This window comes from Melospiza melodia, chromosome 22 (genome assembly GCF_035770615.1).
Source record: "Melospiza melodia melodia isolate bMelMel2 chromosome 22, bMelMel2.pri, whole genome shotgun sequence".
In the NCBI taxonomy this organism is placed as follows: domain Eukaryota; kingdom Metazoa; phylum Chordata; class Aves; order Passeriformes; family Passerellidae; genus Melospiza; species Melospiza melodia.
In genome coordinates, this window is record NC_086215.1 from 10,674,684 (window position 1) to 10,745,058 (window position 70,375).

General features: G+C 50.3%; 1 protein-coding gene across 2 annotated transcripts; it reads left to right on the forward strand.

Annotated features, from left to right (window-relative positions):
- Nucleotides 1–7,457: 7,457 nt before the first annotated feature.
- On the forward strand, nt 7,458–42,143 carry OLFM1 (olfactomedin 1). Of its 2 annotated transcripts, none has more exons than XM_063174786.1 (6): nt 7,458–8,012; nt 21,283–21,432; nt 26,969–27,124; nt 29,467–29,686; nt 36,107–36,213; nt 40,319–42,143. In XM_063174786.1, the coding sequence occupies exons 1-6, from the start codon at nt 7,947–7,949 to the stop codon at nt 40,991–40,993; spliced, it is 1,374 nt and encodes a 457-aa protein (XP_063030856.1). In that variant the 5' UTR covers nt 7,458–7,946; the 3' UTR covers nt 40,994–42,143. The 2 variants fall into 2 exon arrangements, with proteins under 2 accessions (XP_063030856.1, XP_063030855.1); XM_063174785.1 differs by lacking the exon at nt 7,458–8,012 and adding an exon at nt 18,501–18,872.
- Nucleotides 42,144–70,375: the final 28,232 nt, after the last annotated feature.

Consider the following 70,375-nt stretch of genomic DNA (forward strand, 5'->3'; position numbering starts at 1 on the left):
AATGAAGGAGCTGAGGTTTGGCTGAGCACGTCAAGCTGAGCCTTACCCAGCACTGTAGTGGGACAAATCCACAGCAGCAGAACTGGAGGAAACCCCCAAAGCCAAGTGATCCCTGTTATTCCTGGTATTTCATTTTTCTCTGCATTCACCAGCTCAGCCAGCTTTTGTTCATTTATCTCATCGCTGTTTCTCACTCTGCTTCAGATGCTGGAAAATCGAGGCTCAGGGGGAATTTGTGCCTTGGGAATCCCAGCCTTGCCCACCCCTCCTCTCCCTGCCTGAAATCCCTATTTATGGCGCTCTGTTTACCACTAGAAACCTTAAAAGTGCTAAATGCTTCCAAGGTTTCAGCTCAGATTTGATCCCCAGGGGACCTGTGATGTACAGTTAAATAAGGCTGCTTTATGGATGCTGCACCCTAAATCTAAAGGTCAAGGGTTTGGTGGCCATAAATATTCAAACCTCACAGGCTGGGTCTTTTCAACCTCCTTTTAAATATTTATGACAGTGCTTCCGTGGCTGCAGGAGAATGTTATAATAGTATTAAGAGGGAGAAAAAAAGCCCTTTCTCCGTCTAAAAGCTCAGCATGAGCCATTTTCATATATTATGCATCGCTAAGTGCTGTTTATGGCCGGCTTTGGCACCGCATCCCGGCAGAGTTCACGGAGCTGGGGCTGGGCAGGGCTCGGGGTGTTGGCACCAGCCTGGGGTGGGCACAGCTGAAAATGGGAAAATTTTCCTGGAAACGCCACAGAGCCACAGAAATCTCCGCTAAACTCTTGCCCCAGAGATCCGTGGGGTGAAGGTGCCACCCTAGCCAAGGACCAAGCTGCAGGTTGTGCCAGCTGGGGGGGTGCCCGCTGCCTCTTCTCCTCAGATTTTTGGCTGTGGAGCATCAGGGGAGCGCAGTCAGCATCAGCTGCAGGGATTCTGCAGGAATTCTGCTCCCAGCGTTGTTCCAGCCCAGCTGTGCCCTGCTGGCTCCTGGCACAGCTCGGCTGATGCCCTGGAACTCAGCTGGGAGGGGGCAGAGCCGGGGCTCAGTCACAGATCTGCCAGGAAAATTAACCCACAAACACCAGAGCTTTCTGTCCAAACAGGAGACAGAGGAGCCCTTTTGCTTTATTCCAATAAAGGGAGAGGCCACGGGGCATCCCCTGGGGTCTCTCCAATTTTTGGAGGATGCAGCCTCCTTTTTATCCCAACTTCCAGCTGCATTTCCCTTCTCTCTTTCCCATTTCTGAGGTTCTTGAGAGGTTCAGACTTCCCAGAACACCTGATACCAAAGATTTCCCTCTAATGTACAGCCCTCCCTTTTAATTTTTAATTCTAATGGAATTTAGGGTTTTTTTTCCTTCTCCATTGTTTCTTTCATCTTTCAATGTCTAATTTCATTTATCAGCAAACCTCAAGTTTACTTGTAAAAGCAGATATCTTTTCATCAATCAGTGGAATCCTTCCCATTGTTTCTTTTACCTCCCAGTGCTGGTTTTAGCTTTATTTTACCAGCAGACCCAGAGCTTGTTTGGAAAGATGAATTTGCTATTCCTCTCAGATCCCAGGGTTGGGATTCCCTGGGAGCAGCAGCAGCATCACTGGTGTCAGTGGAATAAACTGGGAATCAGAGCCACAGAGAGGTCAGCAAAGCTGAAATCCCCTCTAGACTTTAATCAGCTCCTAATTACAACCGAGATTTTGTCCTTGCAGAATTCAGCCCGATTTTTGGTGCTTCCTACCCTTATCTGGTTCATTTCCAGAGTGGTTTAGGGGAAAGTGCTGGGTCAGCTCAGTTTCCCCAGACTCATGAGCTTGTATTGTAAATTAATCTCCCACATGGAGTGATCTGGGGAGGGGGAAAAAAATCTCAATTTTTCCCCATTCCATTGAAACAGGCCATGGAGCTCTGAAATAAAAAAACCACAGGAGAATGATGGCCAAGCAAATGGACACCCAGCATCCATGGGCATGCATCCGGAGGGGGATGGCACAGGCTTCATTTCCTTGGGAAATCAGGTTTCAAATTAAGGCTAATCAGAGTTAAAAAACCCTGCAGCTCCCCCAGCCCAAACGGAGCTTGATGTACTCAGTGTTTTACATCCTCAACAGCAAGGCAGCATCTGCTCCATAAAATGAAATGTGTGTGTCACCATATGCAGGCAGCATAATGTGGGCTCAAATTAAATAAAAACATTTCGGGGTATATGGTCCAATGTGCAATCTGGGCCCTGGGAAAGGCTGAGATTGACTCCGGAGTTCTCAGCAGGTGGCTGAAAACTGAACCCAAACCAGGAAAAACTTGGGGTTTTATCAACAGGAGCTGCTCTCTGCACTTTCCTCCCTTTAAGCCTGTAGCACTCCAGGAACTTCAGGGATTATTGGTCATATTTTATTTCATTTTATTACTTTATTTTATATTTTATTTTATTTTACTTTATTTATTTTATTTTATTTTATTATTTTACTTTATTGTATTTTATTTTATTTTTTATTATTTTATTTTATTTTACTTTATTTTTGTTTTATTTTATTTTATATTTTATTTTATTTTGTTTTATTTTACTTTATTTTACTTTATTTTTTTATTTTATTTTACTTTATTGTATATTTTAATTTTTATTGTATTTTATTTTATATTTTACTTTACTTTATTTTTTTTTTTTTTTTTATTTTATTTTTTATCCGTGCCTTTTTGCACCTTTCCACTATTTGGAAAATCTCTGAGATTGGCAGAACCTTGAGTGGCAGCAAATCCAGCTTTCCACCCAAGAGCTGCCCTCCAGAAGCGCCATGGAAACTCAGCCCTCATCCTCTTACCTGAGCACCAAAAAACAAGAGCTAAACTCTGCTAAACCACTCGAGCCTCACCTTTCCCACCTCCTTTTCCCACTGAAATCCATCCCAGGCAAGGAAGGAGATGCTGGTTTAGAGGAGATCAGGCAGAGCTGCTCAGCCAAACCTCCCTGGTTTCTGATCCTCCTTGACCCCATTTGTTGGTACAAAAATGCGTGGATTCCCTCCAGGTGCCCAAAACCCCGGGAATTTGCTCCAGCAGCAGTTTGTTATGGTGCTGATGATCCTCCTATGGGTTCAGGGCTGCTGGGAAGCTGCAAAAACTCTTTAAACGCCACTAATGTGGAATTCATTTCCTTTCCGAGGTGCAAAAAACAACTTTAAAGCACCAGGCAGGGAGGGGATGTTTGCAGAGGAGCTGCTCAGACACTTCAGGTGTGCCTGGTGCCGGCTTTTATCTCCTTTGCTCAGCTCCTTGAATTATTTGGATCATGAAAGGCGCAGGAAAAGCGGCGTTCTGCTCTTCAGAAGCAGCAAAAACAAAATTTCCAGCTGTGAGGCTCGGACTGAAGCATTTGACGAGGGGGGGAAAAGCACAAGAGCAGCAGAAAGGAGAGGAAAACCAGCAGTGCAGAGGAACTGGTGTGGAACCAGCTGGGAACTCGGGATGTGCCCGGGAGGGGCTGGGAGGTCACTGGGACACAAGGGAGGAGCTGCTCGAGGTGCAGGACAGGGACAGGGGTGTGACAGGACAGGGACAGGGGTGTGACAATCCCTGCAGGTGCTTCTGGCTTCCAACAGAGAGGAAGGGGCTGCCTGCCATCCCCTGCCATCCCCTGCTGTCCCAAACCACCCCCTGATGTCCCCTGTCATTCCCTCATGTCCCCTGCCATCCCCTGATGTCCCCTGATGTCCCCTGCCATCCCCTGATGTCTCTTGCCCTTCCCTGCCATCCCCTGATGTCCCCTGTCATTCCCTCATGTCTCCTGCCCTTCCCTGCTATCCCCTGATGTCCACTGCTGTCCCTGCCCTTCCCAAATGTCCCCTGCCGTTCTCTGTCATTCCCTGATGTTCTCTGCCCTTCCCTGATGTCCTCTGTCCTCATGTCCCCTGTCCCCTGATGTCCTCATGTCCCCTGTCATTCTCTGTCATCCCCTGATGTTCTCTGCCATCCCCTGGTGTCCCCTGCCCTTCCCTGAAGTCCCCTGCCCTTCATTGCCATCCCCTGCTCTCCCCTACTGTCCCTGCCCTTCCCTGATGTCCCCTGCCCTTCCCTGATGTCCCCTGCCCTTCTCTTCCATACCTTGTTGTCCCCTGCCATTCTCTGATGCCCTCTGCCATTTCCTGATGTCCCAAACCATCCCCTGATGTCCCCTGCCATCCCCTGCTGTCCCCTGCCATCCCCTGCTGTCCATTTCTGTGTCCTGGCAGGCTCTGCAGAGCCAAGTCCTTCCCCTCCACCTCATCCCATCCATCAAGCAGAGGAAGCAGATGTGGTTTTGCCTCCTCTCCTCCATCTCACAGCCAGAATTTCACAGGAGGAACCCTCTGTTCTCCCTTCTGGAGGGGCAGGGATGCAGCTCTGGGCAGGCTCTGCTGCAGAGGGCACCGTGCCTTCAGCTGAGTTATTCCACAGCCTGAGGGGAAAAAAAAAAACAACCCAGGCCCTATTTCAACTCCAAACTGTGGACTCCTGCTTCGCTGGGGTTTTTTATTAGGAGATAAAAGAGCCTTCATGTACAGAAAGCTTCCCCAGCAGCCTCCTCCCAGCCCTCCCTTTTCCCAGAGCCTCTTTAGTCACACTCCATGGGCAGAGGTTCTCCAGACCTTGAACTCCTTCCAAATTTCGAGGAGGTGTTTTTCAAAGTCTGAGGAAGGCACTGCTGGAATCAAAAGCTCTGAGCTGTGTTCCCACTGGGTGATATTTTTTTCCCCTTTTTGCTTTGCTTGGTTTCTGTGATTTCTGTCCTGGGAGTGGAGCTCCCTGGGGCAGGGCTCCTCCCTGCAGGGCCTCCCCCTCTGGAGCTCCAGTGGGATAATGAGGCTGTTGATATTCATTCAGAAACAGTTCAAAAGAGGAATAAATTAAACCAATTGCAGGGCTGATGGTTCTGCCCAAGTGCAAGCCATGAAGGTCAATAAAACTGGATGTGTATAAACCCAAAGGAGGGGGGAAAAATGAGATTCCCCTTTGGTGCTTTGGGAAAAGTCCGTTTCAGAGCCTTGTCTGTGTAAAACGAGCTGGGATTTCATCTTTGAGGTCTGAACCACGCTGAAATCATCCTCCATTAACTTTCCAGGTGAAGTTGAGCTGGTTTGTTGAATGTTTTTGTGTGAAATGAGTTCTCGTTGCTGTGTTCTGCCTCTCTCCCATCTATTTCAAGCCTGGGCTGCACCAGGCCCGGTCTGCCTCTGCCTCGTGGCCAGGGTTGGTGAGGAGCAGCTCAGGTAGGTTCTGAAGGCACTTGAAACAGTGAAATACCCACAGAGCCACGTGGAACTCTCTCCTCCACCTCCTCCCTCTGAATTTGGGGATTTTTGTTGCCCTGCTGTGATCCCTGCCAGGGGGAAGGTGGTGCCTGTGGCAATCCAACACCTCCCGAGGTGCCAGGGGAGGAGGTGTTCAAACCCTGGAGCTCCACCGATGCTTTTGGCCTCCTTGTGCTGCTCTCCATGAAGTCAAGAGGAGTTTGATGCTTTTTATAAAAAGTCCTCAGCTTTTATGGGCTCTGAAGCACCGAGTTTAAAGTCAGGTGCTGAGGGAAGTGTCTCAGGAGGGATCTCTGTGGCACACTCAGGCATCCCAGCTGCTCCCTGGGCTGCATTTCCAAGCTCACTTTGAAAGGGATGGGATGATTCCCTGGCTGGAGCTGCCAAAACCCTGCTAGGAGGGCTACCACAACTTTCCCTTAAATATTTGATGATGCAAACACACAGAATTCAGAAAATTCACAAAATCAGCCACAAATTTCCTGGTTCCCGCTGAATTCTGTGATCCCAGAATTTGGAAAGCATCAACTCATCCCTGCACAGACCCCATGTCCTGCTCCATTCCCAAGGGCTCCAGATAAAGGAACCCTGGAGCAATCAGGGAGAAAATCCTCTGCTGGGGGCTCTGCTAATTGTGGGGATTTCTGTTGGGAAGGAATTTCTGTTGTGTGATTAAATAATCACCAGAAGATGATCTCTGGAGCAGGAGGGGTGATGCTTTTCACTCACAGCAACGCAGACTGAAATATTCCATAATATTTATGGGGTCCTGGAAGAAATTGGGGATTGGGAAGCACTCAGGGGGGTTTGAGAGAGAGAAATGAGGGGCAGAACCCTCCAGGAAGGGGTGGGCACCACCTGCAGCCTCTGGGGTACCACAGGTGAGGTTGGTGTGTGACAAAAGGATTCTCACATCCCCCTGCTGCCCCCAGATCCTGGACAGCTGAGCCGGGCAGGGGATGGAGCTGGGAGCCTCCCCAGGGGCTGGTTTGGGGTTTGGGGTTTGGGTTTGGGGGGATCAGATCCCTGGGCAACCCCCCTTGCCCCAAGGGATGCCTGGAGATCGGGGGCGCACAGGGAGGGGGCTCAGGGTGGGATTGAGGATGGGGTTAAGGATGGGAATTAAGGATGGGATCAAGAATGGGGTCAAGGATGGGGTTCAGGATGGGAATTAAGAATGGGGTTCAGGATGGGAATAAGGACAGGGTTTAGAATGGGAATTAAGAATGGGGTTCAGGATGAGATTAAGCATAGAGTTAAGGATGGAAATAAGGATGAGAATTAAGGATAGGGTTAAGGATGGGAATTAAGGATGCAGTTCAGGATGGGAATTAAGGAGGGGGTTCAGGATGGGATCAAGAATGGGGTTCAGGGTGGGATTAAGGTTGGGCTTCAGAATGGGAATTAAGGATGGAGTTCAGGGTGGGGCTTAAGGATTGGGTTCAGGATGGGAATTAAGGAAGGGAATTAAGTATGGGGTTAAGGATGAGGTTCAGGATGGGAAAGAAGGATGCAGTTCAGGATGGGAATTAACAATAGGGTTAAGGATGGGGATAAGGATTCTGTTCAGTGTGGGGTTAAGAATGGGGATAAGGATGCTGCTCAGGATGGGATTAAGGATGGGGTTCAGGGTGGAGTTCAGGATGGGGTTAAGGATGGAAATTAAGGATGAGGTTCAGGGTGAGAATTAAGAAGAGGGTTAAAGACGGCGATAAGGATGGAAATAAAGATGGGAATTAAAGATGGGGTTCAGAGTGGGAATTAAGGATGGGGTTCAGGATGAGATTAAGGATAGGGTTAAGGATGGGGATAAGGATGCTGTTCAGTATGGGAATTAAGGATGAGAATTAAGGATGCAGTTCAGGATGGGAATAAGGATGGGGTTAAGGATGGGAATTAAGGATGGCAGTAAGGATGGGGTTAAGGATGCAGTTCAGGATGGCAATAAGGATGGGGTTAAGGACGGTTTTAACCCCCTGCTCCCTGCGGGGTCCCCGCAGCCTCAGCCGTGCTCCCGCGCCTGCTTTTCCCCCTCTCCCTTTGCCGTGTTTAGTTAAATTTCCCCCGCCTCACTTGATGTCACATCCTGTTCCACAGCCATCCCCTGCTAGTAGCCAGCCCTACCAATTCCTTTCTTTTTCTTTTTTTTTTTTCTTTTTTTTTTTTTTTTTTAAATCCCTGTCCTCTCCCCATCACCCCCCTTTTCCAGGCAAACTTTTGGCAATAGCAGAGATAATCGCTGCGTGCTCCGCTGAATTTCTCCTCGCAAATGTCTTTGGAGCAGGGGAGCCATTAAAAAAAAAAAAAAAAAATTAAATAAATTACCAGACAGCCAGCACCGAGAGCAGAGGAGAGAAACTGGGATCCCAATAAATATGCAAAGTGAAGGCTCTGCTGAGCAGATTTCTGGCATCGCTTCCCGAGGGTGCTGAGAGCCACCCACAAAATCAGGCTGGTTTTTTAAATTATTATTTTTGCCGTTTGTCTTTTTTTTTTTTTTTTTTTAATAGCGTTCTGTTGTCTTTTTTTTTAATTTTTTTTTAAATTTTAATTAAAATATTAATAAGAATAAAGGAGTGAGGAGGCAGCGAGGCTCGGGGACGGCGCAGGGGAGGCTCGCCCGGAGGTGATCTGTATGCGAGCTGCCTAGAACGGGCTGCGAGAGATGCAACCGGCAAGCAAGCTGCTGACCCTCTGCTTCCTCATCCTGATGGGCACAGAACTCACCCAAGTAGGTCCAGCTCTTCCTTTCCCCCACTCCTCCTCCTCCTCTTCTCCCTTTCTCCCCAACGCCATTTTCTGCTAAACCTCGAGAGCAGCACAGGAACCTGCCGGGGGATGGATGCTGCACCTGCCCGGGGATGCTGCACCTGCCCAGCCACCCCTTCCCCGGGCATCACCTGTGCCCTGCCCCGCACCTGGGCACGGTTCTCGCTGCCCTGGGTGGGATTCGGGCCGTGGGACCCCTGTGGGAAGGGCAGCGCCTATGGAGGGTGTTGGTGTCACCTCACCTGGGGGATGCAGGACCCCTGTGTGGGGTGGAGCTGCTGGCCCAGGTGGCCTCAAGGGCCAGGTGGGAGTGCTGTCCCTCCCTGTCAGCCCCCCACCCCTCTGGGTTCTGGTGTGGGGGTAGCTGTGCTGCTTTTAGGTGACATTTAAATGTCCCTTGGTGTTGGCATCTGTGACAGCCGGGTGGGAGATGGGGGCAGTTTATTTATCCCCACTCTCTCCACTCCACCTGCTGGTTTTTTTGGGGTGTTTTTTTTTTGCCTGGATTTTCATGCTTTTCTGTGCTGTCCCAGCCTCTGGGCTGAGTGAGGCGTGGGGTTGTGGGGTGGAGGAAAGGAGGCACCCAAAATCCTTCTCTTGCAAGTGGAATTAAAACTCCATTTGACTTCTTGAGGCTGCCTGGGGAGAGGCAGGCAGGGCGATTGTCTTTTGTTGTTTTTTTTTTTTCACCAGTCACTGAGGAGATGAAGAAAAAAAAGTAATTGCAAGAGGATGCTCTAGATTGTGGGGTTAATTGTGGTGCTGCCTGGAAGCACAAAAAAAAAAAAAAAAAAAAGAAAGGAAAGAAAAAGCAGCTATAAATAGGAGGGGAATGGAGGCTTCTTAGTGTAGGAGCAATTAGCAGCTGGGCTCTCATCCTGGATGCTTTATGGAGATGATTTTCCCCTTTCTCCCAGTGACAAAGCTCTCCCTGCCACTGCCCTCCTGCTGAAGTTTGAGCCCCTGGAGCCTTTTTGCCTTTACACCCTGCCAGGACCCCCGGGAGGCTGTGAAGCCAAAAGGAGAGCCCAGATCTGCCCCAAATCCCGAGAAAAGCCCGGAATGCAGGCAGGGAAAGGGGGGGGAAAGCCGAGCAAGCCCAGGGGCTGTGGGGATGAGGAGGGGTGGGGAGGAAGGAGCAGAGCAGCCCATTGTGTGTGAGGATGCTGAGGGCGCGCATGCGCCGCGCTGGACAAAGAGCCAGGACCACCAGCACAGCAGATGCTGCCCAGCAGGGCACGGCTGGGGGTGCCCATGGGCACAGGGGGGTGGCAGGGATGCCACCTCAGTGTCCCTTCAGCTCCCACGGGGTCACAGCTCAGCCTGGGCAATGGGTGCTGCTGGCTCCTGGCTGGCCTGGGCAGCATCGAGCTGCTCTGGGGGATTTTCCAAGGGAAAAACAGGGAAAAACAGGGGAAAACCAAGGGGAAATCAAGGAAAACCAAGGGGGAATCGAGGAAAAACAAGGGAAAAAACAAGGGGGAGAACAGGGAAAAACTAGGGAAAAGCAAGGGAAAACAAAGGAAAAACAAAGGAAAAGCATAGGAAAGCCAAGGGAAAAACAAGGGAAAAATAAGGGAAAAACAAGGGAAAAATAGGGAAAAGCTAGAGAAAATCAAGGCAAAACAAAGGAAAAACAGAAGAAAAACCAAGGGAAAAACTTGCGAAAAATGAGGGAAAAATCAAGGAAAAACCAAGGGAAAATCAAGGAAAAACCAAGGAAAAACAAAGGAAAACCAAGGTTTCTGCCCTGCCTGGCTCTTTTCCCCTCTCCTTGCCTCCTCTGTGACTGCAGCACCTCAACTTTGGCAGCAACTTTCAGTCGTGGTGGGCACAGGGAGCCCAGCAGTTCGTGGGCAGAGAGCCCTGCCCTGCTGTGAGCCCTGAGCCCCTGCTAGAGCCTGGCTGGGGCTGCCCTCAGTGCCCACCTGGGCAGGTGCCCCGTGCCCGCTGCCTGGCCTGGCGCTGCTGAGCCCTGGTTCCCCTGGCACAGGGGCAGATGCCATCCCCAAACCCTCCTGCCAGCCCGGGCACTGCCCAGCTCCGTGCCAGGCTGGGTGTGCTGTGCCCTGCACAGAGCCTGGCCCATGGAGGGGCCGATTTCAGCTTTGCTGCTGGTGCAGGAGCTTCTGCTGTGCCCTCCTGTGCCCCGCTGCAGGGACAGGACAGGCCACAGGGCAGGAGGGGCTGGGCACAGAGATGGGCACAGAGATGGGCACAGAATGGGCACAGAGCTGGGGATGAGATGGGGATGAGATGGGCACTGAAATGGGCACTGAGCTGGGGATGAGCTGGGGATGAGATGGGCACTGAGCTGGGCACAGAGTGGGGACTGATTTGGGCAATGAGCTGGGCACTGAGCTGGGCACAGAGTGGGCATTGAGCTGGGCAATGAGCTGGGCACTGAGCTGGGGATAGAGCGAGCACTATGCTGGGCACTGTGCTGGGCATGAGCTGGACACTGAGCTGGGCACAGAGTGGGCACTGAGCTGGGCACAGAGTGGGCACAGAGCTGGGCACAGAGTGGGCACTGAGCTGGGCACAGAGTGGGCACAAAGTGGGCACCGAGCTGGGCACAGAGTGGGCACTGAGCTGGGCACAAAGTGGGCATCGAGCTGGGCACAGAGTGGGCACTGAGCTGGGCACTGACATGGGCACTGACCTGGGCACAGAGTGGGCACCGAGCTGGCTCCTAAAGGCGCAGGAGGGGCCAGCCTGGCCTGTCTCTGTCATCCCTGGCTCTCTCTGCAAGGGCTGTGAGCTGCAGCACCCTGGGGTGCCCCCCCGGCTGGCAGGGGGTGCAGGGGGCACAGGGGTGATGCCAGGCTGGGGCTGCACCCCTGCCCTGCTCAGGTCTCTCACACCCGGCTGGGCTGGGGTGCCCTGAGTGGGACAAGGGGGGAGCTGCCCCCGAGCCCCCCCAGGTGTTTGTGCTGTGCCCCCATCCCTGGCACGGCTGAGGGTGCCCTGCCCGAGGCTCTGGCATTTCCTCTCTCTGTGCCCGGCCTGGCCTCTCCCCACGGGTCAGCCCCACCCTGCAATGCCCCATTTCGGTTTGGGGGTGCTGGCATGGGGGGCAGAGGAGCTCTGGGCACTCTGGGTGGGCACTGAGCCCTGGGCAGGGCCCTGCTGGGCAAAGCCTGTCCTTGTCCTCCCCTTGGGGACACCAGGGCACCTCTGGTGCCCAATTTCTGCTCTGAAGGACCTGCCAGGAGGGCAGAGCTTGGGGCTGGGCTGCCAGCTGCTGTCTGTCTGTCCGTCCCACCTGTCCTTTTGTCCTTTTGCTGGGATATTGCACTGAAAACCTCCTGGAATTCCTCAAAGTTCCCTCAGGAGCTGCACGGTGCTCCCACATCCACAGCCCCAGTAATTCTGGGAGCAACACCTTCCTGATAGGAAACATTGATAGGGCTTCTGCAAAAGGAAAAAAAAACCCCTAAAAATATTAATTATATTCCCATTTCTTCGTATTCTTCATGTACCTATTTATTCATTGCATACATTATATAATTAATTATATTATATACCCATTTATTCTTTATATTCCTTTATTCATTATATTCCCATTTCTTCATATTCTTCATTTACCTATTTATTCATTATATACATTATATAATTAATTATATTATATTATTTTTATTAATATTAATATAATTATTAATTATATTATATTAATATTTATTAATTATATTCATTCATTCATTATATTCCCATTTCTTCATATTCTTCATTTACCTATTGATTTTTCCTAAAAGAACCTCGAGTCCCTGTCAGAGCTGTTTGCAGGGGGAGGGAGAGGGGAAAAAACCCTAAAAATATGAATTATCTTCATTTACCCATTGATTTTCCCTAAAGGAACCTCAACTCCCTATCAGGGCTGTTTGCAGGGGAGGGAAGAGGAAAAATAAAATTAAAAATATGAATAATCTTCATTTGCCCGTTGATTTTCCCTAAAAGTCCCTGCCAGGGCTGTTTGCAGTGCCCAGCCCAGCTCCCTCCTGCCCATGCAGAACTTCCCAGTGCCCACTTTGGTGCCAGGCAGACACGTGGACAGGGATAGGATTAATCTGCAAACCTGGAACAGGAGGCAGCTGTCTCATACGTCTCATAAACCAAATTTGTTCCTTGTCTTGCTTAACTTCAGCTGGAGCCAATAAAAAAAAAAAAAAAAAAAAAAAAAAAAAAACAGAGGTAATTTCCAGCCCTGGAAATTGTATTTATTGCTGGAGTTATCAGTCCTGGTAATCAGTATTAGCACCACTCGTTAATACAAAGCTAATTACTATCAGAGGCAATTAAGCAGAGCGCTGGGGAAGCTCTGAGGGGAAAGTGTCACCTGTGCTCTGCTCTGTCCACAAAGGGGACAAGGCTGGGACACCCCAGGAGTGCCCATCTGGGATTTGGGGGGTTTTGGGGTGCCCCAGGCAGGCAGGAGAAGGGGGAATTGGAGAAGCAGCGTCACAGGGATGTGCCTTGGTGCCAGCACACCCCAAATGTGGGGGGACAGCAGCTGGAAATGCTGGTTTTCAATGCTGGTTTTCAGTGATGATTTTCAATGCTGGTTTTCAATGCTGGTTTTCAGTGATGATTTTCAGTGCTGGTTTTCCTGCTTCTGTGGGCTGCAGCTGTTGGTTGTTCTGCTCTCCTGGAGCTGAGCCCTGCTGCCACCCTCCAGACTGGCTTTAGCTGCACTCCTGACCCATTTATTCTGCTCAAGGACCCTTTTTCCCTGTCAGGACTTCTTTCCCATGCTCAGGGACCTGTTTTCTCTGCTCAGGACCCTTTTATCCTTCTCAGGGACCCCTTTTCCCTGTCAGGGACCCTTTTCCTGTGCTCAGAACCCTTTTGCCCTGCTCAGGATCCTTTTTCCCTGCTCAAGGACCCCTTTTCCCTTCTCAGGACCCTTTCCTTGTGCTCAGGATCCCTTTTCCCCTGCTCAGGCCCCCTTTTTCCCCATTCCCAACCCACCCTCCCCATCCTGCAGGGACAATCTCGGGATTGAGCCCAGGGCCAGGAGCAGAGCTGTGCTTGCTGGAAAGCAGCACAGAGATCAATTCCTCCCTGGGAACTCACTCAGGGGCTGGAGGTGTGTGCCTGACCCAGGGAAATGTGCCCAAAAAATCCTCCCACAATCAGGAACCTGGGCTGGTTTGAGGTCTTGGCTCCTGCTGCAGACCCTGGGCTCAATGACAGGAGCAGCTTCAGCTGAGCACAGATCTGGGCACGTGAAGGGGATGTTCCCTTGCAGAGTTCTTGCTCCCAGAAGAAAGGAGAGGTTCCAGAGGGATTTCACACAGATTTACCAGGAGCTGGCAGAGATCCTCTTCATCCACTCTTTGAGGTCCCTTTCCTTTCCTTTCCTTTCCTTTCCTTTCCTTTCCTTTCCTTTCCTTTCCTTTCCTTTCCTTTCCTTTCCTTTCCTTTCCTTTCCTTTCCTTTCCTTTCCTTTCCTTTCCTTTCCTTTCCTTTCCTTTCCTTTCCTTTCCTTTCCTTTCCTTTCCTTTCCTTTCCTTTCTCCCTTCCTTTCTCCCTTCCTTTTATTTTCTGTCCATCCTTCCCTGCCTTCCCACAATGAGGTGAAAACTTCTGATCAGGATCCATCTCCTGCAGTCATGTTTGTTTAAGTGGTGGCAGCAAAAGAAGTGACAAAAACCAGGCAAAAACCTCAGGATGTTTGGAATTGTGACCCCAAAACCGAGGGGGAACTCGGTGCCATTTCCCGTGAGGGACAGCCTGGCATCAGCGTCAGTGTCTGGCATCAATCAGGGCACCAGGAGGGGTGGGAAGAGGCACTGGAGGCAGCAAAGCCTCCAAGGGGACCCTTCAGAGCCCCTCCAACAGCTGCAGAGGGAGGAAAATCCCAATCCAAGCTTTTCAGGAGGGAGGAAAATCCCAATCCAAGCTTTTCAGGAGGGAGGAAAATTCCAATCCAAGCTTTTCAGGAGGGAGGAAAATCTCAACCCAAGTTTTTCAGGAGGATCCCTGACATTCCAGAGCCGGGTCCTTGCAGAGAGGACAGACCCTAGAGTGGGTGTGGTTTATTTAGAGCAGGAATTCTCTGGTTTATTTCATGTTAAAATCCCAGATTTTAACTAACAGGGATTGGGTGTGGTTTATTTAATGTTAAAATCCCAGATTTTAACAGGGATCGGGTGTGGTTTATTTAGAGCAGGAATCCTCAGTCCTGCACACCATCCCCATTTGGGAGCGAGAGGAATTTGGGCACTTTTTCTTCTCCATGTGCTTTATTTTGAGCGTGAATTCTCTGGTTTATTTCATGTTAAAATCCCTGATTTTAACTAACAGGGATTGGGTGTGGTTTATTTAATGTTACAATCCCTGATTTTAACAAGGGATTGGGTGTGGTTTATTCAGAGCAGAAATTTTCTGTCCTGCACATCACCTCCAGCAAAATTTGGGAGCGAGAGGAATTTGGGCACTTTTTCCTCTCTGTGTGGTTTATTTAGGGCAGGAATTCTCTGGTTTATTTAATGTTAAAATCCCAGATTTTAACAGGGATCGGGTGTGGTTTATTTAGAGTAGGAATTCTCTGTCCTGCACACCGTCCCCATTTGGGAGCGAGAGGAATTCGGGCACTTTTTCTTCTCAGAAGCAGCCAGGAGAGGGAGACAGTGACCGCCGTGTCCCCGCCGTGTCCCCGCGCTGCCACCGCCGATTGTCGCCGATTGTCGCACCCCTGACCCTCTCAGGCTCCTCTGAGCACCGAGCTCTGTGCTCTCCCCTTCCCGCAGAGGAATTTTCCGGGCAGCACCTTCTTTAGGAGACCCCGTTCTCTGATTTATCTCGTGTTCCTGCTCCTTCTCTGCCCGGAATGCGGAAAAGAAAAAGTGACCAGGAGAAAGCTGAGCTCCACCACTTCAGGGGTTCCTGCTCAGAGACCCCTTTTATCCTGCTCAGGACCCGTTTTCCCTTCTCAAGACCCTTTCATCCTTCTCAGGACCCCTTTTATCTTACTCATGGACCCATTTTTCCCTTCCTAGGATCCCCTTTTATCCTGCTCAGGATCCTTTTCCGTGCTCAGGACCCCTTTTCCTGCTCAGGGACCCCTTTCCCCCTTCCTGCTCCCAGCAGGTTATTGATGCATTAAGAATTTTCAAAGGTCTTTAATTTAAAATTTTAAATGGTCTGAAAGAACATTTTGATGTCCCTTCCTTAACTCCATTAATCTAGGCAGCAACAAAAAAAAAAAGATTCCCCCAAAAGTGCTGCTTTTATTCTTTCATAAACACCGCAAGCAAGAGAGTGAAAGAAAGAAAGAAAATCCCCCAGGATTTCTCTTTTTCCCCCATTATTACAGGCACAGCTCCTCTCTGGGCTTTGCTGGCCCTGTTTGAGGAGCTTTAATCATGGCAGAGCAGGAGGGGATGGCAATGAAATCACCTGCCTGCCCTGCTGGGAAATGAGGGCTCAGCCCAGCCAGGATCCAGGGCATGGCACAGGAGGGGTTTTTATCCAGAGCAAAGCACAGGAGAGATTCTTAAATTTAAATACTGAAATATCCACAGGATTAATTCCTATGTGTGTGTGTGTCTGGATTAGACAAATATGAGGGATAAACTTCCCTGACAAAATCTGTTCCCAAATGGAGCTTGGGGTGGTTGGGATGTCAGCACTGGGGCGGGAAATCAGAGAGGGAATCGAGGCCTGAGCATAGCAAAGCACCTGAGAGCAGGGATTTGGGATTCCTCCTAAAAGGTGGAACTAATCCAAGTTTGGGGGTTTTGGGTTTTTTTTAGGGTTTTTTTTGTGGGGTTTTTTTGGGGTTTTGGGTTTTTTTGGTTTTTGTTTTTTTTTTTTTTTTTTTTTTTGGGGGGGGGGGTGGGTTTTTTGTTTGGGTTTTTTTGTTTCTTGGGGGTTTTTTTGCCTGAGGAAGCTGTTCCTGCCCCCCCCCAGCCTGAAGCAGCTGCTGGGTGTTGACCCCACAGGTACCCACAGGTGGTAACACAGGTACCCACAGGTACCCACAGGTACCCACAGGTGCCACCCTGCACACCCAGCAGCAGCTTTGCCACAAACGGATGAGGGTGCCTGGGCTGGGGGAAGCTGGTTCCATGGAGTGCAGGCAGCTGGTGCTGCCCAGAGCAGGGCACTGTGGGGTTCAGGGGCAGCAGGGCTTCCCTCCTGATTCCAGCAGCCTCACCTGGCTGGAGCTGGGCAGGTGACACACAGGTGGAGGGAAGGAAGGGCAGGGGTGGGAGTTCAGCTGCTGCAGCCTGGCACACACCAGCTGTGCCAGGGGTGTGTGACAGGGACAGGATCTGACCTGGCAGCAGCGCTCCTGCTCAGCCTGATCTCGATTTCCCCACCTGGTGGAACTGCTGAATGTGCTTCATTGCACAGAGCTGCCAGGTCTGCCTGCAGGATTAATGGGCTGGCCTGCTCCTGCTCCTGCTCCTGCTCCTGCTCCTGCTCCTGCTCCCTCTGCCCAGCCTGGCTGTGCTGGGATGAGCCCACACCAAGGGCCACAGCCCCAGCAAGGGGCAAGGTCCTGGTGAGGTGGGACACAGTCCTGGTGAGCTGGGACAAGGTTCTGCTGAGGTGGGACAAGATTATGGTGAGCTGGGACAATGTCCTGCTGAGGTGGGACACAGTCCTGGTGAGCTGGGACAAGGTTCTGCTGAGGTGGGACAAGGTCCTGGTGAGATGGGACAATGTCCTGCTGAGGTGGGACACAGTCCTGACAAGGTGGGACAGGCCAGCTCAGCAGGGATTGCATTTTAGGGCTTCCTGCTTCCCTGCTGGGACATGCTCTGCACATCACCCAGGTGCTGGATGTGAGGTGGGTCAAGGTTTTGGCGCCACAAAACCCCCACCCCAAGCATCCACACCGGTGGAGCAGCAGCTGAGGAGGGGTCGGGTTTGGGGCTGGGCTGGTCAGACCCTGGTGGGAACGTGGTGGCTCCCAGGGCCAGCCCATGGAGCAGCTGAGGCTCCCTGCACCCCTGCCAAGGTTGGGGCTGTGCCACAAAGCAGGGGTGTCGCTTCTGTCCCCTGCAGAGGGACAGGGGATTCGTTTCTGCTTTGCAGGGGGAGTTCCGAGGTTCTCTTAGGGAAGAATGCAGTTCTGAGGTTCTCTTGGCTTCTGAAGTCACCAGTGGCTTCGGGACACCTGAGTGGTGACCAAGCCCAGGTGACATCCCAGGCTGGCCGGACCAGCTGTGGGCCCTTTGCATCCCTCGGCAGCGAATTCCTGCGCGGGGAATGAGGTGGGAGCAGGGCTGGCAGTGAGCTTTGGTTTGTCCTTCGTGCTGTCGTTGCGGGACGTGGCGAGGTGACAGTCGGGGGTGTGGGGGATGCTCTGACAGCCTGCTGGGACCTGGGGACCGCAGGGGACCCGCAGGGGACCCCCAGCCCGCGGGTCTTGCGGGTCCTACCGCGGGGAAATGCCCCGGCTCCCCTTGGTCCTGGCACGGCTCCGTGTCCCCGCCGTGCCCCCGCCGTGTCCCCGCTGTCCCCGCGACCACCGAGCGACCCCGGCCCGCAGCGCCGCCCGCAGCCGCCAGAGGGCGCCAGGCGCCGCAGCGGGAGAGCCGCACCCCCAAAATCCCTTCAACCTCCCCCCAAAAATCCTTCCATCTGTTCCCGAAAACCCCTTCAATCTTCCCAAAATCCCTTCCCCCTGCCCCCCAAAATCCCTTCCATCTGTTCCCCAAAAATCCCTTCCATCTCCCCCCAAAATCCCTTCCACCTCCTCCCCAATTTTCCCTCTCTCCTCATTCCTCTCCCCGCTCCCACAATTTATCTCCTCAAATCTTCTTCCCTCCCCCCAAACCTTTTTCTTCCTTCCCCACGCCTGTTTGCCTCTGCTCAATCTCTCCCCCTCTCCCCAGTTCCATCCTTTCTCCCCAAACCTTTTCTCCCTGATTCTTTTACCTGTCCCCAGATCTTTTCTCCCCATACCTCTTCCCCCTCCCATCCTTCCACTCCCTTCTCCCCAAACCTTTTCTCCTTGATTATTTTACGTCTCCACAAATCTTTTTTCTCTCCTTCCCTCCGCTTCCCTGTCCCATATCTTTCCTCCCCGTTTTTCTTCTCTCCTTCCCTTCTCTCCCCCTTCCCCACATCTTTTATCTTCAAATCTTTTCTCACCAGACCCTTCATCCCCAGACCTTTCATCCCCACATCATTTCTCCCCAGATCTTTTCTCCCCAAATCTTTCATCCCCAGATCTTTTATCTCCAAATCTTTCCTCCCCAGATCTTTCATCCCCATACCTCTTCCCCATCCCATCCCTCCCCTTTCCCCATCCCTCCCCTCCCACTCCCTTCTCCCCAACCCCTTTCCTCCCCTCCCTCCCCGCTCTCCGCCGTCCCCTCCCTCTCCCCGCTCTCCCACCGCAGTGTCCCCGCCTGGGTGGGCTCTGCCCGCCCCTCCCGCTCCGGTCCCGCCCCGGTTCCGCCTCCGGCTCCGCTCGCTCGGACCGGGGCGCGCCGGGCGGGCGCAGGGAGCCAGCCCCGCTCCGCTCCGCTCCGCTCCGGCTGCACAGCGGGCACAGCGCCGGGCAGGGCACAGGAGGAGGAGGAAGAGGAGGAGGAGGAGGACGATGGGGCGGCGGCGAGCGGCGGCGGCGGCGGGGCGGCAGCCCGAAGGCAGCGGCATGGAGCCCGGCGCCGGTGCAGAATGAAGGGTGCCTGCCGCCCCCCCCGCAGACATGTCTGTGCCTTTACTCAAGATTGGAGTCGTCCTCAGCACCATGGCCATGATCACCAACTGGATGTCGCAGACGCTGCCCTCCCTCGTGGGGCTCAACACCACCAAACTCACGGCGGCCACGGGCGGCACCTTGGACCGCAGCACGGGAGTAAGTGCGGGAGGGCTGCGGGGCGCGGGGAGGGCTGCCCGGGGCACCCCCGCATCCCGGAGCATCCCGGAGCCTCCCAGCATCCCGGAGCATCCCCCCATCCTGGGGCATGCCAGCATCCCGGAGCATCCCCGAGTCCCGGAGCATCCCCCCATCCTGGGGCATGCCAGCATCCCAGAGCATCCCTGAGTCCCGGAGCGTCCCCGCATCCCGGAGCGTCCCCGCATCCCGGAGCATCCCCGCATCCCGGAGCATCCCCGCATCCCAGAGCATCCCCGCATCCCGGAGCATCCCCGCATCCCAGAGCATCCCCGCATCCCGGAGCGTCCCTGCGGCCGCTCCCCGCCGCCGCCCAGTCCCTCCCCGCCCGGCTGTCACATCTCTCCTCGCCCAGGTGTCCCCTGCAGGATCGCTGCCCCTCGAGTGTCCCCGCGGTGCTGCGGGAGCGCGGATGGGGCGCTCGGGGCTGGGGGTGACGGCGCAGGGAGCGTCTCTGCCTCTCCCCTCCTCTCCCCTAGTTCAGCCACCCCTCGTTCCTGCCTGGGGGTGACTCGGCTGCCTCCCCGCACCCGAAGGGATGCAAAGTTTCCCTCGTGGCCGCTGGAAAAACCGCCGGGAGAGCGGGTGCGAGTCCCGGGAGGCGCCACCGCTGCTGTGCCTGCCCGATGCGCCCTCGGAGGGACGGGGATGCGGCCGGGCTGGACATCCCTGTCCCTGCTCTGCTGGAGAGCTGGGGCCGCGCCTGAGCTTCCCGCTTCGGGAATGGCTGGAAAATCATTCCAATCTGTCTGTCTGTCTTCCCTGAGCAGGGAGAATCGGGCACCTTTCTCCCGCAGGCTGCACGCTGGTGCTTTCTGACGCTGCTGCAGCTCCGCTCTTCCCGGAGTATTCCGTGTAGTGCTTGTGCTGTTCAGTGAATGAAGCTGGGATTTTTTTATTTTTTTTATCACGTTGTCAGGGTTTATGAGATCCATTTATTATTCTTTTTTTTTTTTTTTCCCCGGTTGGTTTAGCCAGGGAATCCAATTGTGCGTCCGCCTGGGCATGTCTGTCAACGTGGGCATTTGCGAGGTGATTTGTTCTGTGGGGAAGCGGTGGAAAGAACATTTCCCCTCTGGTTGGGGACACGGTGACACCTTCAAAGTGCTCCGAGGCTGGGTGGGATTAAATAATGAATTATGCCGTGAGATAGAAGGAAAATGAAGAGCAGAGAGGGGAACGCGCTGTGTTTGGGGTGGGCTCCGTTCCCCGGCGTGCCCTCGGCGCTGCATCGCATCCATCCCTGCTGGGATCCTGCTCGGGACTCGGCTCCGGAGCAGAGGGGAGCGATGGTCTGGGGAGGCTCCTCATGCCCAGGGAACGTGGCAGAGAGGGGGAAACGGAATTCGGGGTGTCCGTACCTTGGGATGTCTCTACCTAGGGTGCCCATGCCTCGGGGTGTCCGTAATTCGGGGTGTTCGTGCCTCAGGGATTCTGTAATTCGGGGCGTCCATGACTCAGGGTGTCTGTAGCTCGGGGTGTCCATGACTTGGTGTCCATAATTCAGGGTGTCTGTAATTCGGGGTGTTCGTGCCTCAGGGATTTTGTAATTCAGGGTGTCCGTAATTTGGGGTGTCCATGCCTCAGAGATTCTGCAATTCGGGGCGTCCATGACTCAGGATGTCTGTAATTCGGGGTATCTGTACCTCGGGGTGTCCATACCTTGAGGTGTCCCTACCTTGGGGTGTCCATGCCTCGCAGTGTCCGTACCTCAGGGTGTCCTTACCTCGGGGACACCTTGAGGTGTCCATAATTCGGGGTGTCCATGCCTTGGGGTGTCCATGACTCAGGGTATCCATGCCTTGGGGTGTCCTTGCCTAGCAGTGTCTGTAATTTGGGCTGTCCCTGACTCGGGGTGTCTGTAATTCGGGGTGTCCGTGTGTCCCTACCTCGGGGTGTCCGTGCCCTCATCCGAGCGCATCTCCGGCTGTCAGACCCGGCCCCAGAGCCCGGCAGGCTCTGCAGAGCCAGGGATGCTGCTCAGCCTCGGCAGGACACTGTGCCCTCCTGGTGGCTCGGGCACGTCCCTGTCCCGGTGTTGGAGGGGGCTCTGTCACCATCCTTGTCCCCGTGTTAAGGACTGTGTCACCGCAGCAGGGCAGGGCTCCCACCCCGATGTGCTCAGCACTCAGAATTTTCACTGTTCCCCGTGTCCCTGCTTTCCCACTTACATTGCCTTCGTGTTTTCAGCTCTTCCTCTCCTTTTCAGACCTTTCTCTGATTCGTCCCCAATCCATATTTTTGCATTCCAAGTGAATTTTGCCCGGCTGGGCCCTCGGAGGAGCCTCCACTCCCTGCCACGTCCTCATCCCCCTTCGCCTCCCAGAGCCCTCCCCTGGTTAATTAACCCATCTCTCCCTGTGTTAATTAGGTGTTGCCTACCAACCCAGAGGAAAGCTGGCAGGTGTACAGCTCTGCCCAGGACAGCGAGGGACGTTGTATATGCACAGTGGTGGCACCTCAGCAGACGATGTGCTCGCGTGATGCCAGGACAAAGCAGCTGAGACAACTCCTAGAAAAGGTAACGCTTGGCCCCTGCTGCCAAAAGTGCTTTGGTTTGGTGGGGGAGAAACCTGAGCTGAGCCTTGGTTTCCAGGGAAAGCCCCTTGGGATGGTTTTTCCGTGTGGAGCTGTCCCTGTGTGTGTAGTGGGGAATAATCAGCTGCAGGCAGGAGGAGAAATCTCTTTAAGTGTTTTCTGAGAGGAGAGCCTGGCCTAAGGTCGAGGGAAAACTGCTGAGATCAAAACACCAATATTGAACCGTATCTCTAAAAAATAATTTAAAAAAATAAAAAAAAATCCCCTTTTTTCATTCTGTTGGCACAAGCAGTTTGAGAGCAGACTCAGCAACAGGAGAGGAGAGAGAATTAAAAGCCCAAAGCCAAGCTTTGCTAGGCAAGGTGGTATTGAAAAGGTCAAGTGAAACCTTGCAAGCTGTCGCCAGCAGGTAGCACAGAGATGACACTCAGTGCTTTTCTGCCCAACGTTGACATCCTCTTGATTAGTTTTTAATAGTCTGCTGTCCTAAAAGATCAAAAAATCTCATTAGGGAAACATCCCCAATAACAAGGAATTTTCCAGATAATAGATTTCAGTGAAGAAATGCTGTTTCATGTGAAATTGTGCTCTTCTCTTGCAAATATGAGCTGGCTCCTGTGCTGGATATATAATTAAACCCCATCCCCTAATGCTATATTGGCCTGTGCCGTGCATGACAAAAGAATTTTCATCCTGCTGCTTTGGGGAAAGCTGCTGTATTAATTCCCTCTAACAATATTAAACCTCCACTTAACTGATTTCCCCCATGTGCTGAGGACAATAAAGCCAGCCAGGAAAACATTCAGCCCTAAAACAATCCTTTGGGTTGTCAGAGGCTGCTAAAAATAATCCCAAGTCAGGCTTTTGTTTCTCACAGCAATAACACCCTGGGTGCTTTTGCTCCTGAGAGGCAGCAGGATTTATGAACAGCTCAGAGAACTCCTCATCCACTCTAAACAATCAGGATTTGACCCGATGCCCTCAGCTGATGGGAATGGGAGACCTGGGATAACATCAGGAGGGTGGAGGTGCTCAGTGGGGCTTTTTTTAATGCAGCTCTCTGGCTGCCAATGGAGGAAAAGTGAGGGAGGAGCAGGATTTCTGGGCATGTGTTGTGGGATATGTTACCTGCCTGCTAATCTGGCTGCATCTCACTCCCACGCTAACCTATATGAGAAACCCCAAAATAAGGAACAGGCTCTTAGTGCCAGACATCTGATCCTGATGGAGGCTGAGCTGATCATCCCTGGAGGTGCAAACAACTGCAGGGCAGAGCTCCCAGCTGCCCAGGGAGGATTTCAATCCTGAAAACTCCTTCCCTCAGCTGGCATCCTGACCCTGCCTTTGTGATGGGGGGAAATTGCAGCTCCTGGCTTCTCCACAATGTGTCAAGGAGGAAATTGTGGATGGGTTTTTTCCCAGGAGCAGACACGGAATTCGCCCATGGAAATGGTGTTGCGAGGCATCAGCTGCATGTGTGTGCACACAAAGCAATTAGAGCATCCTCAGGGAAATCTCCATACAGAATCTTTTGGAGTTTGCAGGTTCAGAGCTGCCATCCACCCATGCTCAGCTCATGGGTCATGGAAATGGTGTGTTTGTTGCAAGGCATCAGCTGCATGTGCGAGCACGCAAAGCAATTAGAGCATCCTCAGGGAAATCTCCATGCAGAATCTTTTGGAGTTTGCAGGTTCAGAGCTGCCATCCACCCATGCTCAGCTCACAGGGATGAGGATCAGTGTAGGAGCTGCATTTGGGAGGGAGTGCTGGGCACCCTGGCAGGTGACAGAGGGGAGGGGAGGGCAGCCAGGGCTGCACAGAGTGTTCAGCCCAGGCTTTGACACTCGACGTGTCTGAGCTCATCCTTGGCAGGTGCTGAGTGCAGCCCTTGGACTGCACCCAAACCCAGGCATCACCTCAGTCCCGCTCATCATCACATTGTGTTTGATCTCCAAACAGAATCTGATTGATTGATTGATTGATTTGTTTATTTGTCTGGCCCTGTCATCGGGCACAACTTCCTCCTCTGCTGGTGAAACCATTTCTGGTTTCCTGCCAATCCTTCCTCTCAGCCGGTGCTGATTTCCAGATTTTACAGCTCTTTTTGTTCCTCTGGTGGTCACTCCCGGGTGTGTACAGAGGGATAGTGGAATCTCTTCTCAGCCATCCCTGCCTCCTGCAAACCTTATCAGATGAACTTTTCATTTCCTGAACCATCAGCTGAGTCCATTTCTCTGCTGGTTTTTCCCCTAAACCTTGAAAATCTCCCCCGAGATTCCTCTTGCTGTTGCTCCATCAGTTTGAGCAGCTCCCCAAGGCTGAAGGTTCATCCCTGAAGATGAAACCCCAGAGGTGGGCTCAGAACGGCCCCTTTGGAGCTGCCAGGAAAGGCAGATCCACAGGGAAGCTTGAGCAGGGTTTAAACCTTGGATTTGCCCTTATAAACCTCACTGAGGTCATCAGACCAACGCTGACTCCCTGTGACTCTGGTTTAATTGTGAATCAGCTCCTCAAACACGATGACAAGAGCAGCACGGGAAGCTTCATTTGTATTAATTTCCTATTTCAACTGCTAAAAATAACTCTTTTCCCCCAGACAGCCACAGGTATCTGTCTCACATTATCTTGGTGAAAATGAGGTTTCAGGCTGAGAGAGGAGGCAAAAAGCATTTTCAGGCGAGGCTGGAGCACTGCAGCTGATGGATGGAGCTGAGGGAATTTAAGAGGCACTATCCTTGGGCCTGAGTTCATTAGAGCACTTCTGTGCATGCTTCAGTCTGAGCTCCTACAGGCTCATTGAAACCTAATCATGTGCCAAAGTGCTTTGCTGGATCAAGGGCATAATATGCTAATGAGGGAAAAGAGGCAGATCCTCAGTGCTGGGGCTGCCAGGGATCTCAGGCTCATCCCTACAAATCTGGCCATGAAAAACAGCACAGGCAGCAAATACCCGCTCTGGGCTTGTGAAATCCACCCCAGGACAGCCCAGCAGATCATTTGAGACATCTCTGTGCCTGAGGAGGGCATTTTCCTGTGCTTCAAGGAGCAGCAGAAACGTTTCAGAGGTATTTGAGGGCAGCAGCCTGGGCGAGGTGCTCTGAGAGCAGAGCGTGTCTCTCCCTTCCCACACCTGAGGAAGAGCCCAAGGAGCCTCCCAAAATTTTGCTCAGCACACTCAGGTATTGCTCCGTCATTACAGAAATGCTCTTTTCTGATTATTTGCAGCTGGGGTTAGGCACTAGCGGAATAAATGGGATTAATTTTGCATGAGCCCTACCAGTCATCCCTCTCCCTGCTCCTTGGAACGATTCTGCTGCTCAGCTCCAAGGACAGGCTGGATAACTGGAATAAAAGGAGCTTGGCAGCCCAGCCATGCTTGTCTAAGGCTCCTCTTCTCCTGCCTCAGGGCACAGAGAGGTCTCCACACTCCTCCACATGCAGCCCAGGTGAATTAACACCCCCTGAGAGCTGACATTCCCTGCAGTAGGCACAGCCTAATGGGAGCTGACCGGGCTCTGGCTGAGCTCAGCTTTGCTCTTTTCTCCTCCAAACCTTGTTCTGCACTTCCCTGCTCCTCACACCTGCCTGAGCAGCTCCTGGGGAGGTCAGGGTGCTGCTGGTTCATCTCTGAGCCTCACAGACCACAAATAGCTTCACCTTTGCTGAGGAACGCTCTGGCCCCCGGAGCAGTTGGACAGAACACTCCAAAGCCTGCTGGCCTTTGCCATGCAGGTCACCCATGCATTTTTAATAGATCCCTGCAATAGTTTCAGTGTCATCCTGCATGAGCAAGGGGCAATGTGATGGTTTTTCCAAGCTGGAGGGGCACCCTTGGCATTTGCCCTGTGCTGTCCTGCCGTGCCCTCGCTCTGCCACTCCAGGTAAGTCCCAGCCCACCACAGTGGGGTTTGCCAGAGGGAATGTGGGATTTGCCAGAGGAAATGTGGGATTTGCCAGAGGAAATGTGGGATTTTCACCACTCCTTCCCTCCTCATGCCAGCTTGGCTGCAGTGAGGACGCAGACGGGAGCGGATGTGGCACCCATCCATCCGGGGAGCAGATCCACCCACCAAGAGCTGAGCAGGATGGAATCAGGATGGGATCAGGATGGGAACAGGATGGAATCAGGATGGGATCAGGATGGGAACAGGATGGGAATAGGATGGGATCAGGATGGGATCAGGATGGGAATAGGATGGGAGTGGACAGGAATTAGGCTGGGTGCAGGCTGGAGCAAGATGGGAGCAGGATGGAATCAGACTGGGAGCAAGATGGGAGTGGACTGGGAGCAGAATGGAAATAGGCTGGAAGAGGGCTGGGAGCAGGATGGAGTCAGACTGGGAGCAGGCTGGAATCAGACTGGGAGCAAGATGGGAGTGGACTGGAATCAGGCTGGGAGCAGGATGGAATCAGACTGGGAGCAAGATGGGAGTGGACTGGAATCAGGCTGGGAGCAGGATGGAATCAGACTGGGAGCAAGATGGGAGTGGACTGGAATCAGGCTGGGAGCAGGATGGTATCAGACTGGAGCAGGCTGGGATCAGCCTGGGAACAGGCTGGAAGCAGGATGAGATCAGGCTGGGATCAGGCTGGCTCAGGAGCAGCAGCAGGCTGGGTGCCTGATTCACTTTGCCCACAGACGTCACCGCAGTGGTGGCACTGCTGGGGTGACGTGGCGGTGGCAGGAGCAGCACCCGTGGGCTGTCCCTGTCACGTCCCCTCTGTGGGACAGACACGTCCAGCCCCGCTGCAGAGCCCTTCAATATGGCTCGGTGCTAAATAGGAGCTGACGTCAGACCCGTTCCACCTCTCCCAGCCTGGAAAACGGGAGGGAATATCTTAATAAACCCGATGGCAGCCAACCTTCAAAATCAGGTCAGCCTCGCTGGCGTTCCCCTCCCCTCCTCACACCTCCAGCTCGTTTTCTCACCGCCAGCCCAGCCAAGCTCCTGCATCATTCCCTGGCGGGGCCAGATGGGCTCCGGGCGGGAATGCGGCACCGCTCGGCTCCGGAGCTGCATGGGCACCAAAGGGGTGCCAACCGTGCCCGGTGCTCCCCGGCCCCGGGGTGCCCTCCCTGCCGCTGGGCTGGTTGTGGCAGGTGCTGCTGGGTGGGTCATGAAGTTCTGCTGAGGTTTGAGCTCACCAGGAGATGGAATTGTGCACCTGGGCTGGAGCGTCTCCTCCCAGCCAGGTGTGCTGCTGTCACCTCTGAGCTCACCCCAGGTGCCTGTCAGAGAGGCCAGCCTGAGTTTAACCTCAGCTACACCCCTCATTTCCATGTCAGATTGCTGAGTCCTTCTCTGCAGAAAAAAAAAATCATTTATTAAACCAGGTTTGCTGTGTTTTAGAGCACGGGGTGGTAATCTGGGAGCTGCTGTTGATGAGGCAGTAAATAGTGCATGGGCTGATTGCCCTTTAGCTGTGCTGAGCGTGTGGGAAAGGTCAGCCCTGGGGTGCAAATGGGGGCTGCCTCGCTGCTGGCAGCACCTTTTAATGAGCCCCTTCTCGTTTGGCAGGTGCAAAACATGTCCCAGTCGATAGAGGTGTTGGACAGGAGGACTCAGAGAGACCTACAGTACGTGGAGAAGATGGAAAACCAGATGAGGGGACTGGAATCCAAATTTAAGCAAGTGGAAGAGAGCCACAAGCAGCACCTGGCAAGGCAGTTTAAGGTAGGTCTGATTTCCAAACTGCTTGGGGAGCTGTGGCCAGGGGATTGTGGCCCTGGCTCCCATCCCAGCTGTGGGGTCCTTCCTGCCCAAAGCACAGCCAGATCCAGGCTGTGGCCTCACATCCTCAGCCCTGCATCTTGTTTTAGAGTAAAATCACAAATCCCTGTGTTCCCACACCCGCCTGGGTGCCCGAAACAGGGCGGTGCAGATGATTCAATCAGGGGGGTCTGCAGGGAGACACCCCAGCTCTGGGTGAGGTGGGTTCCCTCTGTGGCCAGGCAGCTTCTCCATGCCATGCCCAGCACCCATTTCTTGGGAAAAAAAACCCCCAAGAACTGGGGCTCCCTTTGCATTCCTGTCAAACCACAGTGGGCAGTCACCAAACCCCATTTCCCCGGGGGGTGGCTGGAGAAAGGAGTTCATCAATCAGATATCACCCCCCTGAAAAAAAATACCCCAAAAATACAGTTATTACAGCTGTCCTCAGGCTGGCAACCTGCACATCTCCAGGATTTTGTCCAATTTTGGGTGTTGGCAGCAGAGGCAGCAGCTTCTGATGGGTTTTGTGTGGTGTCCTGGCGCTGGGCAGAGGGGGAGAGGAGCTACAGCCTCTGGAATGCAGCTGGCACTGGGAGCAGTGGCCAAACCCTCAGGAAGCTGCTTGAGGATGAATGAAATTGCCAAAAAGATGTTCTGAGCAGTACTGGAGTTTTAAATTTTAGCCATGCTGTGGGTTAATAGATATAAAAAATCAAATGGAAAAGATTTCTGGTGGAATCTGGGAACTTTTCTGATCAGCCACCCAGCTGATTCCCACCCTCATTTGCAGGCAGCTGGCTGGTATTTTAAAGCAGATTTTTTTTAATGCTAAATACTGAAATACCATGATTATCTCATAAAAAGCTGGGAAGATGGTTCTTAAAACTTTTCACCAACTCCACCTCCTCCGCTCCCCATCTCCAGTTACTGCAGGACCCTAAATTTAGCTCTGCAGTCTGGATGGAAAGACTTGAGCATGAGTTTCTTTTATTTAATTATTTCTTTATTTCAGTTATTATTGTTTTCCCCCTTCCACCATTCTGATGAGTTCAACCCTCCCCATTGCCTGCCAGGGAACTTTAAAAGAAATAAAATTAAAACATTCCCCACGTGCAAAGCGCGGGAGGGAAAAAAATCCTCGTGGCTTAAATAGGAGGGGATGGATGGGAAGGAGGCTGAGGTGGAATTCCTGATCCTGTTCAGCCCCAAAAAAGCTTCAGGACACAGGCAGATGTCACAGCCCTGGGTGCTGGGAGCTTGGCCACTGTAATTTGAGCAGCACCAGGGATTTTGGGTGTTCTAACACGCTTCATTAACGGGTAGGTGCATGCATATTAATGTCTACTCATTAGCTGCTGGAGCAAAGCATCTGCAACAAAATGCTGCATTGTGAGCCTTTAAATGAGCAAAAAGCAAAAAAACAAAAAAAAAATTAAAAAGAAAAAAAAATTCATTTCTGCAAAACCCATCTGATAATGAATTTTATTTTTCTGTTCCGCGCTTGAAACCAGTGAGGAATTTTTTGTCTAATTTGCTGCCAAAGCAGCATTTGAAAGAACAGCCACAGCATTTTGTTCCTGCTAATGCCAGCATTAAACTGTGAGTGCTTTGGAGCTCTTGTGTTGGTTTTTTTTCTCTTTAGTGCCGTAAGAGTATTTGTCTATGAATGGCTATCTATATAAGGCAGGTTAGTGAGCTAGATCCTCAACAGTATTTCATTTTCTTGCTTACAGGGCTAACTAAAAAGCAAGTTTTTTCAATGCTGCAGTGACTGAAGAAGCAGTTCACTCCCATGTAACCATGAAAAGAGGGCCACAGAGCATTTTGCACCATGCATTGATTTTTTTGATTATTTTCCAAATTAGCACCATATCTCACTAAGGAACCTTGAACCACACAACAGAGATCTTCCTTTGCATGCAATTGTAGATGCATTTCATGAATAGTTTGAAACCCTTGTCAATGCATATATATCTTATTTTCTTTTATTTTTTGGAAAGAAAAAAAAGAAAAAAAAAACAACAACTCTTTGTGTATGTGATCTGAAGCATGTAACCCTAAGATGTTGCATTCTAAAAATGACAAATAAAGGCCTTTCCCAAATATTTTGGTGTTCTGCAGCCTGTTTAATATGTTCTTGCCAAGACATCATTGGGACCAAAAATAATAATTGAGCTAATTTTAATGCTAATAATTGTGGGAAATGTGAACATTTCGCTCCCATAGGAAGCACCCAGGTCAAGGCAGAGTGTTGCAGATTTTTGCACGCATAGCACTGAACCGAGCTTATTTTAACCTTGCAGGCAATAAAAGCGAAAATGGAGGAACTTAGGCCTTTGATACCAGTGTTGGAAGAGTACAAAGCCGATGCCAAATTGGTATTGCAGTTTAAAGAGGAGGTCCAGAATCTGACGTCAGTTCTAAACGAACTCCAGGAGGAGATTGGCGCCTATGACTACGAAGAGCTTCAGAACAGAGTGTCAAATCTTGAAGAAAGGCTTCGTGCATGCATGCAAAAATTAGGTAGGCTCAGAACCACCACGGTGGCTCCAAGGCCACCGGCGCCAACGCACGCATCCCGGCCGGAGGCAGAGATGCCCCGCTGGACATCTGGTGCCGTGCCCGGCCGCGAGGGATGAGCTCCACACGGCCAGGGGCCATCCTGCCAAGAGTGATGCCACCAGGAACATTCCTCCTGGGAGTAGTCCTGCCCAGGATTACTGGCAGGAGCAATGCTGCTCGTGGTGTGAGCGCTTCAGGATGCTCCTCTCCTCTCCTCTCCTCTCCTCTCCCAACAGAGCGGAGCGGGCGTGTGGGCGGCGCTTGCATAAGTGGCAGCTCACGCTTATGCAAAGCCAACACTTGCACCCCTTTTGCTTCTGCATCCCTGGACCTGGTCCGTCAGCAAAGGGCTCTGCTCGTGGTGGGGGGTGTGGGGCTGTGCCTCGGTTTCCCTCGGTTTCCCTTCTTTATTTTTTGCATCTTGCCAATGCCCCCGGAGCAGAGCATGAGGAGCTGGGGCGCGGTGTGGTCCTGCCCCTGCGCGGGATGGGAATCCTCCCTCTCCCATCCCCTGAGGGAGCAGGGAGCCATTTCCACCAGGCTGCTGCTAAACCACCAGGGACTCATCTCTGACCTCCTCCAGAGGGTTGGAATGAAACTCTGGGGCTGTTGTGGGGAGGCTCAGCTGCCACCAAACCCAACGTGTGACCCCAAACACAGGGGGAAGGAGGAGAGCACTGCCTCCCACAGCTGCAAGGACTCTCTGCACCATTTGTTGGGCCAGCTCTGACTTGATTTAATTTCTCCTTCCATTATTGACTTTCTTGCCACGCCATTTAGATAATCCAAACACATTAACTGCTCTGCAGTCTATTTTGGTAGCACATACGAAATTACACTCTCAGGTAACTTCACGGAAGATCAGATCTCTTCTGAGCACTTGATATCCTTGGCAAGGTAACGCTTTGTTTCTCTCTTGGCTCTGCTGCTGGGGTTGATTTTGCTTGTTTCTGGATGCCTCCACACTGTGAGCAGCCACCTCCCCTCCATTCCTTCTGCATTTCCATCCTCTGGTTCCTTGGACATCCCTTGCAGGCTCCAGAGAGTAAAATTCCCATTTAAATGTGGATGCTCAGAGTATTTGAACAAGTCAGGCACCGAGGTACCCTTGGGACAGGTGAAACCCCCCTGGCCTAGAGAGATCAGAGTTTGATTTCTCATTAATTAATGAGTGCTGGTGGCCCAGGTTTGGTTTGAGAGCAGGACAGGCTGGGGCTTTCTGCCCCTTTCTGTTGTCCCTCCCTTCACCCCATAATGATCACAGGGAGGGCAGCAGGGTTGGGCAGGGAGGGAAATTCTCACCTTCTCACCCTCTTGAACTTGTAATGGGGACAGGAATGAGCAGGGCTGGAGTCCCCAATTCCTGGAGCTCTGTCAGGTGGGCACAGTGCAGTGGGAAGATAAGGAAGGACGAACAGATAAGAACGGAAAATAAGAAAGGAGAACAGGAGGGTGGGATGGACCAAGGGCTCACAGAGACCTCCTGGCAGCCCCACATCCCCTGCAAATGGATCCTGAGGGCAGAGGAGGAGGTGCCCAAGGAGGGGTCCCCTGCTGCACCCAGAGCCTTCAGCCCATCCCTCGAAGATGAGGAGGAGCTGTGGGTCTCAGGGAGAGGCAGCAGCAGCAGCAGGGATTTGAGACTTCAAACTTGGGGACAGTTCTTTCAACAAAGCCATTCCAACCAGGGAAGTTGGGACAATCCTCCCACTGACCCTAGGCAGGCTTTAAGGGGTAGCTCCCAAACCATTCAGGGCTCCAAAAAATTAGAATTTGCTCTTGGACCATTAACCCTTTGTGCTCATCCCATCACTTCACGCTCAGGTCCAGCTGGGACCAGGTAAGAAGGAGGCAGGTAGGGATGCTGAGCTCTTGCAGGTAACCTTGTCTAGGAACTTTTGGGTGTTTTTTAAAATATTTTTGAGTTTTTAGCTGGGCTTTTTGGCCTCTTCCTGCCCTTGCCCTCTCTCTGGGGTCGGAGCAGCTCTTTTGCAGCAGCCCTGGGTGCTCACAGAGATGGATTCTGTGCCTCCCCAAGGCTCATCCCAGAGGATTTGCTGCTCACTCGGGAAGCTGATTTATTTGGTCACTTAAAAGAACCAGCACGGATTGAATTTCCAATGCTGTTTATCTCTCTGGTGTGTAAACCACTGGAAACGGTTGCTAATTGAGTTAAATTCAGATAACAGCCTTACAAATGTTTTGCTGCCACACAATGAGGCCCTGATTGCTGGGGACTTCGCTTTGCTGCAGGTTTTCTGCTCAGCTGGGCTCGCTGATGTCTCAAGGAGAAGGTTTTAGCTGGGACAAAGGTTTTTCTGCTGCTCACCTGGAGTTTGTGTGCCCCAAACAGGGTCAGGGAGCTGCTGCAGCAAGCACAGGCCAAGGGGAAGGGAGGGATGTGCCACATTCTCACCCAGCTCACCTCTCCCAGCGAGCTCTGAGCTTTGGCAGTGCCTTTTCCTTAGCCAAGGGCCTGTTTTGCATTTTGGGTTTCCTAAGCATTATTGACGGATCAATAGTGAAAACACTTCCTGACCCTGGCATGTGTGTGGAGGGGGAAAAAAAGAAATCAATCATGGCAGCTTCAATCTGTGTTTCTGTTTACACTCCTGAAGATCCCTATTTATACAGGGATTTTAGCCTTTGCATTAATGGTCCTGAGAGGAGATACAGGGCTTGGCACTCCTTGGATCCAGGGGGAATTTAACTCAGGCAGGGCAAATTTTCCTTGGGAAAAATCCTGTGCAGGGATGGGGATGGAGCCAACCCTGATGGTTTTGGGATGGGGATGGAGCCTGATGCTTTTGGGATCAGGATAGGGCCCCATTCCTGATGGTCTCGGGATGGAGGCCCAGCCCTGAATTTAATTCAGGCAGGACAAGAGTTCCTTAGGAAAAATCCTGGTTTGGGATGAGGATGGAGCCCCATCCTTGATGGTTTGGGGATGGGGATGGAGCCCCATCCTTGATGGTTTTGGGATGGGGATGGAGCCTGATGATTTTGGGATGGGATGGAGTCTCATCCCTAATGGTTTGGGGATGGGATGGAGCTCCATCCCTGATGGTTTTGGGATGGGATGGAGCCTCATCCCTGATGGTTTTGGGATGGGATGGAGCCTCATCCCTGATGGTTTTGGGATGGGATGGAGCTCCATCCCTGATGGTTTTGGGATGGGATGGAGCTCCATCCCTGATGGTTTTGGGATGGGGAGCTCCCAACCAGGCAACAGAGGAAAGATCCAGGCCCAACTGAGCTGCCAGAGCCCCATCCCTTCCTGAAGGGCTGGGATTGGGATTGGGGTTGGGATGGGGATTGGGATTAGGATTGGGACGGGGATGGGGATCAGTCTTGGTTTCCTGGGAAGCTGGAGCAGGGCAGTTCCTGGCTGTGTTACAGCACCACGAGCCCAGCAGGAGCTGGTGCCTGTGCGTTGGTGGAGGAGCTGCTGGGAGCTGCCAGGCAGGACCTGTGGGCAGCACCCAGAGCTGGAGAGGAGGTGGTGGCACCCTGGCAGGAGGGGAGAGCTGCTCCCACCTGCTCCTGCTGGAAAATTCCTCGTGCAGCCGGAGTGGGGATGCATCTCATGGCAGGACAGAGGGACACTTGGGGAAAGGCTGATTTGTGGCCAGGAGAAAGGAGCTGGACAGCTCTGAGTGAAGAGGAGTGAGAGCAGCTCCTCTGTGAGGCCCTAAATCTGCTCCTCACACGTGTCTCCTGTCCTGGGCTCCTGGGTGAGCACAGGATGAGCTTTTCTGTGGCACAGCTGTTCCTGAGTGACCTGGAATTCCCATGGAATCCCATCTGACAGGAGCGGGGGGGCTGCAAAAACTCAGCTGCTGATATTGCAGGTGTGCTGTGCATCTCCTCAGGTGGGTGAGGATCCCAGGGGCTGGAGCTGTCCATGCCTGGGTGGCAAAGCTGACTTGGGATCCTCAAAATCCATGTTGAATTCCCCCCAGCAGCCTGGGATGGGTTTGCAGCAGGAGAGAGAAGAACCCTCCTGCATTGCTGAGGAGCTGGGCTGTGTGTGCCTCTAGCTAAATGTGTAGGAGATGTTGCAAACAACACTGGTTTACCCTTATCAGCTGCTGCTGCTTTTTTTTTAACTGTTTTTTGTTTGTTTGGATTTTTTTAATCAATGAGCTTTTACAGCACGCTCCTCTCCAGGGAAATGGGAGGAAGAGATAAAGTGACAGCAATGTAGGGCTGTGATAATGGAAGGCAGATCTGGGATTAGGGGAAGGCTGGACCCCTGCAAGACATTAAAATTTGTTATTTTAACCCATTGCATTGCTTTGCTCTCCCTCTGAGCCGAGAGGTTTGGAGTGCAGCAGGCAGGAGGGCAAATCCCTGTGTCCTGTGCCTTGTGTCTCAGCAATCTCTGCTTTTTGGGGGCATCTCTCTTGTTCTGCCTGGGTCTGGAAGCTGTGGGGACAGCGATGGTGCCCTTGGTGCACAGCAGGAATTTCTCCCTCTGTTTCCTGCCCCGGGCCAAGGGGATCCCTTTGGCTGAGGCGGGTGGATGTGTCTGATCAGGAATTACAATGCAGGTGAGAACAGGCCGAGGAGAGAGGCAGCTGAGAGGGATTGCAGAGTTCTGCAAGTGTAAAATCTATGATTCCATGAAGGTCAGGCTGGACAGCAACCTGATCTGGTTTAAGACATCCCTGCTCATTGCAGGGGGCTGGACTAAACAACCTTTGATGCTCCTTAATAACAAACCATCCCATGATTTTAATTTGGAGCAGGATGACCTTGTCCTGAGCTGGCAGAGCTCTCCCTGTGCTCCAGCAGCACCTGCAGGGGCTCCCACCTGCAGCCCAGCCCTGGCTCCTGCTGAGCACCACTGCAGTGCAGCTCCAGCACAGCACCCAGGGCAGCCTCTGCACCCCAGCACTGCCAGGGGCTCCCACATCCTGAAGGAGAGCTCGGGAAACACCTCCTGAGCTCCAGGTGCTGGCTGTGCCCCATTGCCTCTGCTCTGGATGGGGTTTTAAATGGGCTCTGGGGTTTTAAATGGGCTCTGGCTGGGCTTTAAATTAGCTCTGGGGTTTTAAATGAGCTCTCCCTGCCCAACAGGACATCCCCCACCATCCTGAGGCATCTTCATCTCCTCCCCTGTCACTCCTCACTGCACTCAGGTTAAATTTTGGTGGGGCAGCTCTGCTGAAACCTGGGGATATTGTTGGGAAAAGGAGCTGGGATGTGGCTGCTCCTTCCATTCTGGGGCTGCAGCATTCCAGATCCATGGAGAGCCCCAGAGAGGGGCTGGGACAGAGCCAGGGCTGGGGAGTGAGCTGGAGCAGAGGTGCTGCTGCTTCCCCTCGTATTTAGGGCTTGAAAACCCAGCGAGGAGCTGAAGTGGCTCCCTGAATTCAGCAGATTTGGAGCTCCAGACCTGGCTCACAGTGCCCTGCCCATCCTGTGGTGGTGAGGCTGAGCTGGGCAGGACCCTCAGGATGCTCCCACCTTCATCCTGCTGTGCTGGGGCTCCTGTCGCAGAGCTGGCTGAGGATCCAGCAGTGTGTGTGACCCTCCTGAGTGTGTGTGTGTGATCCTCCTGAGTGTGTGTGACCCTCCTGAGTGTGTGTGACCCTCCTGAGTGTGTGTGTGTGACCCTCCTGAGTGTGTGTGACCCTCCTGAGTGTGTGTGACCCTCCTGAGTGTGTGTGTGTGACCCTCCTGAGTGTGTGTGTGACCCTCCTGAGTGTGTGTGACCCTCCTGAGTGTGTGTGACCCTCCTGTGTGTGTGTGACCCTCCTGAGTGTGTGTGACCCTCCTGAGTGTGTGTGTGACCCCCCTGAGTGTGTGTGACCCTCCTGAGTGTGTGTGTGTGACCCTCCTGAGTGTGTGTGACCCTCCTGAGTGTGTGTGATCCTCCTGAGTGTGTGTGTGTGTGTGTGACCCTCCTGAGTGTGTGTGACCCTCCTGAGTGTGTGTGATGCTCCTGAGTGTGCAACACAAGGGACAACAGGGAAAGCAGCTGGTAAATGGTCCTTGCAGGGAGGAGATTCACACTGTGGGCCATTTTCCACCTTCCTCCTTTCTCTCCTCTGCATAACCCGTACCAATTGCAGGTTTCCAGCAGGGCTGGAATGGCCACGGCTGCCTTTTCATCTGGATCAGAGCAGCTCCTCCCTGCACCTGCCTGCTGCTCTCATTCTCCATTCCGGGCCACTCGCAGCTCCTTTTCTCGGGCACAGCCATAAGGACAATTGTCATGAAGAGGTGTGACACAAACAAAAGCATCCGACACTTGTTCCTGAGCCATTCCCTGTAATTAAACCGAGCTTAGCAGGGCGCAGAGGGGCGGGTGGGGCGGTGCCGGTGCCCCTCGGGGGCTGTCGTGGTGCTCACCAGCCTTCCCCTCTTTTCCAGCCTGTGGGAAGCTGACGGGAATAAGTGACCCGATCACAATTAAAACCTCGGGCTCCCGCTTTGGATCGTGGATGACGGATCCTCTGGCTCCTGAGGGGGAGAACAAGGTAAGAGTGTGTGACAGCAGCATCACCCGTGTGCCTGAGTGTGACCGTGCTCACAGGGGTTTTATGTTGAGGGAAGAGACGAGGATCTGGCTCCATGTTTCAGAAGGCTGATTTATTATTTTATGGTATATATTACATTAAAACTACACTAAAAGAATAGAAGAAAAGGTTTCATCAGAAGGCTGGCTAAGCTAAGAATAGCAAAGAATGATATCAAAGGTTTGTGGCTTGGCTCTCTGTCCAAGCCAGCTGTGATTATCCACTATTCACAAACATCCAACATGGGCCAGTCACAGGATGACCTTGTCCTGAGCTGGCAGAGCTCTCCCTGTGTTCCAATCCCAGATGCACCTGTTGCATTCCACAGCAGCAGATAATCAATGTTTACATTTTGCCCCTGAGGCCTCTCAGCTTCTCAGGAGGAAAAATCCTAAGGAAAGGATTTTCCATAAAAAGATGCCTGTGACACCTGAGGACAGTGAATATTCACCACTGGGAAACCCAGGGAATGGCCTCATCCATCCTATAAGGGCTCTGCTGGCAGCAGGAGGGGCTGAGCATCCTCCAGGAAGGGAGGATGAGGAGAAGATGAGCAGCCCCTTCCCTGCTCCCTTTCCTGGGCAGGTGAATCTCAGTGATGAGGGAATTGTCACCACGAGGTCTGTGAGGCAAAAAATAGCAAATATTTGGTTTCTAATCTGTGCTTGGCAGCCAGGAGGGAGCTGGGGCTGAGCAGAGGGACCCATGGTCCTGGTCCCTGCTGCTCTTGTGCTGCCAGCACCTCTGATAATGTCATCTGCCTGCATTTGCCCTCCATCCTCCACCTTCATTGTTGTGAGGAATTAACTGGCTGCAGCCAGAGAGAGAGAGATTTGTTTTGCTTTGTTTTGGTCTTTTATTTTTTTTTTCCATTCAGACCATTCAATTTTGATCCCAAGGAGGTAGGAGGCCAATAACTGGCTGAAAATCAATCCCAGCTCCCCATGACTGATGGAATGGAAAATATCTCGAGTGTTTGCCGAGGATTTGCAGGCAGCAAAACAAAACAAGAAGCAGAAAGCTTGGCTGCCTGTAATTCCCTCCTGCATGCAGCATCCTTCAGCGGATAAAGGCAGCAGCAAGGGCTGGATCAGGGCACCTATTTTGGGATCTGTGCCCTGGCACCAGCTCTGTAGCTGAGAGAGGACAAGGGATGCTCTGGAGAAGTCACCCCTGGGTGGTTTGTTTGAAGGTGACTTGAGTTGTCAGGCTCTTTCCCTCCAGCAGCCAACTGGTTGGCACTAGTTTCCCAATTCAACACCTCCATATTTTACAGTTATTAAGCAAAATTTCACCTCCAGCCCAAATAAAACCCTGCTTAGAGGTGAGATGGGAAGGTTTTACCCCCATCACATCCCGTTCTGCTCAAAAGAGGGGACAGAATTGTCCCCCTCAGGCTGTGCTTGCCACTTCCCTTGGCACTAAAACAATTTTCAGCTGAAGCTCGTGGTTCAGATGCTAAAGGTCTTCCCATATTTTCAGAGAGTTTTGTCTCAAATCACTGTATTTTGGTATTTTTTTAGCCATGCCTTTTTCTGCAGCGTATTTTTGTCGTACAAGCAGGCTGCAAACCGGAGCTGGAGCTTCCCAAGCCTCTCTGTGTATTTAATATATAAAACCTGCTGGGAATTTTATTAGGAACACACCATTAGGTGAGCTGCACTGGCAGCTCAGCAGAGTGGGACGGTGAGGATGGGCAGTTCATCATCCCCAGCTCCTGTCCCCAGGCGCCAGGAGGGGTTTGGTGCTCCTGTGATCATTTGTTCATGTCATGAAACCACGGAACACAACCGGGGGAGATTTGTGAGTGCTGCGGGAGCAGCAGGTGGATGCTGAGAGCTGGGATTGCTGCGTGGGGGCAGGAGGAGGTTGCTCAGAGCCAGCTGCTGTGATGGGACATCGTTCATCCATCAATCCCTGCTTCTCCAGAGCTGGGAATGCTCTTGGGTCCTGCAGCCCCTGCATGGTGACACAGGGCTCTGCTGAGCTTTAAAAACTGAGCACAACAACACATTTGCATGTTGAATTTTTAATAGTGGATAATGAAATGGAAGCAGCAAAGAGAGAGTCATGTTTTGGTTGGTTTTTTCCCCTATAATTTCCCAGCTGATGTTTCATTTCCAGCTCTGGCTGTTCTCTGATGCTTTTTCAGCCACCCCCAAGCCCACCAAGGTTTGGGGCTGAGGGACAGAGCCATTTGCACAAATCCATTCCCCTCTGCAGCTTTCCAGGGAGGCAATGACAGAAGGCTGAAATTCCCTCCCAAAGTTTTTGGAGACCCCAGTTGACTTCCCAAAGGCAGCAGCCAAATGTTGGGCTGCCCTTCTCAAAGACTGATGATCACACTCCAGACACAGAGCTGTCAGATTTTGCACGGGGTTTGCAGAAGAAATCTGCACTACATCACCCAAATCTGCAGCCTTAAAGGCTTCCCTCTTGCTAAATTTACCTTTTCTCCTTCCCAAATTTACCTTTTCTCCTTCCTAAATTTACTTTTTCTCCTTCCTAAATTTACCTTTTCTCCTTCCTAAATGGCTCTTACAGAAAGCAGCTCTCTCATTTTCAGGCAGCAACTGCATCCAGAATGTCAGTGGCTGGCTGGATATTTCTTGTGGATATTAACTGCACAGCTTGGTCATTTGCCTCGGAATTGGTTTCATATAACAAAAGCTTTTTTTTTTTTAAGGAGTCTAGACAGTGTCCCCAGTGAACTGGCACTTAAATGATGATCTAAAATCTCTCCCCAATCTACCCAGAGCAAGATTTAGATGTCTTTGTCTCTTATATTTCAGCAGCCTCGCTTTAAGCTTTTTGATGCAGCAGTGTATGATTTTTAAACCAATATGGACTTTTTGCCTGAATTTGCCTGACAATGAGTGATTACATCCCTCGCTCCCGCATTCCAAATTAATGGAGTTGTGCACAGCAGCTGCTGTAATTTACTGAGTGTTACCGCGGGAAGCAAAAGCAGCAGCAGCACGGAAAACGCTGGGTTTAGCCAGGGAAAAGCTGCTAATTGCCCTGGGGAAGGGAGGGTAGTGCCAGCCACCAGCATTCCCAGGGGAACGCTTAAGCCAAGGAGATATCAGGTTATCCCCCAGGGAAAGCTTTGCTGTTGGGTTGATTTCGTGGCCGATTTGGGGCTCCAGAAATTGGGGTTATTTCTGGATGTAGGTGACAGTTGTTGGCTGGATTCAAGGCCAGATTTGGAGCAGCGTGCTATGGTGGAAGGCATCCTGGGCAGGGCTGTTTTAATCTCCATTCCAAACCATTTTATGACGATTCCACGACTCCTGGCTGTGGATTTCTTTCTGTTGCGGTGCCATGTCATGGTTTGCCTCAGATACCCCGGGTTCCTCCCTGATAATTCCCTCCCAGGTGTGTCAGTCACCTCTCCTTTCCCCTCCCAGCACTGTCTGTCAATCCTGGCATTCCAGAAGGGATTGGCAGATCCAAAGGATGCCCTCTACCCCTGGAGGGACATTGGGCCATCCAGGTGTCCTCTATCCCTTGAGATTTCCCCCCCCCATGGTTGGTGGTCCTCATGTTCCTCCCCTGCCCCTCTTCCCGGGGTTAAAAGGAACAGCAACCACGGGGTTGGGGAGTTCTGTTGGAGCTGTTCGGCCAGAATAAAGCTCTGGATCCAAACCCTCCATCAGAACCGACTCCTTTCCTTCACCATCGCCTTAAAGCTTCTCCACAGAAGGAAACCTGAGGAGCAGCCCCTGTTATGGGGGGAAGCTCCATCCCAGCACCACCAGAGCTCCTGCAGGCCTGGACTTGTCCCCACAGGCCCAGCTGCAGCACCCAGCCAGCCAAGGGGTGAAACACCACACACCCAGCCAGCCCAAAGTGTCTGTGGGGTGAAACACCACACACCCAGCCAGCCCAAAGTGTCTGTGGGGTGAAACATCACACATCCAGCCAGCCCATAGTGTCTGTGGGGTGAAACACCACAGTGCTACTGTTTGGTCAAGCAGCAAGGGCCAGACAAGCTCAGGCACATTCCATCCAGCTATATGTCATTCCAGTACTCTCCCTAACCCCTTGCATTTGCCTCGTGCAGGTTTGGTACATGGACAGCTACCACAACAACCGCTTCGTCCGCGAGTACAAATCCATGGCGGATTTCATGAACACCGACAACTTCACCTCGCACCGCCTGCCCCACCCCTGGTCGGGCACAGGCCAGGTGGTCTACAACGGCTCCATCTACTTCAACAAATACCAAAGCCACATCATCATCAGGTTCGACTTGAAGACGGAGACCATCCTCAAGACGCGCAGCCTGGACTACGCCGGCTACAACAACATGTACCACTACGCCTGGGGCGGCCACTCCGACATCGACCTCATGGTGGACGAGAACGGGCTCTGGGCCGTCTACGCCACCAACCAGAACGCCGGCAACATCGTCATCAGCAAGTTGGACCCCAACACCCTGCAGAGCCTGCAGACCTGGAACACCAGCTACCCGAAACGCAGCGCCGGCGAGGCCTTCATCATCTGCGGCACGCTCTACGTCACCAACGGCTACTCGGGAGGCACCAAGGTGCACTACGCCTACCAGACCAACGCCTCCACCTACGAGTACATCGACATCCCCTTCCAGAACAAGTACTCCCATATCTCCATGTTGGACTACAACCCCAAGGATCGGGCTCTCTACGCCTGGAACAACGGGCATCAAATCCTCTACAACGTCACCCTCTTCCACGTCATCCGCTCCGACGAGTTGTAGCCCGGCCTTGGTTGGAAACTGGGTTTATGGTGGGGAGGGGGGGAAATAAATAAATAAATAAAGGTGAAAATTAAAAAAAAAAAATAATGATAAAAAGGAAAAAAAAGGGAGAAACTAATTTAAAAAATTGCTATAAAGGGAACATACTTTAAATAAGTAAACATATAAAAAACAGCTGCCAAAATTAAGACCAACACATCATGGAGGATTATTCAGCGTAAGCCTGACAGATCAGCATTACCTCTACATTTCTAGAAGTCTGGCCCTGTGTTATAGACTCACGAGTAACCGTGTACCTGCAGCTGGAACTGCACTCAGAGAACCACTTCAGTTTGGGGTTTTGTTTTGTTTCTGTTCTGATAGCAAACCTAGAGAACATCCTCAAGCAGTAAGGCAATGACTGTTGGAAGTTCACCCTCGGGAGCCTCGCTCTCCTCCGTGTGTGGCTTGCATGGACATTCCCCTGGCGTCACGGGCAGCTGTGATGGATGTGTGGAAAGGAAAAGCAGGAGAAGCTGACCCGTGAGGAGCTCTGGCTGTCTCAACAAGACCTATCACAGGTTAGTTTTCTTTGCCTTCCATTGCAGCTACTGTCTCTCTCAACTGTGTTCTTGTCACTTAGATTAACTGTGCTGAGACCCGAAGTAGCTCATGGATCTGTGTCTTAGTAACTTATTAAACACGATGGTTTAAGTATGTATTATGAACAAGTTGTTGTACCCATATTGTTTGAACTTATGTATTCAGCAACTATATTGTATAATGTATGTCTGTTATTTACCAGAGGTGGCAAAACTTTGTATGTCCAGTTTATGCAATGAATGTTGTAAATGCAATGATGTAGTTTGGATTTAATAAATGATGGTTTTTTCGTTTCTTAAAAGGCAAAAAAAAAAAAAGGTCAGTGTTCACCCTTATACACAGGTAACCAATTTCATGTTGATAATTACAGGAATATTCTCTTACTGTTATCTATCTACATAGCATTATGGTGGTTGGAAATCGCTTCCGTGGAGATTTCTGTGGCAGCAGATTCCCATGGGAAGCTTTGTTTATGGAAGTGTGAAGGTAATTAATTTTTTTTTTTAAGAGGAAAAAATTTGTACTATCCACAGTTATCTAAGGAACAATAAAACTATTAGGAGACTTCCCTGCTTTGTTTGGTGTCTTCTCTGTGTAAGTGCAGGGGAGGGAGAGCTGGAATTTTTGGGGGTAAATGCTGAGCAGCCATCCTGAGTTTCCTTCCAGGGAATATTTCCCCATGTGTAGCTGGGGCTGGGAGGGTGGAGGGTTGGCTCTCTGCTCTGCAGGGATTCCCTTCCCATTTTCATCTGGAGCAGGCATTGCTTCAAGGAGATAAAATCCTGAGGCTGCTCCTGCTGTGAGCAGGGTCCGGCCACCCCTCAGGGACTGACACTGTCTGGTGTTGGTGCCACAACAGGAGGACATCTCATCATCTGCCACCTTTACTGGAGCTGCAGACACTGCTTGGGACCCCTGAGAGCAACTGGATCCCATTCCTTCTTGGATTCTTGGAGTGCTCCCCACCCTCAGTTTGCTGCAGGCTTCTGCAGGTAAAAATCTCCTTTATTTAACTTGTTCTAAAGAGTGACTGTCACTGTCACACTCAGCCCTCCTGGTTCTGCCAAAGCAGGGCCCTCACGGGGTACAGGATGCTCATCTCCCTCTGGTGTGAGATCTGGGGTCCCATCTTTCTCTGGTCTGATATTTGAGGTCCCATTTCTCTTTGGGGTGAGATATGGGGTCTTATCTCTCTCTCTGTGATATTTGAGGTCCCATCTCTCTCTGTCAGTGAGATTTGGGATTTCATCTTTCTCTCTTTTGGTTTTGGGGTCTCATTTCTCTCTGCTGTGATATTTGAGGTCCCATTTCTCTCTCTGTGAGATTTGTGGTCCCATCTCTCTCTGCTGTGAGATGTGGGGTCTCATCTCTCCCCTGCACCTCCAGAAGAACAATATTTAGCAATTCCCACTCCAGACAGCTCCAGGTGAAGGGCCAGCACCTTCCCCAGCCATCCAGGGTGATCCTGAGCAGGATCTCGAGGGCAGCTGTGGCATGGTCCCTGTGCAAGCTGCAAAGAGCTCACTGAGGTGGTTTTAGCTTTTCCCTGCCTCTTCCCCCACAGATTGGCCACATTTAGCACCACCAGGAATGACAATTTTCCAGCCAAGTGGCCCAGTGAGGCTCAGCCTTTGGGCTCAGCAGATGGATGGTTCAGGGCCCTGGGAAGGAGCAGGGATTATTACCAAGGTCAGGAAATTGAATATCAGCAATCGGCTTTTGCCGCAAGCTGCACATCCAGATTCCAACCTCTCAGCCTTTGCAGCAGTTTCCTGCTGGGCTCTCCAACAGGAGGAGGGAAAATGGAAAAAACAAAGCAGTGTAGTGTGGTTTCTCAGAGCTGTATTAAACCACAAGCACTGAGCAATCCTCCCCGTGAAGATGTTCCAGGCAGTTCCATGAGGCTGAGCCTGCCCTGTGTCAGCTCTGCTGCTCTCACTGAAGCCTTGGCTGGATGCAGAATGGGGACAGCTCTCTGAGGATTCATTCCTCTGCTGCACTCTGTAATTCCAGCTCTCTGGGCTGCCAGCTTTGTGGAGAACTTCGCTGTTTAGCAGTGCTTTTCCCTCCAAGAAGCTCAAAAAGGGGGGCTGGAGACCCACGGTGTAATTGGCAGCAGTATTGATCCTCGATGTGCAGGAGAAATCTGTAAAGCCAAAAAGCAGGAAGGCACCTGCAGTCATTTCTCTTTAATTAATGTATTCCTTCAGTGCAAACTCACTGAAGGGCAGCACACTGCTCTTGTAAGGGCTGGAGCTGGGTTCAGGGGCGCTGCAATCGATGGGACAGAGGCTGATGGTGGCACCAGGGCTGGGCTTTGCGCTGGAACTGCTCCTGCCCAGCTCCCCGAGGGCTTTAGGGTGGAAAAGTGGGAGGGAATCCTGGCTGTACCACGTGCTGGATCGCTTTGTGGTGTGGCTGATTGTCCCAGCAGCCAGGCTTTGTGTCCTCCATCCTAGGAACGTTCTAATGAGGGGGTGGTTCCTCTCCAAGACCCCAAATCTCACAGCAGAGAGAGATGGGAGCCCAAACCTCCCACAAACAGAGATGGGACCCCAAACCTCCCACAAACAGAGATGGGACCCCAAATCTCCCACAGAGAGAGATGGGACCCCAAATCTCACAGCAGAGAGAGATGGGACCCCAAACCTCACACCAGAGGGAAATGGGACCTCACAACTCACAGCCAGACCTCTGCAGGTGTTGGCAGAGTTTGTCCCAGCCAATGTGTCCAGTTTTGGGGACAGGTTTCAAGCAGAGCACAGCACATGGCAGGGCACTACTGAAACCCGCCCAGCCCACCCTGGCACACCAACACCACCCTGTGCCAGGTTCCCTGCAGTCAGCGTGGTCATTAGACAGGAGTTGAGGACAAAAGAACACGCCTGCTTCAAAACATCGATCTGCAAAAATAAATCGAATTACAGAAAGGCAAAATAATGCTGTTTGCTTTAGGACACAGCTACATTTAGATTCTAATTTTCCGAGTGCAATTCATTTAAGACAAAGGCTCCAGAGCACAAAATGTCCTTGAAGGCAGCAGAGCAGGAGCAGCTCCTGTAACATGTACCCAAAGTTAATGAGATGAGGGAAGTGCTTTGAGGGGTGTACCTTTGTCCTATTTGCCTGTAGTGCAATATTCTATAAATGGATGCCATATGGCCCTACACTTAATGGTATGGATCAGATTGGAAGTGGATGAGCCACTCAACGACAAGAACGTCCCAGAGGATTGCTTTCTATAGCCTATGACTTCATTATTTGATGCACGAGGCTTGTTGGTCCAAATTTAGTGCTGGGAGTCAGTGAGCTGCTTCAGAGGAACATCTGACCATGGTTCTGGGTGTGTTTGTGTTAATATTTGCCAAGGTGTTCCTTGGGAAGCCCTGCTCCAGGCATTGGGGAGGGCTTGGTGCTCAACCCAAGCTGCTCCCAGCCCCACAGATGGGACAGGTTTGATGGAAAGGGAATTTTTATGAATGGCAAGATGAGGGAGAATGGTTTGCTCTGAAATAAAAGAGATTTACATGAGATATTGCAAAGAATTTTTTCCTGTGAGGGTGGAGAGAAGTTGTGGCTGCCCCTGGATTCCTGGAAGTGTCCAAGGCCAGGCTGGACAGGGCTTGGATCCACAGTGGAAGTTGTCCCTGCCCAAGGCAGGGATGGGATGAGATGATCTGTAAGATCCCTCCCAACACAAAGCACTTAATGATTTAATTTTCATTTAAAAATTAAATTAAAACAAAACTTCACCCTGAGTCAGAGGGACCAGTGCCCTCCAGCTGGGTCACACCTGCCTTGGGATGAAGGGAGCAAATCCTGGTGGCATTTGCTCTCATTCCTGCCCTTTGCCAAGCCATGATCCTGCCCTGGCCTTGCCTCTGATCCTGAAGCCTTCCCTGGAGCCCTCAGCCCATCCCAGGGGATCGTCCCCAGATCTGGGCTCTGAAATGCAGCTCAGGGCTCTGAAATGCAGCTTTGGACCATAAATGAAGCTCAGGGCTGTGAAATACAGCTCAGGGCTGTGAAATGCAGCTCTGGGCTGTGAAATGCAGCTCGGGATTGTGAAATGAAGCTCTGGGCAGTGAAATGCAGCTTTGGACCATAAAATGTAGCTCAGGGCTGCGAAATGCCCCCACCCTGTCCCAGGAATTAAATGAAGCTCACTCAGCATCTGGCCTAGAAGCCAGGCAGAAACCCTGGCTGTTGTTTAGCATCATCACAACTGTGAGAGCTAAAAATCTCCCTTTCTTCCTTTGCTGTTGCTTCCCTGACCTTCATTAGTTCTGCAAGCACCGAGTGCTGAGCCCATATGGAGACAGTTATCATAAAAAACTGAATCCTGGCCCCTTAATTAGCTCCTCATTATCTGAGAGCTCCATATTGAAGCATTAAGAACTTGCCGAGCAATTTGTTGAGTTTCCAATTAAAAACTTTTTTAGAATTGTTGAGCCTTTTAATACTTTGTGTTTACAAATTGCCTTGGACCCACACCAATACACACATTTCCTTCACTGGGGAAATATAACTGAGGAGCTGCTCCTTATTTATGTAAAACCCCAGGTTTTAATAAAGTCATAAACCATGTCAATGAGGCTGCTCTTTTCATACCTGACACAATAGAGATGACTCTGAATGAGTGCAGAGGAGTTAGAATCATTAAGAGGGCAATTAGAGGCTGATTTCCTAATAACTCCACTTTTACAGCACTGTAAAAACAAATGTACACATCCCTCTTTATATGAATTTACCTTGGATGTGCCCCTGCCTGTTGACAGGTCCTGAAACCTTCTGTTCCAGCATTTTCCAGCCTCAGGATCATCAGGAATAAATAAAAGCCAGCTGGGCATGGATTATATTCAGTGGATCACACCAACTGGGAGCTGGAGGAGTGCAGCTACAAACACAGGAGGAAAATTGGGTCTGCTTTGAAATCCATGGGCAGATTTACCATGGTGGCCAAAAATCTGGGGAGGTGACCACTGGATAAGGCCAGGGATGAGCTGTTCCTGAAATCTGCAAAGAAGGGGAGCAGTGGCTCTGCTGGCCTGGAGAGGGATGTGCTGAAACCCTCTCAAATGTGGCCCTCAAGGCTTTTGGAAAGGATGGCCACGTTCCCATCACATCCATGAGGATAAAGCAGGGTGCAGCAGAACAGGCAGCAGCCCTCAGGGGTTTAACTCACCCCAAATCACTTCTTCCTCCTGAAAACCAGACCCAGGAGGAGGAAATTCATGGTGTCAGGAATATTTTGTGTAACCACCACAGGAGGAGAAGGTTTTGGGGTGTGGCAGAGACGTGACAGCCTCAGGAGCCACAACCTGAGCTGGGCTTTTGTTGGCAGCACTTGTGATAATGCAGCACTTATCTTCTCTGGGACGTTGTAAAGCCAGAGCTGATCTGGATTGAACATGTCATTTGTATTCCCACGCTGCTTTTGAAGCAAATCTGTCAAATCAAACCCAAAAAAAGGAACGAAAAGAGGAGTGATTGCATAAGGAACAGTCTGGGCAGGCAGCTGTGGTCACTGATGGCTCTGTGGCTTTGGAGAGGAGGCAGAAGTGACCTCAGGATCAGGTGTGGGACAGGGAGCAGCACCCTGGAGCAGCTGGAACCCCACAGGGGCTCAGGGCCATCCCCACAGGTTTGTTCCTTGCTGGTCCTCAGCTCAGACAAGGCTCGAGCTTTTCCTCTCCCTCCTTCTGCCTTTCTGACCTGACTTTTAAAAAACCTCTTCACCTCGAGGAGAATTTCCCCATTTATCACATTTTGGCACTTCCTGAGCTATTAGAAAAGCTGTCTGCAGGCAGAGCAGCACCGTGGGCCCTTCCTCAAACCCTCCCAGCACCAGAGGCCTTGGGGAGAGGGAACACAAATCTGCCATCTGTGGCAATCCAGCATTTCCCAGTCACATTGCATCAGGCCCTGTCACCCTGAATGAACATTGGAGCTCTTCCTCCACCACCAAACTGGCCCTGGCATTCTGGAATAAAAAACAAAACACAACCCTGGGGCTGCCAAGGGTCACCCCAAGGGCCTGCAATAAAATAAAACACAACCCTGGGGCCCCAAAGGGTCACCCCAGGACCTGGCAGTGACCCAGGGATGTCCCCTCTGGATGGAGGAGCTCAATTAAAGTTTGATTGCAGTTCTGCAGCTCGGTGGCTGTGCTGGGATTTTAAACCAGCAGCTGGGCAGGAATGTGCCAGTGATCCTGGCTGGGAGGAGCAGGCAAGCAGCTGGGGCCTGCTGAGCAAGGTCCAGGGAAAATCCACGGGATGAGCAAGGAATAGCATGGGATCAGCTGGCAGCAAACATTTGAGGTGGTTTGGCAGGTGTTTGGTGTGTTTGGGGTGAGTTTAGGGTGCTTTTGCAGGCATTTGGTGTGTTTATGGTGTGTTTGGGGTGGGTTTGCTGGTGTTTGTGGTGTGTTTGGTGTGGTTTTGCAGGTGTTTGGTGTGTTTGTGGTTTGTTTGGGGTGGTTTTGCAAGTGTTTGGTGTGTTTGGGGGGGTTTTGTAGGTGTTTGCAGGTGTATGGTGTGTTTGGAGTGGTTTTGCAGGTGTTTGGGGTGTGTTTGGGGTGATTTTGCAGGTGTTTGGTATGTTTGGGATGTTTTTTCAGGTGTTTGTGCTGTGTTTGTGGTGATTTTGCAGGTGTTTGCAGGTGTTCCTGCCCTCCCAGCACAGCCCTCACTGCTCCAGCAGCAGAGGAAGATGAAGCTCTATAAACCAGCAGGGCTCCATGCCCAGATTCCAGCCACAGCATTGCTTTGGACAACTCGATAAACCAGAGGGGTTTTACACAGGAAAAAAAAAACCAACCCAAAAAATCCTGCCCGGCGTTTAATTACCATCCCTCATTAGCGCATCACCACCACGTTCCCATCCCTGCTCCTCCCACGGGCTCAGCCCTGATGGGTCCCGAGGGGAGCAGGGCCGGGAGCCCCCGGCCCAGGCACGCACAAAGCCGGGATAAAGAGCTGGGAAATGTTCCAGCCCTCGGTGTCAAACCAGCCCTGCGCAGATGGAGCAAACCTGCGGCAGGGCAATCAGCGAAGGGTCAGCAGGAAATCTGTCCTGAGGGTGCTGCTGCCTAATGGACTGTGTGAGCAGCTGAAATGCTCGCTGGAAGCAGAGGCTGCTGCTGGAAAGGGGCCACCAGAGCTGCACAGCCATGCTCTAATGTGGTTTGTTTCAGTGAGAAATAAATGTTTAAATTATATTATTATTTAATATTTTAATACTATATTAATTATATAATTTTATATTTATATATTTTTAAACATATTAAATATATTTAATATATTTCTATATATTTCTGTATATTTCTATATTTCTATTTTATATTTATTATATATTATATTTATTTTTATATGAAAGTTATTATACTAAATTATATATTTAATGATATATTTAATATAATCATATCTTGATTGTTGATTTAATATATTTATTATTTTAAGTTATTTATTAAATATAATATATATTTAATATAAATATTTAAATTATATATTTAATATAATACCTATTTAAATTTATAAATATATATTTTCATATATTTAAATTTATAAATTTTAAATCAACACATGATTTAAATAATATGATAAAATTATTAATTAATTAAATAAAAATGATAAATAAAGTGTGAATGCTGTGCATTAAGGCAGGATTTTTATGGGTGCTCTGTCAAGCCAAGCACCCACTTGGAGCCTCACAGGAGTCCATGAGCACTACAGAAAGTCCTGATTTGGGATGGGTTTGGGTTCATGGATACCTGGATTGGTTTGGCTTGGAAAGGACCATAAATCTCATCTTTCCACCCCAGAAACTTCTCCCCAGCCCAGGTTTCTTCAAGCCCTGTCCAACCTGGCCCTCAGCCCATGGAACTGTGGTGGATCATTAATTGCCTCCTCCCTTAACGAAGGGAAAGAAGGACACTCCATGAGAACACCCCAAAAATGTCCTTGCACGAGGAACAAGAAGTGCCTGGAAGTGGAAGGGAGGAAAAAGTGCAAACCCGAGGAATTCAGAGCACTTCCTGCCATAGCAACAAGCCCGTTCAACAGGAGGAGCATGTTCACAGCAGAGCCCTAAAAAAGGAGCTGTTAAAATAAACATTGGCATATCTCACACCTCCCTCTTCCCTGAAGGAGGCTCCCTGGAAACACATGTGGACAAACTAGGGAAGGGAAGGAAAACAGGGATGAAGGGGGAGAGGAGAGGTATTCTAATTAAGTGCTGGAATTAATCTCTGTTGTCTTGCAGTATCTAATAAGTTTAATGATTTGGTGTCTCTGTTGTTCACTGATTAGTCCAGAGTCTCTTACAGAGCATCTGGTCTTGTTATCCCTTTGCTTTTTACGTCCTAAAATACTCCAGGAGTTTCTGTGGAGCTTTTGCCCTACATTTCACATTTTAGGCAGGTGACAGAGGCCCCATAACCCCTCTGTGAGCGTCCTTCAAGCTTCAAGTTCCAGGGGGTTTTCCCTGCTTTATGTGTGTTGCTGTGCTATGTGGAGGGATAAAAAATCCCATTTTTCTTTTATGAACTGGAATAAAACTCCTGGAGGTTTTACAAGCCTGTGCTGGCCCTGCTGAGGGTGGACACTGAGCAGCAAAGGTCTCTGCTCTGGGGAATCTATTTCAATTCTAGGAAATCTATCTCTCCTTCTTCTGGGAAATCCAGCTCTTCTCCCTCTGGGCACACAGCCCCTCAGAGGCACAGCTGGGAGGTCACAGATGCTTTTTGGAAATCCCAAAAATTCCTTCCTGCATGCAGGTATCACACATGGGCTCCAGGGACAGCCCAGACAAGCAGAATCACTTTTGCAGGCGCTGATCTCCCAGGAAAAGGCTGGATAATGGGATTTTGGAGTTAATATCACACTTGCATTTCTATCCCTTCATTTTTCCCCTCTTTTTGTTTTTATCTTTGGATCGGGGCAGGCCCAAACACCAACGTGTCACCATCAGGGCAGAGCAGCTGGAAATGTGATCAGAGAGCAGGGCAGGGATGAGACAGCTCATCTTCCCTCCACACTCAGCACTGAGGAAACCACTGGGAAATAAAAATCTCCAATAAATCAAATTGTCCCTGCTGTGGAAGCAAAAGCAGCAGCAGGTGGAGGGGGAAGTTTGCTCTGACTCCTGTTTCTGGGGATGCTGTGGGTTTTTCCATGCTTGGGAATGTGGGAGACAGCCAGGCCTGGAAAGCCTCATTGCTGCTGAATTCACTCCTGTGCTGAAGTGTGGGCTGTCATCCACACCTTTAGGATCCCAACACTTTTAGGATGATTCCCCTTCACCCTGGGATTGGTTTAACTCTCTCATGGGGCCGTTGGGTTCTGTTTTTTCCAGCAGAATTCAGTGAGCAGCAAGAAGAGCCAGGTTTTCCCTGCTCACTCCCCAATTCCTCATGGAAAACAGAGATGCTGAGAGACTCCCTCCAAATTCCAGCTGCTTCTGGAGCAGCACCAAGCTGGGCTTGAATGGGGTGGCTTGTCACCTGCACCCTGGGGAAGGTCACCAGAGCTGGCAGAGCCCTCCCTGTGATGTCTTTTCTCCTTGAGCCAGGTCTTATGAGCTCTCAGTATCACACCTGAGATAGCCCAGCTACCTAAAATGGCATTAGATCAGCAGGATGGCTTCTGAGGTAGTGCTGGAAACAGAAAAGTTTTAATAAAAGGCAAAATAATAAAGCTTTTTACAGAGAAAACCTGAGCTAGGGGCAGAAGGCTCTTGCTCCTGCTAAAAACACCCCACAAAAGGGATTATTTCCTTTGTTCTCCTCTTTTTCTACTGAATTGCTGAGGCAGGACTTTTTGGCTTCTGTCCAGCTGGCTAGCCTTAGGTCTGAGGTGAAGTCCCCAAGTCCTATGAGGGTTTTTTTACCAAATTGAGGAGAGAAACTTCTGTCTTTTAAGGTGACAAAGGATAATTTGGTCACTCTGTCAACAAGGGGCACATTCCTACACTCCCTGCCCTCCAACCCTGCAGGACAGAGCTGCAGCTTGGACACTCCACCTCCTCTTGCATAATCACCAGGCTGAGGAAAAAAATAAAAAAGCACCTGATAAAACTTCCCACTCCCACATCCAACCCACCCCAGAGGGCTCCTGGCCCTGGTGGAACAGGAGATTGTGAGAGTGCCAGGAATAGGTGGCAATCAAATAATGAATGCTGCAGCCCACTCCCATCTGCCAGAGAAAAATCCTGCCCGAGGGGAGCCGGGAGGGATCGGCTGCTCCTGCATCCTGCCCTGGGCACCAGCACCTGTGGGAGCCAAAATGAGGGATGGGGACTCCAGGGGCTCTCCAAAAGGCAGTTTGTTACATCCATGAGTTACAGCAGGCCAGGGTTGTGGTGACAGAGCTGTGCCCACAGCTGTCAGCTCCAGCTGCAGGCAGGCCTGGAGACCCTGAGTTTGGGTTACAGTGCATTATAGACTTTTCTTTTGGTCACAATGCATTATATACTTTGCTGAGCATCTCAATACAATAAAACCAATCTGTACCTTAACTTTTATCTATAGCCCATCATAACTACTGTAATCACCATATTCATGTTACTGTTCTCCAATCACTCAAAGTCAGTACATTACAGTTTAAGCTATTTTTAGTTTACTAGTAGATTATTAGTTTAAGCTAGACGTTGTTTTTCAGTTTTCTTGCAGTGGAAAATTCTGAGAGCTTTTTTCTATTTGCAACTTTGCTGACTTGTTTGCCTGTGCTCTCTTTCTGCTTGGTAAAAACATCTTCTTGTTTGGGGTGGGTTTATCCTTTGCTCTAAGCCATAAAAACCCCTTGTAACTCACACACCCTTTGCCTCCTTGGTTATCCAGTGAGACTGGCTCAGCAATTCTTTTCTTCTATTTCAAAACTTGCTTCCATCTCCATTCCTTCTCCATATTCTACATTCAAAAATCTTTCTGCTAAGCACACATATCTGTGAGACTTTCTTGTCAAATTTTCATCCTTCCCAACAAGCACCTGCTCCATTCCTCACCTTCACATTTCCAGCAGGGTGGGCAGAGCTTTTCCCCAGCCAGGAGGAGTTGCTGGCTGCAGATGGAAGTGCTGGAACGCAGACATCTGGCTGCCACCACCACGTGTTTGCTTCATAATGCGATGCTGGCAGTGTTGTGGGAAAACATTGATGGAAAATGAAGCCAGACACTGGGAGGGGGGAAAAAAAATGTGTAAAACTTTGGAATTCAGTATTGTGCTGCTTTGAACATCACTGAGTGGGTTTGGAGTAGAAAACAGCAAGGGACTGGTTCTGCTGGTGGAAAAGATCAGCAAAAATCAATGTATTATCTTGATATATAGTACATTTTTGTGTGTATATATATATGTATTATATCTAATATATACTATATATTAGATATTATATATTATATACTATATATTATATTTTATATATTTTATATTATATATTATATAATATATATTATATATTATATAATATATTATATATTATATAATATATATTATATGTTATATGTTATATGTTATATGTTATATATTATATTATATGTTATATGTTTTATATTATATGTTATATGTTTTATATTATATAATACATTATAGATATGTATTATGTATCTCTATTACATAATATATATTATGTAATATAAATACATAACACAAGGTATTATATTGATATATACACACATACATATATATGTGTGCATGTATATCAATATATAACATATACCATTTTGCATAAAACAAATATATTTTAAATAAAAATTTTAATTTATTTAAATATTTTTACTTTCAATTTCTTTTTAAATAAAAATAAATTTATTTGCATAAATAAACCCCTTTGCAGCAGCGGCACTGACACAGCTGTGGCTGCTCCAGCAGGTGTGGGACCACACTCAGATCCGGTTTTGGGGCAGATCATCAGCTCTAAGGACTGAAATATCCCCAGGCTGCCTCTTGCCCAGCTCCTTTGGGTGACCTGGGTGGGGCTGGGCTGAGCAGGGTGGTCATGTCCCCACCAAACCCTGGATTTGCAGGTGCTTGTGTGAGTTTGTTAAAAAGGGGTTGGATAAATGATTTTAGCTCTCCATCAGCCCTGGTGGTGGAGTCACCATCCCTGGATGTATTTAAGAAAAGTGCCCTGGATGTGGCACTGGGTGCCATGGGGTAGTTGAGGTGTTGGGGCTGGGTTGGACTCGGGGATTTTTAAGGTCTCCTCCAACCCAGTGATTCTGTGAATTCTGTGAATCTCAGAGGACACCTGGCTTGGACTGGAAGGTCAGATCAATCCCGTGGGATTTGGGATGTTGTGCAGGACTGGGGACAACCACCAGAGGCAGGAAAAGAACCAGTGAATCCCAGAAATCCTCTCCATCAGCTGCTTTTGTCTCCTGTGCATGACAAGTTGGAGCAACACAAGCTCTGGGTGATTTATGGTGGGTCCGTAAACCAGGAGCAGCTCCACTTGTGCTGCCCTGAGTGTGCCCATCGTTCCTGGGAATGAACGTGAGCATTTCCAGGCATTTCTTCACCCCTCAAAGTGTTGCCTTTATTTTTCACCTCATGGTTGTGTTATCAAAGCCACGTTGGGAAAACGCAGCACTGGGAGCTTCGGGTCAGGGCAAACACAGCCCCCAAAAACCCCTGGCAGGGTTTTTTTAAAAAAGGCTGGGAATGTGAGTTTCTGAGGAGCTGGTCCTGAGCAGAGACCTTGCATGTGTACAGAGAGTGCTGATTCATCTGGCTGCCACCGGAGACAAAAGAACATCTAATTAAGTCACCCGTGTATAAATAAACTTACAAGGTACAAGCTCAGGAGCACAGAACAGCCCTGGAAAACCTCAGAAATACACAATATGCTTTTCCTCTCTCTGACAGGGCTGCAGCTCACCTCTGGGACCACCCTTTTGTTTAGAAATATCAAAGAATGAGGTTTTTTTTTCTTATTATTTTTCTGTCGCAGTATTAGTTTTTCACATCAAAATTCAGTCATTTCCTCTTGCCCTGCAGTTCAGCTGAGTCTCAGGTACACCAAGGCTTTGATAACCCTCCAAATACTCCAAGCAGGGTTCACTTCCAAGGGTGTGTGGGGTCTGCATCCTTTTTTTTTTGGAAGAGGGAATGACAACAGCAAGATCAAGAAAAAACAGCAATTAACTCCTGCTCTAATTGCAGCACTCGTGGCCAGGATGCAGCTGCGGGACAGCACCGGCTCTGTGTGCTAATTAACCTCATTAAAAGCCTTTGTATTAGGCTCAGAAAGGGGTGAGACCCTGCACAGTCCGGAGTGGGAATTATTTGGGTTTTTTCCTGCAATCCCAATTTTGTGGTGTGGCTGTGGGGGCTCCCCTTGCACAGCCCTCTGCTCCATCCCCCCAGGATTCCCTGACATTTCCCCACCCTGAGCTGATTTTCCTGGCCTCTGGACGTGCACAGCCATCAACCCTTCCCCGTGGAAGCCTCGGCCATAAAATCCCGTTTATTGTTATTTTTACAGCCCTTTCCCTGCTCGCTGTTAAGGCGCCGGGAGATGCCTTTGTTGTGTTTTGAAGCAATTAGTTTGGATGGCATAACGAGGCTGATAAATTACTGCCACGGCCAGGAGCTCTGGGGGTTTGTGAGCAAAGAAATCCCTCGGTGTTTTCCTACTGAGGATTTTTATGGTGACAGCAGGGAAAATCACGGGAGGTGTCGCTGCCCAGGGCAGGGGGTGGGAATGAGGTGATTTTTAAGGTTCTTTTCAACCCAAACCAGTTTGGGATAATGGGAGGAATCCTTGCCCACCCTGGGCCCATCATCCTGGTGGCCATGCCCAGGAGGAGGTGACTTAAAGTGAATTAAAGTGAATTAAAGCAAGATTACTTTTGCCAAGGACCTTTTGTTATTGAGGCAGCAAAGCACAAATCATCTCCAGGAGTTTGACTGATTAAAAGTGAGAAAATCTGAAAGTTCTTGCAAGCGACTAGTAATAATAATAATGATTATAATAATGATAATAACAATAATAATCACCTCTCCCTCTGGCTGCTCCATATGGTGGGCTGGGAAACTATAATTAAATCCATAATCTGTGCACCCTCCCTGCTGCTTTTTGGGGGTGATGCTGCTCCAGCCCACGTCCCACAATGGCTCTGCAGGAATTGTCACAGTCCCAGGCTCAGAGGCAGCTGCCTAATTGCACCAGCGATGTTTTTTAAAATTTTTCCTACATTTTCATCCATCTGATAAGGTCAAGCCCACCTTGAGGACAGCTGCTCTGCTGTCTTTTCCTCTTTGGGATCCACAGAGGATTCAGCTGCTCTGACCTTTTACATAAACCTTGTTAAAGGTGACCAGGAAATGCACAAAATGTATCTCCCAGAGCAGTCTGAAGGGAGAGCTTTGGGTGTATTTTATTTGTTGTGCCAGGTGTCCCAAAGGATCACTCACAGGGCCAGGGCTCTGGCTGCTTCTCATGGAAAATCAAGGTAAGGAGGGATGGAAATTCAAGGTAACTAGGGACAGGCAACCTGCAGGAAGAACATCCCTGCTGAAATTGGAATTTTATGGCTAGAAAAGGAAATCTAAGGAGTGGAAATTTCAGGTAAGATAGGCAACCTGCAGGAAGAACATCCCTGATGAAATTGGAATTTTGTGGCTGGAAAAGAAAGACAGAAATAGCAACCAGCCTGCTCTGGGCTCTTCAGCAAGGTTGGAGTTTTCTCCAATCTATTTGTTTTTTTTTTTTTCAAGTTGGGATTGACTCTGCTGAAGGAATGAAAAATTAGGCTGGGATGAAAAAATAGGCTGGATTTTCCAACACGTCCCTGCAAGGCCATTGCTGTCACCTGGTGGAGACTTCCAAGGGCTTGGCCGTGCTCCAGGTGTGAGGTGAGAGCTCCAAAACTCCCCTGGGAGGTTCTGGCTCAGCCTCACCTGGCTGTGGGTGCAGACCAAGGCCACCAACACCAACCCCACCAGCCCGGGGCCAGTTCTGCAAGGGAGGAACCAGATCTGGGACCTGGTGCCTGCAGAGAGCTACACTGACCCATTTTCCTCTGGCTGATGGGTACAGGACTGGGAAAAGCTCCATAGCAACTGGATGTGCACAGTTTAATTATGAAGTCCCCACGGTGCTCCCTTGTAGAGATAAATGGATCCAGGATATTTTTCCCCCCTCGCAGCCATTAGGAAAGGTCTATATTTAGAAGGTCCTGTCCCACTTTGGCAAACAGCAGCACAGCCTGGGGAAGGGCAGGGAGCGGGATGAGCACGTCCAGGACAGCACATGGAACATCCTTCCAGGAAGATTTGGGATCCCATGGCATTTTGGGTGGGTTTTTCCCCTCCCAAAACCAGTGCCAGGCACTCCTGATGGTGGAGGTGGCATTTCACACCCTCTTGAACTGCGCAGGTGACCCAAGAGCCCCGTGCCAGGTGTAAATCCCAAAAGGAGGGACAGATCCAGCCGTGCTGTGAGTGTCACCCCTGGAAGAACAGAAAAACAAAGCAGCAGATGCGTGTTAGTGAGAATATTTTGGGTTCTTTCCTGGTTGTCTTTTCTTTAAGCTCTCCACAGCACCTCAGGTCAGCTCTTATTACCTTCAGCTGTCCCTCCTGTCCCCTGGCACAGAGCACTGAGCCACAGACAGCGAGAACTTTGAGATGGCAGATAAATAAAATAGATGCTGTTATTGCAGCCCTCTCCTGTTTGCTGCTGCCATGGTTTCCCTTCTCTTGTCTGACTTATTGCTGATGTCTCCTGTCAGCCCAGCTCGCCTCTCTCGCTGATGTGATTTATGGGCCGGGCAGGCAGAGCAGAAACACGGCAAAATTGCAAATGAGGGTGCTGGGAGGAGCAGGGGATAGAAAGACAACGAGCGATTGTGATGAGGATGTGCAAATGGGGTCCTTGTCCCACCGCTGTGACAGGCACTGGGCTTGGGCACAGCGTGCTCAGACAGGTGAGCAGCCCAGCCTCGCTCCAGGGCTCCAGCTCTGCACATCCGAGCTGGGAGAGCCAAAACCTGGGGCAGGGACACGACCCCTGTCACCTCCCCAGGTGGAGGGACACGATCCCTGTCACCTGCCCAGGTGGAGGGACACCATCCCTGTCACCTCCCAGGGTGGAGGGACACGATCCCTGTCACCTCCCCGGGTGGAGGGACGCAATCCCTGTCCCCTCCCAAGATGGAGGGACACCATCCCTGTCACCTGCCCAGGTGGAGGGACACGATCCCTGTCACCTCCCAGGGTGGAGGGACACCATCCCTGTCACCTCCCGTGGTGAGTCCCCATCCCATCAGGGGCTGGCACCTGCTCTGAGAGGTGCAGCCAGCACTGCCCAGGTCCAGCAAACCTCAAAAGCTTCAAATTCCTTCTGTTTCCAGGAGTTTGTCCTCTCCCATCCCTGTTTCCCTGCAGCCAAGGTGGTTTGGGTGCGGACGGGACAGGCAGGAGAGGGAACCCAGAGCTCTGGGGAGCTGTCCTTGCTGGCAGCCCTGCAGGATGATGCTGTTTTCATTCCTGGGATAATTGGAAGCTGTTCTGCTCCGTCCTGCAGGCTCCAGGCACCTCTCACACGTCCTTCCTGCTGCCAGCCCTAAAGCTGGGAGGATGTGGAGGTGCCAAGCAAACAATCCCTGATTTTTGCTGGATTTCACTGCAGGAGCAGGGACGGGGAGAGGGATTCATGTGGGCAAGCCCAGGAGTGTGAGTGAGTAACTGTGCGCTGGGAAGGGGAGACAAAGCCCAAAACATTCCCTCTAATCCTCCCCAAAACTCAGGGAGAAGATGAGAAACGAGGATTTGCGTTAGAAATGAAAATTAAACCAGTGCGTGGTTTCATTTCCTCGCCCTGAGCAGCACGGGAATTCCAAAGGCTGCTCCGAGGCAGATGCTGCTGCTTTAATCTGGTTTTTTGGCCAGTTATGCACACATGTACCGGCCCTGCTTGGATTACACTTTTCAAGGATTACAGCTCAAATCCAGCAGGGCTTTTAATGCCTGGAATGGGGCAGAGCAGCTGACATTAATATATTCCAGGAGTGCAAAGCCAGGCAGCACTGGGATCATCATTAGAGAGTCTGATGGAGGATTATAATAAAACTTGGAGAAATCAGCCACGCTGCTGCATCTCCAGCTGGGGATTTTGATTTTTTTCTTTCCCCGGGCCATGGCACCCACTCATTGAGCAGTTCTAGATTCTGGATAATTATCCCAGGCAAAATCTGATGAGTGGAGCCACTCTGGAATGCAAATGGGGCCTGCTGAGCCTGCCCAGGGGCTCAGATTGCTGTGCCACGCTGGGAATCCCAATGAGTGCCCTTGGGAGCCACCTGAGTGGGAGCCAGTGGAAACTTCAGCACGGCAGACTTTGCAAATGCACAAATCAACAGCAATGTCCAGGAGCTGGCAAGGGGAACCAGGGAATTCTGCTGCTTTGTGCTGTGTTTGTGGCTCTGGTCAGTTCAACATCCAGCTGAAGAGACAAAGCTGCTGCATAGGTACATTTATAGAAATTACACCTTAAGATTTGGTCATTTGGGGTGCCCTAGGAATCTTATGATGCCACGGGGATCCATCCCTAGTAATTACTTGGAATTGTATTTTTGCAATCTTTGTAATTTGTAATTACCTAGGAATTTGTAATTAATTAGGAATTGTATTTTTACAATCTTTTTGCCTGTTTCCCAAGATCAGGGACAATTATTGCAGGAGATCGAGTTGTGGGGGCTGACTGAACATTTATCAGCAGCCATGATGCAGAACCTTAAACTGTAGGATCAAAATACACGAAGAAAAAAACCAAAAACACAAAAACCCCCAATTCCTTTATTTTTCAGTCATCTCAGGAAAATCTGGGCGGTGCAGCGATTCCCAAAACATCTGTTTGCCGTAATACAAACCTGACAAAGCAAAGCAGGTAATTGCTCCTGTCAGCTGAGCAGGGGAAGTGAATCTGTAGGAAAATCAGCATTTCCTTGAGCAGAGGAGTAAATCTGTAGGAAAATCAGCATTTCCTTGAGGAAGGGAACAAATCTGTAGGAAAATCAGGATTTCCTTGAGGTGGAAGTGAAGCTGCTCTGCAGCCAAGGCAGCAATGCCGTGAGCAAGGAGGTGCTCCCAGAACCAGGGCGTTTCCTTGCCCAGGGTTTCATTCCATCTTTTCCACCTTGGGAAGGGTTAAATCTCTGCTGCCAAGGCTTGTTCCTCATCCCATGTGGAGAGGGTGCTAATTGAACGGAAAGGCCCAGGGATTAGCAGGAGAAACAGGTGAAAATGAATCGAGAAATGAGGAAAGGGATAATTGGCTTCCATGTGCCCAAAGCCATGAATTCCCCCCGGGTGAAGAACACCTTCTTCGTGGTGGGGGTTTCATTAGGGAGCTGCAGCTGGGCCTGGGACCAAATTTGGAATGGTGTGTTGAGTTTGTGAGCTGGACAGAGGAATCCTTGGGTGAGAACATCCCTCACAATTTCCTTGGAGCAGCTCCAGTGTTGTGGAAACACAAGAAGTCCTCAGTGTTTCCTCTCCAGAGCCTGGGTTTGGAGGCTCTTCCAGGCAATAAACTGGACATCCTTGAGGTCCATCCATCCATCCATCCATCCATCCATCCATCCATCCATCCATCCATCCATCCATCCATCCATCCATCCATCCTCCATCCATCCATCCATCCATCCATCCATCCATCCATCCATCCATCCATCCATCCATCCATCCATCTTGGAAGTCTTTTCCAGCCTAAATGATGTTGGGATTCCACATCTGCAGTGCCAGGGCTGTGACAGCCCAGCTTCCCTTGGCCAGACCCAGCCTGGATATTAAAGCTGTTTTTAATGTCTGTGGTTAATTATAAATATTTTACCTCTTGCTCAGGACAGAGGGTCAGGCAGGAGCTGCAGTGATGTGCAATCCCTGAGGCTGCTGCTTTTCCAGGGGCTCTCCAGGACACTGGGAACCCTTTGGAGTGAGGCTGGCAGCCAGGCCACCAATCCTCCCTGGAGCCCTCCTGTCGCAGACATCTTTTCATGAAAAATCTTTTCCTGAGAGGAAAAGCTGAGAGGCCTCAGGAACAAAATGTAAACATTGATTATCTGCTGCTGTGGAATGCAACAGGTGCATCTGGGATTGGTCTCATGTGGTTGTTTCTAATTAATGGCCAATCACAGTCAGCTGGCTCGGATAGAGTCACAAACCTTTGTTATCATTCCTTTCTATTCTTAGCCAGCCTTCTGATGAAACCTTTTCTTCTATTCTTTTAGTATAGTTTTAATGTAATATATATCATAAAATAATAAATCAAGCCTTCTGAAAGATGGAGTCAGATCCTCGTCCCTTCCCTCATCTGAAACCCCTGTGAGCACGGTCACACACTCCTTCCCTTGCTGGGCTCAGGGATGCACCAGGATCTGTCCATGAGGAGATCTGGCAGAGCTTCAGCAGCTCTGTGGCTCTGGCAGGGATGAGCTGAGCTCAGCTGGGCCCTCTGAGAGCAGAATCCTTTCATCCCATCTCTGTTTGAAGGCAGAGGGAGCTGAGGATGCTCTGCTGCTGCGGAGTGAGGTGAGTTCAGCCGAGGACTCTGGCTTGGCCAAAATTCACTCTGGGTAAACTTTCCATTCCAGCAGATTGAGGGAGGCAGAAACGAAGCTGCTTTGGGGATTTGGGGGCATGGCAGAGGCTGATAAAATATTGAAGAGCCAGGCCATCTGTAACTGCTGCACGGGCTGGGGAGCACAAACACCAACTGGGAGAGCAGGAGGGGCTGCTGGCCTGGCCTGATGGACACACATCCTCCAGGAAAAGTGGCCAGGGTGACAGATGGCACCGTTTGCTAGCAAATCCATCCCTTTTTCCCCCCATTTTTTGGCACTCTCACAGTCAATAATGTGCAGAGGAGAGGTGGGAAGGCCCAGCACTGGCTGTGGAAGTGGAGCAGAGCTCTGCTGGATTGCTGTAACTTTATTTAAATAAATTGCTGTTACACACACTCTTAATTAAAGCAAAGAAGCCAAGGAAGCTGTTTCCCCGTGGATTTGGTGGTGATGTGGGACAAAGGAAGGAGCTGTAATGAGATTTCCATCTGGGGATGTGCAATCCTGCCTCCAAGGGCTGTGATGAGTAATTGATGTCTCCTTGCTCAGACCTTTCCCGGGGGGCACAGGACACTGGGAATGCTCTTGGGTCCATCTAGTGGAATAATTAATCCCAGGCAATGTGAGAAGCCATCTACAAATTAAGTCCTTAATTGGCATTTCAGCCTCCAGGAGAGGAGATGCTTCCTCTCATTTTTGCCAAAGAACGAGCTCAGGTTGGGTGCAACGCAAGGAAAGGCGAGGAAATTTCAATTTTCACATGAGAAGTGGAGAATCCTTGGGAGAATTTGGCTCCTTGTTCCTGCTGGGCTCTGGAGAGTGGAAGGAGCAGCACAATTTGCAGCACAAAGGGATCTCTGAGGTTGTGTTTGCTTGAGGTGGCCAGTGGCTACCTGGATCCTCCTGCAGAAGGTTGACTGTAAATAGTGTGTAAATATGTTAAATGGGTAAAAAAGGAGGAAAAACAAAAAGATTTACAGCTCAGAGCTCCTAAAGGCAGGTCTGGGTGGCAGAAGTGATGTCTCGGGGAGGTGAAGCAGTTGGACAAAATTATTCTGGTCCTCAGAGGAATTTTCCAGCTTTGCTGGGATGTGGGATAGAGAAAAGGTCAGCAGGGACAGGGAAATTGGGTAAAGAAACTTCCCTCTGGGCTGGAGTCTCTGCATGACCAACAGGGCAAGGCTCCAGCAAAATATTTCATGTTTCAAGTGTGATTTAAAAGAAATGTAGAGCTTTAAGGTGATTCCTTTTGACACAAAGCAAAACGCTTCCCCCGGAGTCCATGGGGATTTTGGAGAGCCCAGATGTCCCAGGTGGGCGAGGGATTGTCCTGCCCTGGTCCCCCCTGGCAGCATCCCTTCAGCTCGGACGCAAGGACAGGCGGGAAGGAGCTCAGGAGAAGTTCCAATCCCAAATTTCCAGGTCACATTTTCGCCTCCCTCTGCTGCTGTCACCCTGTTTGCACCTTGCCAAACCAGAGCTCTGCCTTCTGCTCTGCTGGGACTCCTGCAGAGTCTTGCTCGGCCTAAACTTAGTCTGGATCTAGAAAAACAAAACCCTGCAGTGATCTTGGACTCTCCCTGAGAAATCTGGTTCAACACCACGGCGTGTGCAGGGTTTGGGAGCTCCCAGGTGAGATTTTGCCTTGGTGACCTTCTGGAACCTTCCATCCTGCCAAAATCTGGGATTGAAGGACTCCAGAGCTCCACATCCAAATGTTCCCCTGCCTCCCTTCCAGGCAGCTCTGGGAATGCATCAAATCTCATAAATAATGAGCTTTTTTTATTCTTCTCCCCAGATATTTTGTTTTCTTGCCAATTCAAGCCTCTCCTCCAGAATGAGGGGGGGGAAATTCTGGGTGTTCTCCTCGCATTTTTGCATTTTTCTTTCCCTGTGTTTCCCAAACATCTTTCAGACTTTCTTTAACCTTTTCAAACTCCTCACTAGCAGGGCTCGCTCTGTTATTTCCACATCGAGTTGGCATTTTCACAGGAAAATAGCCTTCCCGTAAAAATTGGGGATTTTCACTGGCAACCATGGATTTATTGAAGAAAAGGATGGATTTACTGAAGAAAAGAATGGATTTATTGAAGAAAAGAATGGATTTTTCCATTGGAGGAATGGGGATATTGGCTCCCCAGCTAGGTGGGCACCTTGAAGCTGTAAACTGCCTCCCTCTAAAGAGATTTAATTATTCTGGAATGATTTTTTTGCTGTAGTTTTTTTTTTTTTCCCTCTACAATATTCCACCTTTTTATTTTCTCTTCCAATTTCTAGCCAACAAATACAAAATAAATCAACTCCCAATTATTTCCCCCCAACTGCTTCCCCCAGGGCTGTGCTGCTATTATGTGCAGATAAATAAATTTGGTTAAACAATGGTAAATTGTCCTGAGCTGCCTTTTATTATCAGGAAGTTGTGTTGGCAACTGGATAATTTGCTGATTTTTTTTCTTGTGTGTGATCTTAGTCCCTTGCATCTATTCATGAGATTATTCCAAATGTTATATCGGTGCATTTAAATTAAGCATGAAAGTGTTTTAGGGCTTTTTGCAATGATTGCTTATTTATTTTATTATCAATAATAAATTTCAAGCCAAAGCTTGGAGCTTCCACTTTCAAGGACAGTAAAAAGGCAGAGGAGAAGCAGCTGGTGGCACATAAAGAGCAGCTCTTATGAAACAGGGCTGGGGTCGTGGGGAGGCTGCAAAGAACCTGAGCTGGGATTTCTGGGTTCTTGTCCCAAATTCTTTTCTCTTTCCAAGGGAAATTTGTCTTCTCTGGGCTCCAGAGTTGTTCCAAAGGAAAGGAATGAAGCTGCTTGATGTTGGGATGAGGCTGCTGTGCTGTGAGAGTACGACTGGTTGGAAATGTGGCTCTGTTGTTATTTTTAACGACAAAATTTTTTATTTTCGTAGAATTGCAGGAGGGTTTGGGGTGGAAGGACCTCAAAGCCCACCCAGTGCCACCCCTGGGACACCTTCCACTGTCCCAGGCTGCTCCCAACCCTGTCCAGCCTGGCCTTGGGCACTGCCAGGGATCCAGGGGCAGCCACAGCTGCTCTGGGCACCCTGTGCCAATGTAGAGAGTAAATTTCAGCCACATTTCTCTTTCCCCTGATAATTTTCCAGTTTTTAATTAATCACATTTATGTCAGAGTATTGTTTTTGGATTCATTTTCACCCAGGCTTCTCGGAAGAGGGAGAGAGGCAAACCACCCCTTCCACTGCAGCTCTGCTGGTTCAGGATTGCAAAATGTTCCTTTCCCCAGGTAAATCAGCATCCTCACAGAGCTGCTGCCCTGAGAACCAAACAGCAAAGGTGCAGCAGGCCTGGGGCTCGTCCTGCACTCCCCCCACTCCCATCAGTGGGCTGCCTAATTGGGAAATTGATTAATTGACCGGTGAGATAATGGCTTCTCCTCCTGCATGGCTTCATTAGACTCTGCTCCTTCAATGGAGATTCCAGCACAGGAGCCCTGCAGCTGCACTGGCTTCAAAGGAAAAGGGTTTCTATAGGATTTCTGTGGGGTTTATAGGATTGCTTGAGGAGAATTTGCAGGGGCAGGTTGGATGGGAATGGGAGCAGCCTGGGATAGTGGGAGGTGGGGATGGAGCCGGGTGGTTTTTAAGCTCCCTTCCAATGCAAAGCAGTTTGTGATTCCAGGATTTTCCTGCACAAGGTGGAATGAATGAAAAGAGAGAAAAAAAAAATCAATGTACAGAACACACTCGGATGTGGCTGGTGCTGATGTAGGATTTCCCCCCCACAGGAGCCAAGGCCAATCCTCCTGCCAGGTGTTTTATTCCAGCAGAACAATGTTGACACAAACCTGATTTCCCTGGAATTTCTGCCCCTTTAGGTCTTCCCTTCCCAGACCTGGCTGTTCCTGCATCCCCACCTCCAGCAGGATGTGTAATGAAACCCCTAATGGGTTATGACAAGCAAAGGGCTCTGCAGCCTGGTGCCTAATGCTCCCTTTCTTTGGGGTTTGTGCCTGAGAGATCCTCTGCTGGTTTGTTTTTCAATTACCAGCCACAGTTTTAGTGACAAGGACACTGTTTCCAGCGTTTGGTAATAGAATCTTTATTATAATAATTATTTAAAATTAGAGGGTGAATGGAAATGCTGCTGACAGTGAGGGATTATTAGTGCTGATTAAAGCCACTGGCAGTGTGGGCAGGTATTAATAGACTGTTCCCTGCACATATTTCTCCCAGTCTCTCTCCTGGCTTTTATATTTTGGTTTTAGTAGTGCTGCTGTCCAGGGCACTTAACAGCAGTGTCAGGACCCAGCTGTGGGATTATTCCAAAGGAGAAGGCATCAAACTGGACAATATTTTTTCCTGCAAGCTGCTGGGGTGTACTGGTGCTGTGGTACAGCCCCAGCAGCCACAGAAGCTCTGAGGAGCAGGTGATGGATGTTTTGTGCTCTTGTGGAACCAAACTGGTCTGTACTGGAGCATTGCAGAGCTCACTTTGGAGGTCTGTGGGATTTTTGGGGGAAATTTTCCTGAGACCCCATGGAGCCACCATGTCACAGGCATCTTTTATGAAAAATCCTTTCTTTAGGATTTTTTCCTCCTGAGAAGTTGAGAGGCCTCAGGAACAAAATGTAAACAATGGTTATCTGCTGCTGTGGAATGCAACAGGTGCATCTGGGGTTGGTCTCATGTGTATGTTTGTAATTAATGGCCAATCACAGTCAGCTGGCCCAGACAGAGAGCCCGAGCCACAAACCTTTGTTATTCATTCTTTGCTATTCTATTCTTAGCCAGCCTTCTGATGAAATCCTTTCTTCTATTCTTTTAGTATAGTTTTAATATAATATATATCATAAAATAATAAATCAAGCCTTCTGAAACATGGAGTCAGATCCTCATCTCTTCCCTCATCCCAAAACCCCTGTGAGCACGGTCACACCACCACACCCACATTTCCCATGAGGTCATTTCACCCCCTCACTCTTGCCTGATCTGAAAATGAAATCCCAGGATTGGCAGGTCTGAACACACTCTGTGAATGCAATTTGCTGTTTTGGTGGTGTTTTGAAGCAAACTCCTGGCTTTGTTTAGAATCATGGGCTATTCTGAGCTGGAAGGGTGTCACAGGCATCTTTTATGAAAAATCCTTTCTTTAGGATTTTTTCCTCCTGAGAAGCTGAGAGGCCTCAGGAACAAAATGTAAACAATGGTTATCTGCTGCTGTGGAATGCAACAGGTGCATCTGGGATTGGTCTCATGTGGGTGTTTCTAATTAATGGTCAATCACAGCTGGCTTGGACTCTCTGTCCAAGCCACAAATCTTTGTTATCATTCCTTTCTTTTCCTATTCTTAGCTAGCCTTCTGATGAGAGCCTTTTCTTCTATTCTTTTAGTATCGTTTTAATGTAATATATACCATAAAATAATAAATCAGCCTTCTGAAACATGGAGTCAGATCCTCGCCTCTTCCCTCATCCTAAGATCCCTGTGAACACGGTCACAGAAGGGACCCACAAGGATCATCCAATCCAACTCCTGGCCCTGCACAGGACACCCTAAAACCCACCCCCTGTGCCTGAGAGCCTTCCCCAAGTGCTCCTTGAATTCTGGCAGCTTTTCCCTGCCTTGAAGCCCATTTTAAGTTCTCTGTATCATGGCTTGATCTGATCTACTGCCACTTTTTCCTGGTGCCATCAGCGTTATTTTCCCAGGACAGGAAAAGAGGCTCCTTTATTTCACAGAGGAAAAGGCTTAACCCTGTCAGAGGAGGCAGCAGAGGGACAATTCTTTGGGGACAGCAGGGAATAAATAACACAGGCACTGCCAAAAGTGGCTCTGAATAAAGAGCAGGGGGCTGAATCACCTTGGGGCAGTGTAGGAGGAAGAGACAAAGCTGAAAAGTGCCTGCAGGATGGGGGGAGCAGGCAGGGAGGGCTCAGAAAAGCTGGATGTGGGGTGAGGAGGGAGAAAAGGATCAGGGAAAGGTGGATATGGGGTGAGGAGGGAGAAAAGAATCAGGGAAGGCTGGATATGGGGTGAGCAGAGAGGGAAGGATGAAGGAAAACTGGATATGGGGTCAGCAGAGAGGGAAAGATGAGGGAAAGGTGGATATGGGGTGAGCAGGCTGGGCAGGGTGAAGGAAAGCTGGATATGGGGTGAACAGGGTGGGAAGGATCAGAGAAAGATGGACATGGGGTGAGCAAGGAGAAAAGGATCAGGGAAAGTTGGATCTGGGGTGAGGAGGGTGGGAAGGGTGAAGAAAAGTTGGATATGGGGTCAGCAGAGAGAAAAGGATCAGGAAAAGCTGGATATGAGGTGAGCAGGGTGGGAGAGCTCAGGGAAAGCTGGATGGGATAGCAGAGAGAAAAAGACCAGGGAAGGCTGGATGTTTGCTGCCCCACAGGATCCTGAATTTCTGCTCTGTGGTGTCCCCAACCCCCAGCCAGCCTGGCCTTGGCCACTTCCAGGGATGGGGCAGGCATGTGGGAGATGGGATCCTCTGTGCTGGGGCAAAGCTGCTCCGGTGCTCGTGGGCTGGGGGTGACTCTTCCCCGAGGTAGGATGGCTCCTGTTCCCAGTGTCAGGCTGATTTATGCTCCTGGAGACAAAGCTGGGCTGAATTCTCTCTGTATGAGAGGCACGTGAGCCTGCCTGTCCCAAGCTGGCTGCCAAACTCTTCATCTTGCAGGGCCTGTCCTCCTGCCATGCCCTCGGGGCTTTCCTAAATCTCCTTGGCTTGTCTAGTAGCTAAAATAAAAAAATAATATTAAAAAAATAAATAAATAAAAAAGAGCAGAGCTGACAGCAGAGATCTTCCTGGAGGCTTTCTGAAATCCAAATTAATGATGTCATCTGTGACAGTGCAGAGCCCTCCCTCCAACACCTGGGAAGAAGAAAAGGTTAAAGAAAAAGACTTTAAAATCAAGTGTTTGGGGTCTGTGATTGCTGTTAATTGGGATAATGCCCAAATGCCCATCACAAAGGAGCAATGCCCGGGGGTAAGGTGAAGTCCTGCCTCTCACCCCAAGTGGAGGAGATGGATTTTATCCACATCCACAGCGATGGAGACTCTTCTGTTTCATCTGTGCTGCATCTTGTCTTTCCCTGGGGTTATCTTTGAGGTGAGAGGAACCTGCAGGATGGAGGCCGGGCCACTTTAAAACCCAGGCCAATTAAAGAGCAGCTGGACTGGAACTCCAGGCCAAGTGGCACGTTGTTCATTTGTTCCACTGTTTCATAAGCAAAATGCCCTGCAAGGTTAATGGAAGTGCCAGGCAAGCTGAGCCAGGGAGAGGCCAGCTGACAGAAACAGGAGCTGACACTTCCCAACGAGCTCAAGAGTGAGAATTTGTTTAAATGCAATTAGTTGGCGGGGAAAAAAAATAAAAGGAAAAAGAACAGAACAGAAGAATCCCTCTGGAGCCCAGACCCTGTGAGTGTTTGCTGAGATTGAACCAATACATCTTCCTGCACTCAGGGAAAAATCCTTCTCATCTCCTTGGAGAGATGGATGGATGGATGAGGAGCTGCTCCTGCTGCTGGTGCCGCACCCAGAGGGTCACACCAGTACCCACCAGTCCCTGAGGTGCCAATCCCAGTCCCTGAGGCTGCCCGAGGGTCAGGAGGGCAGGGCTGACATTCCTGGGGGAATTTTTGGTGTCATTAAAATACACAAACCATTGTCTCCAAACCTGGCCCCATGGGGACCTGCAGCTGTGGGGCAAGTCTTGCTCTATGGAGATTTTGGTTTGTGATTCCAAGTGAATTTTCCAGCCAAATCTTTCTTTTTCCCCTTTTTTAACCTCCTCTACTGATTTCCCAGCCAACCCTCAGAGAGACTGGAGCCATCCTCTCCCTTCCTTTACCTCTTGTTCACTTTTGTTGCGTTCATCCTTCCATTTTGGGTGGTGACATCTCCACATCTTTTTCTGGCCACTGCAGTGATGTCATTATGGTCACCACACTGACAGGTTTTTGGGGTCCCTGGCTGCTCTCAGCCTGGCTCCAAGCCCTGGGGCTGTTCTGACCCAGGGCTTGTGACCTCTCCATCCCTTCCTGTGCCCCTCCAAGTGAAGGATGCACCTCAATGTTTCTTTTCCAACCTTTCTGGGAGTGCCAGGGAAAAGGCCCTGGGGTTGCTGGGTGCCCAGGGGATGTGTGTGACAGTCACACAAACAAATGGCCTTGTCAGAGCAGGTGACAAGCACGGGAGCAGATGGCACCATCATTTCTCCCATTCCTTTATTGCCTGCAGAAGGGAGCAGAGCAAAGGCTTCAGGAGGAGTTGGTCCCTCCCTGGCACCTCAGCATGCTGGAATTTGGGAAGAATTGGATCTCAGAGCTCAGAGGGATGAGGTGATGAGGGGCTTTAGCTTTAGCTGGTGTCCCCTTGGATGTGAAGGGCTGGGAGAACACAAAGCTCCAAGGATGCTGTGAGCCCAGGGCGGTGTTAGGGGTGGCACCCCCAAAGACCCCAAGGAAAAGCCCAGTGGTTCCTTCTGTCCTGAATTTAGAGGGGCTGAGGGAAACCCTGCACATTCCCCACAGCCCCTTCAGTGCCCTTCAGCAATGCTGCTAAACCACTTTGGTCAAATCCTGAAATTTACCCTCCCCTCTCCATCCCTTCCCTCCTCCACCAAGCAAAGAGCCTGAAAATTGCACGTTCTGGCCAGAAATTAAAACAAACCTCTTGCTGAAGCCTTTCATCATTAAGTGTTCATCACTTTGGAGTGTCTCCTAAGGTCAAGAGCATTTTGCCAGAGCCATTCATCAGCCAAGCTTTTGGTGCATTGTGCAGGGCTCTCCCTCAGGAGCCAAGGTCGGGCAGAAATACCCCGCTGAGGTGACCTGCTCATTACTCTGGGAAACAGCTTTTTGTCAATGAATGGCCCTCGGTGAGCATTTAATTTGGATTTAATAAGGCATCTAATGTTTGTTTAAAAGGACACTGTACCTTCAAGGTGTTTGTCATAATTGGATGGAGGATATTTACCCACAGCGTTTATTAATAAACCCCTCAGAAGATGGAAATTGAAAGCAGCTCCTTTAATGTCTTTGCTACCCAGAGGGATGGCGCTTGAAATTAGAGGAATCCCAGCTCCCAGGCTGCCCCCAGAACTGGGAATGGGTCTGGATCTGATTTGTGTCACCTGTGCGGGGAGATGGGGACACCTGTATGGGCACCCCCATCTATGAGCTAGGAACAAAGCACCCTCATCCTGAGCCTGTAGGATCTGCCCTGCAAGGGGAAAA

What these genes read in the sequence shown, in the direction of transcription:
- OLFM1 (XM_063174785.1), top strand. Translation starts at nt 18,723, where the DNA reads ATGTCTGTGCCTTTACTCAAGATTGGAGTCGTCCTCAGCACCATGGCC. An exon ending in TGAGACAACTCCTAGAAAAG is followed by an intron (nt 21,433 to 26,968) that starts GTAACGCTTGGC and finishes CTCGTTTGGCAG; the next exon opens with GTGCAAAACATGTCCCAGTC. An exon ending in ACCTGGCAAGGCAGTTTAAG is followed by an intron (nt 27,125 to 29,466) that starts GTAGGTCTGATT and finishes TTAACCTTGCAG; the next exon opens with GCAATAAAAGCGAAAATGGA.